This window comes from Chondrus crispus, genomic scaffold (genome assembly GCF_000350225.1).
Source record: "Chondrus crispus Stackhouse genomic scaffold, scaffold_72, whole genome shotgun sequence".
Lineage (NCBI taxonomy): Eukaryota > Rhodophyta > Florideophyceae > Gigartinales > Gigartinaceae > Chondrus > Chondrus crispus.
Window position 1 is genome coordinate 258327 of NW_005178653.1, and position 72089 is coordinate 330415.

Genomic DNA, 72089 nt, shown 5'->3' on the forward strand with positions numbered 1-72089 from the left:
AGGGGTGTCTAGGTAAACCTGGTCCGATGGGTCGTAAATCCAATGCTCGAAGAGCGCCTTGTACACCTTATACCCTTGATAAGGTCTTCGACGGCGACGTCGCAACGTAGCCCGTCGGGAAAGAAGAAAACATAGCAGCGCTACACCGTCGTACTGCCCGATGGCAAAGTACCAACACCGGATCGGTTGCAACCAGATTCCGATGGAACCAACGCTGAGAAAAGCACCACTGGTGCACCAACACAGAAGCCCGATGGCTAATGACGTCACGTTGCGGATCGCAATCCTACAAGGTGGAACCAACTCAAGAGTAAGGGAAATTAGGATAGGGAAGTAAAGGAAAATTGATAAGGAAAAAGGGGACCCCCGAGCGCTGAGGATACCGTAGGCTAGAGTAGAAGGGAATGTCTTGGAAAAGACGGACTTCGACCAAGGCGATATCAAACTCTGGCAACTCGGGTTACCTTTACTGACTCGTGAGTCAGAGGGCTAAGGTATATATCGCCCCGCCGGAGTCACTACAGTAGCTCTCGGCGCTAGATCCTAAATCTAATCTAAAGTTAGATAATTAATTTGTAACTAAATTAAAATAATTAATTAAAATAATAGTGTAAAATGAATCACGCTGAAGTCCCCCAATCCGGACTACAGTACCCCCCTGATTTCCCTTTCCCAGGCCGGGTATTGCAGTACAGCGTACCGTACGCGGACGACCAGGACCGTGGAGGAGCCGCCGGCGGATCAAGAGAACCGATTCTCTCTTTCGATCCTCGCTGGGGCGGCTACCAGCCGGTGGACCTCACCGCGCATCCCGGTCCGGTCAATATCTGAACGCTGCCCGTCATCCTTTTGGGACGTTGGGACCCGCGGCACCCGGGTTCGAGCCCGTCCATACCATAATACAGGAGTTCAGCGATGTCGCGAACTACCGCATGTATCGGTTGAACAATATATTGAAGCTCGTTACCTCGGGTGACGCGGGACGGATCGCGGAGTACGTCCAGCGCTGTCGTGGGATTCGTCCCACGATGCGCAGCTTCGACGGCACTGACGAGATTCAGTTACTACCGTTCCTGAAGGATATACGTATCACCTTCAACGCGCAACACCTAACCGAAGGTGTTGCCGTCCGCGTCTTCGCGCATTTTCTTGAACGCGACGCGGAAAGGTTGTATACGAGTTACACCATGCGCGGACTACGCGCTGGCCAGCTTCACGACGACATAAGCTGGCCCGGTCTCGTTAACCAGTTCATCAAACGCTACCTCACGGACGACGTGTTAGGTGAAGCGTTTAATGCGGTCGCGACTGCGCGGCAGCATCCCCACGAGACGGAGAACGCGTACGCCGATCGATTAGAGTCCGCCGCGTTCCGGGGCACCGCGGTGTTTACCGAACAAGCACTCGCGCATTATTTCGTGCGCGGACTAGCCCCGGCGACCCGAGTCGCCGTGGCTGAGACGGGGCAACGACTGCCCGGATCGTAGAAGACAGACCTCTCAAGTATCCGCCGAATAACGACGACGGAAGGTACTACATTCCGCGCTCGTCGCGGACTGCCCCTGCCGGATCCGAAACCGGCAGGGAGAGCGGGTCGACCATCGAGGTCGAACGCGACAAGTTCACCCGCGACATCCCTCCATATTGGAGGAGATGAGTGGCAGGCCGACCCTGTTCTCATCGCGACAGGCATGGTCCAAGGGGGAGGTCGACCTCCCACGCCGGCGTCAACGCAGTCGACCGGAAGCTTCGCCACCGCGTTCGCGCATACTCCGCGCCTGCCAAGTGGTACGGACCACAAAGTGCAGAGCTGGACATTTCGCGTCAAAGACGGGATCGCATATCGGCATGCGTCCCAAAGTTAACCGAAGAGGAGACGCGTCACGCGGCATCTTTCGCATCCACAGACGGTAGCGCGTACGTCTGTTGGCTATGCCGTACGTACGGACATGCCATGTATGCGTGTCCATTCCTGTTGCCCGAGCAACGGATGTTCACCGCGTACAGGAATTACAAGTACCAGATGGAGACGCGTTCTGGGATGCGCAACCTCCTCCAGCAATCGGTTCGCAAGGACCGATTTCCGCGTCAAGGGTACCCGAGTCGAGCGGGTGCGGGCGCCCGCTTCGCCCCCCGCAGTGGCGGGTACCGTCGTAACGAACTCGACCAACGCGGGAGACGCGACTTCCGCCAAGCGGACACGCGATATCCGCGTCAAGACGGAAGGGGAGATCGGGACCGTTCCTGACTCCCTCCGAGGGTACAGCACGCGATAATGTACCTCCAGCACTGGGCCGGGGATGCGCGCGCCCTGCCCAGTGGGGAACGCGAAGGAGAGCCGATCCCCGCGGCCCGCAGATTCTACAACGTCCGAACGTTGTGAATCAAGGCCTCGAAATTTCCGAGTACTTCGAGGAAGTCGCAAGACCGGGATGGACCACGCACGCGAACCCACTCGTCGAGGAACGCGAGGACGCGCCAGCTGTCGGTAACAACGCGATTGGCTGCGATAGCTCCGGTAGCTCGAAAAACGCGTAAAGACGGTTACGTTCGTGCGGTCGCGTGAGCCGTCTTGTCCCGATCCCATCGACTCGTCACCGCGAGCCCGACAAAGGCACGGGGGATATTTACCGATAATATTCCCCACGCCCCACGCGAAGACGCCGAGACTCGCGTGATTCCGGCGCAGTAGATAAGGGACGTCGTGGCTTCCGTATTCCCGACGCCCGAGAAGAAACCGCCCGAGCCCCCCGTGGGCTCTAAGCTGCGGGAGGATCGCAAACCACGCAAGGACGCGACTAGTCGCGCGGACGTCAACGAACAACAGACGTTCCGCGACCAAGGAAGGAGGACGCGTAAACGCGGAAAGAGCCCGCGCCGAAGCCCCAGGCGAAACGACCTCGCTATTTGGACCGCGCCGAAGGTTGTCGACGGCTTCATCTGCTTGATGACGCCGAAGATATGTAATGTCCTCGGCTCGATAGCCACGGAGGACAACGCGTTCAAGCCCCACACTGTCGCCGTTGATACGTGCTCGGGATACAATGTAGTGAGGAAGGCAGACCTTCCTCCCGACTGGACGCGTTATGTAATACGCGACGCGCCTCTGCCACGGCTGGCAGGCGCGAATAGCAACCCGCTCAAGTTTAGCGCAGTTGTCTGGCTGGCCGTCGGGCTCCGGAACACGACGTCCCGGGTTCCGCTCGTCGTCGCGGACCAGCTTGCGGTTCCCGTTGTCCTTGGGACCGCATTCGTTGACGCGCACGTGCGTCGTATCGATGTCGACGGGCAGAAGCTCGACCTCCGTCAAGGTGGCTCCATTGCCATTGTCGACGGGAGGGGGAAGCCGTCTCCCCCGACCAGACGACAAGGCCGTCAGACGAGCCGCGCTGACGTACGCGAAGAAGCCCCGCATGCGATCCGTATTGCCCGCGGGGTTACCATCCTTGCGGTGTCACAAGCTCGCATACGCGTAACGACCGCGGGGAAGGGGCTCGTCTTCTTGGAACCCAAGCCGTCGCTTCAGCACCGCCACGGGGTGAGGTTGACCAACGGCGTGGCCGAGGTCCTACCGCACCGGACCTTCGAGGCCGTCGTCGCGAATTTTTCGCGTCGCACGAGGCGGCTACCAAAGCACACCATCGTTGGCTACGCGAAACGAAACCCCCTCGCGATCCTAAGGCCCGAGCGCCGGGTCGCGGAGGAGATCGCGCACGCGTTGCACCTTACCGACTTGGACGACCAAGTCGGTGAGGTAGGAGCTGGCCAGCCAAGCTCCGCCGAGGAGGTGATCGCAAACGCGGAAGTACGATCAGCGGAATGCCCCCCGCCGATGGAGGGCACTGTACGGGTACCATATAAGGATCCCAAAAATCCCGCAACAGATTGGAAAAAGGGAATGGATTTGTCATACATCACCGATGAAAAGTTACGCAGACAAGTCCTCGACATGCTACGAAAGCACTCGGGCTTGTGGGACGGTACACTCGGAACGATCCGAGCGACGGAACACCGTATCCCCCTCGGGCCAGGCACTAAGCCCATCCGCTCGATGCCCTATCGGAAAGGGCCCGCGATGCGCGAAATGGTCGCGAAAGAGGTCCACAAGATGCTGAATGCGGGAGTCATCGAACCCGCCACCACCGAATGGGCCTCCCCGGTAGTCCTAGTTCCGAAGAAGGACGGAACCCTTCGGTTCTGTGTGGACTACCGTCGCGTGAACGCGAAGACGCTAGCGGATTCGTATCCGCTGCCGCGTATGGACGATTGTATAGATTCGCTTGGCGACGCGGCAGTCTTCACGAAGTTAGACTGCAACTCCGGCTACTGGCAGATATCAGTCACGCCGGAGGATCGCGACAAGATGACGTTCACCACGCACATGGGGACGTTCCGCCATCTATGGATGCTGTTTGGGCTGAAAGGGGCACCGGCCACCTTTCAGGGCGCGCTCGACATCATCCTATGAGGCGTCCGTTGGCATATCTGCCTCGTCTATTTGAATGATTTCATCGTCTTTTTGCGTATGCACGAGGAGCACGCGAAACACCTCGACACTGTCTTGAGCCTGTTGGGGAGCGCCGACATCTCCCCCAAGCTCAAGAAGTGTAGCTTATTTCAGCCCAAGGTCCATTACCTGGGGCACGTTATATCCCCAGGTAAGCTCAGCGTCGCGGAGACCGCGGCCGACACGTTCGGGACGTTCACGTTCCCGTGGACTCTGACGCAGGTGCGCTCATTCCTCGGGACGTGCAACGTCTACCGCCGCTTCGTCAAGGGATTCGTCCGCTGACGGATATGACGCGTAAAGATGCCGACCCCAACTTCGACAATCCCACCGCGTTGCAACTACACGCGTTCGAGGAGCTCAAGTCGCGGATGATCGCCCCACCTATACTCGCGCTTCCGCGGTATGGACGACCGTACATGATAGATACGGACGCGAGCGCGTATCAGCTTGGCTGCACGCTGTTGCAGGAGCACGACGGGTCCAACGACTGGCGCCCCGTCGGCTACTGGTCCTACTCGCTGAACGAAAGCGAGAGGAACTACAGCGCAACTGAACGCGAGTGTTTCGCCTTAGTGTGGGCCGTCCGCACACTACGGCCGTACGTAGAAGGCACCAAGTTCACCGTCCGTACGGATCACGACGCGTTGAGGTGGCTCATGTCCCTCACCGAAAGTTCCGGAAGACTCACGCGTTGGCGTCTACGTCTGGCTGAATACGACTTCACCATTCAGTACCGCCCCGGACGCGTGCATCAGGTTCCGGACGCGTTATCGCGTCTCATCTCGCCGAGGGTCGCCGACGACCCTCGCCCAGTCGTCGAGGTAGATGACGACATTCCCACCTTCGACGCCGGCATTACCATACGCGACGTTTCGGGCGAGCTCGTGGACCACGTCTGCACCGCGAAGTGTGACCACAAGACCGTCCAGGTGCTCGTCACCACGCGGAAGCAAACCGAGACGCAAAGAAGAACCCGTGCTCGAGCACGCGACGAGCCGAGGGGCGACGACGAAATCTCGGCTCTAGAATGACCCACACGCTGTGGGAGGAGATCGAAGAATTTGACGCGACCGATATCGAACGCGTAGAAGCCACCGAAGCCGACGCGTCTGACTCCCCGGTCGCCCCACCGCAGGACGACCTGCCGGCCCCTCTTACGATAGAGGAGATAGCCGAGGAGCAACGCGTTGAAGACTTCTGCCAAACGGTATTGGAAAGACAGTCTGAGTCCCACTGCAAAGGCGCTAAATGCCAGATCAATAATAATCAGTGTTCCAGATAATCAAATTTTGTGAATTGATAAATATGTATAAAACAGCAATGGAACCAGTCACACAAGCCGAAAAAAATTGTAAAAGGTAGTAAATGTACAAACCAAAAGTAGTAGGGTCGATCATGTCTGTTAAAGGTCGTTACGTTGCTGTTATGGACATTACAATATTTTTTAGTAGTATGCTGGACCACTGATGCGGGTCACGTATGGCTCGCGAGCCTGCGCCGCGGCGCACATATCTTAAGCCAACAAAGTGTTACTGCGTGAATTGCAAGGTAGTACAGTATCACGCTCCCACAGTACACATCTGCTAAGATGTCCATTGAGGAAGGAGATTCCTGCGCGGGATACATGCAAACTTCGGTTCTCTGCCCTCTGTATGGCGTCCAGTTAAGCCGTGCCGGGGTAGGTGGCATTTCTACATTTGTTGATGCCTGTTAAGGGGCATGCATAGAGGCGACAACGCCTTGTATCTCCGGTGCAATGACGGGCTCATGATTTAGGATGGAGTTCAGACTGCCGCGCTTAAACGTATTTGGAGGTGTTTCTTCGTTGCGTGCGCGTTTTGGCGAGCCGTTTCGGACAAAATGGTGCTATGGTCTCCTAGATTACGGCAACGCACATCCGGAGAGCCGTAGTCCGGCCACGAGACAGCGACAGGAGCTGCAGTTCATTTTGGGATCACGCACTGATTGTCTGTCGTGCAATGAGTGGTTGGTTCATTCGGGTATCTTATTCCCTCGGACTGGTACCCGTGTACCGGAAAACTTGCAGGGTAGACGGAACGCGTAGCTCTAATTTCTGGGGCGGAAGCCGATTCGATGCTTATCGGAAACCGCTCAATAACCATTCCATGTTGCTAATGAAGGAAATTGCGCTGCTCTTCCCACATTGTCCGGAGGGTTCCAGCTCGATGCTGTCCGAAGAATTACGAGGTGGAGTGCGGGAAGGACACGCTGGAGGTTGCGTCGGACTCGTTTGACACAGCGCGAGGCCGTCGCGTGCTGCCTGGCAATGTTACAATTTTTGGAAACAGCGGCACAACATGCTCCCCAGTGCACTGTATGGCATCCCTAAAAAATTGACATTCACAATGGTTTGGAAACAGCGGCAAAAAATCCTCGTTTCATTCCGTCCAGAATCAAATGGTGTGTGCAATCGTGAGGGGCACGAAAAGGAAGACGAACGCCGCGCGTCCGCGCCCCCGCTGCCGACGGCGAGGGCACGCCGACGAGAAGACAAACGCACGCATGGGCCGGCGGCATACAACGACACCGCTGCCGTCACACTGCTTGCAACCGTTCCCGCAGGACCGCGTTTCCTCCCCCCCTCGCTCCGGATGACAAGGGACGCGAAGAAGGAGACGCGCGTTGCGCGTTCGCGCCCTTGCCACCGAAGGCGAGGGGCTCGCATAAGGAAAGACAGACGCTGCGCGTGCGTGCCCTCGCCTCCGAAGGCGAGGGGCGCACAGAACAGAACGTGCATCCCGCGCGTGCGTGCCCTCGCCCCCGAAGGCGAGGGGCGCAAAGAACAGAACGTGCATCCCGCGCGCCCACGCCCTCGCCTCCGAGGGCGAGGGGAGCGCGAAGTATAAGAGAAACGTCCGCGCCCTCGCCCCGGATGGCGAGGGACGCGAAGGAGGAGACGCATGTTGCGCGTCCGCGCCATTTCCAACGAAGGCGAGGGCCGCGCACGAGGAAACACGGACGCGGCGCGTGCTTGCCCTCGCTACCGAAGGCGGGGGGCGGCCAGAACAAATCGTACGTCAGACATCCGCGCCCTCCCCACCTAAAAGCGAGGGACGCGAGAAGGATAAGGGAAACGTCCACGCCCTCGCCCCGGATGGCTAGGAACGCGAAGAAGGAGACGTGTGTTGCGCGTCCGCGCCCTCGCCACCGAAGGCGAGGGGCGCGCATAAAGAAAGACGGACGCCGCGCTTGCGTGCCCTCGCTCCCAAAAGCGAGGGGCGCACAGAACAGAACGTGCGTCGCGCGCGTCCGTGCCCTCGCCTCCGAAGGCAAGGGACGGGCGAAGGATAAGAGAGACGACCCCGCCAGTCCGCTCCCTGCAGAAGCACACCCCTGCACGGTGATGAAGGGCGTGCGGCGAAGCGCAGTGAAGCTGCGAGGACCTGACGCCCCCACAGCGTGCGATGGCGAGGAGGAAAGGGGCCTGGAAGATCATAATACCGTCCTCCGCCGCCGCGCTACATTCGACAACGCATGCCGTGGCCCCGTGATAAGGATCAAAAGGAAGGATCTCGGGAGGCGGGCTGACCGCCCACGAATAGGCACTGCACGCCGCCTCTCTCGCCACCGCGCAGGAGCAACACAGTCGAGGGCCCGGTTCGTGGGGTAGACGTGTGGGACGGGAGGGACGTGAGCGCAAGGGCGCCGTGGAAAGGGACGCGAACAGAAGTCGTGAAAAGAAAAGACCGGGAAGGCAGGGCGAGCAATACGCTGACGCAAGGGCGATGGGCCGTGAAAGTTGAAGTGCTGCGGAGGGAGCTACAACCGCAGCTCACTGAAAACGGAAAGCAGAAGGCACCGAGCACGGACGGACAGGGGATCACGAGGGCGGTAAGGATGGCTGTCGCTCGGCTGCGAGGAGGTCACGGACAGTTCTACAAAGACCTGTGGACGCGGACGTCCACACTTGAGAGGGGGGCCATGTAGCATATCCCCCTCCCGGAAGTAGATTTAGATTAGATTTGAAAAAGAGTAGAGCCCGAGCTCTACAGTACCTCAGTGCGCGCGCACACGTGTACCCCACGTGTACGGGGGCGCGCACATACACGTGTACGACACGTGTGCTGCCAGCCCGACGGCGAACAGCACTACAGTGCAGGCCGACCTGCACTACTGTAATGTTATGATAGGTGACTCTGTACATTAAATATGAGCGGAACGCCGGCGGTGGAGGACGACAAGTACGGACTTGTCAAGCATCCTCCACCTTGGTCCGCCAGCTTACTTTTAGGTACTTCCGTTAGTTACGTAAGAGTAGCACCGTGTGCGCGTCCTCCCCGATCCCGCTCTACCACCGCTGCCTCGAGCCCGTGCTCGATACCGTGGGTGGGCCGTGCTTCTATCTTCCCGCCGATCCGGGTCTTTCCGAACTGTCAGCACTCACCCCCCTCGTCGTTGGGGGTGATTATACTACACCTTTGTCGTTGAGACGGATGCGTCTTCGGTTTCTGTCGGGGCTGTGTGGGCTCAAAAGAAGAATGACGACGAGATACATCACATCCAGTACACAAGTCGTACTATGAATACATCTGAGCGCAAGTACTCCGCTTGTGAGCGTGAGGCGCATGCGGTCATCTTCGTTTTGAAAAAAGTTCGTGTTTATGTGCTTTCGTCTACACCTTTCAAGTTGGTTACTGATCACCAGGCTCTTAGTTACGCCTTTCGCAAGAAGGACATCCACGGTCGTTTGGCTCGTTGGCTAAACTTCTTAGCCGATTACGACTTCACAGCAGAATATCGTCGGGGATCTGCAAATAGAGCAGCTGAATATCTCTCTCGTATTCAGCCCGAGAACAGAGACGACTCTAGTTGCCTCGAAGAGGGAGATCTTGCCTTGGCCATAACCACCCCATTCTACACTGCAGAAGATCTAGAAGAGTCTTGTCGAGACATCATGTCATATCCGCAAAGCTAAACTCCGGTTAGATTGGATGATCACAGGAAATCTCGCATGAAGACTACTGCGAAGATCTTTCTTGTGTGGGGGTCTAAGCTTTTCCGCCGTACCATTCGTGATCTTCGTGTTGTTGTACCAATCTCCGATCGTGAAAAAGTACTGAATGGTTTCCATGACGACATTGGGCATTGGGACTTGAGGACCACTCGTCAATTTGTCACAGAAAGATACTGGTGGCCAACCGTTTATATGGACGTAAGAGAATACGTAAAGAGTTGTGACGGGTGTCAGAAGGCACGCCCAATTCCCAAGTACAAGACCACGTTGCACCTTCCCATTTCAAGCTTGTTTGATGTTTTATCTATCGAATTTGCCAGCCCCTTCCCTGTCACCTTGTCCGGAAACCGCTTCGTGTTAGTTGCGGTCGAACACCTGACAGGAAGGCCAATTGCGATATCCACCGCTGATAGTACTGCTCAAGTGGTTCTTGACTTCGTCAAGAGAGAAATCATGTACTCATTCGGCCCTCCGCGGACCATTGTCTCTGACAATACAACAAGCTTCACAGCCTCGGCCGTTTCTAGCTTCATGGCTCGGAACGGTATCACGTGGCGCACAGTCCTCGCCTACGCTCCCATGTCTAATAGTAGAGCGGACAGAATGGTTGGAACTCTGAAGGCTGCCGTTCGAAAGACAGTTCTGGAGACCGGAATGGAGTGGGACAAAGCACTCACTCAAGTCCTGTATGGATATCGCGGACGCGCCCTGAGAAATAGCGTGTCGCCTTTCGAATTAATGTATGGGGTCCCACCTCGGATGGACCCCGGCGCCGAGATGGGTGGAAGTGTAGTTGTTACTTCCTCCGACATTCACCGTCGTTTGGAACTTCTAGCTGCGTCTGTTCCGCGAGCAATTCGCTCCGGAACTTCAGCAGAGAAGAGGATCGGGGTTGCATCCTCTCACTTCTTCCAGCAGGGGAAAAGTGCTCGTGGCACGAGGAACCGCTTTCGGGGGCACGAAATGGCCTGCATTCGTCTCAAAGTTTTACGGGCCATGTAGAATCCTAGAAGGGCGCCACCCTCGCTACGTGTTAGAGTCGCGTCATGGCCGAATATCGAGGAAACCTATACATGCTCGCCGACTCGTACCCTATCGTGCAAGGAAACTTGACAACGACACTATGGAGTGAAGATACATTTGTTGTGTGGCAGAATAGTTAATTGCATCATTGCTTAAGGCTACGTAAGGTTTATGTCTCCCTTTTATGCATTTAGAAGGAACAACTCGAATGAAAATCCACTGCATGCATGTGACGAAGAAGAATCTTGTGGTGGCGTACGCGATCTGGGCGTTGTACATCGGGCAGGAGGGGTCCAGAAGACACGGTGCACCTCCTCGGGCGAGGAGAAGAGTAGCATCCCGTCGGAGGCCGAGAACATTCCTTTGGAGAAGCCTGCGTAGAAGGCGACCTGTTATGTTTCTTTTTTTCCAGAACGACGCTCGCGCCGCTGCGGCTGACGAAGAGGATGCGGCAACAGCTGGGCCGGGTGAAGGCAGAGTAATGCCCACTTTGAGTCATGTCTTGCATGCCAAGTGAGACCGTTTGCAGGGGGCAGACTCCGGGATTCAAACTCCACATGAGCACCGCCGCAGAAGCAATCAAATCAAGTATCTGTGGCAAGCAAACGCCGGAATGGGTGTCACGCTGTGAAAAAACTTCGCGCAGTAGTGATGAAAAATGTAGCTAGTACGTGCACTCAAGTCGTGCGAATAATAGATTAATGTTTGAGCAAGATGCTTACAGTGAGGCTCCAAGTACACACGTGGCAACGTGGAGCGATTGGGGGAGTATTGTTGATGGTGACACTAAATGTTGTCGTTTCGGGTTGAAATGCGTCAAGGTGGACGCCCTGCCTGGCTGACCACGGGAGGACCCGAGGATGAGACAGAAGATACCCCTTATCCCTTCCACTGTCGAAAAATGTGGACACATGTGTCCACAAAAATACTTGCAAAAATTAATCAATTTACAGGCCAAACTGGTGTAGTGACCTTTACATGCAAAGATCCGTCCGTAGCGTGCAAACTGTGGCCAAATAAGCTACGAGACTCTCAAAAATGACCTTTTCGCCCCAAAACCCATTTAGAAGCGATAATTGCGGTCGAAGGCGACTACATGCATCTCTATGACGGTCTATTCCTCTCCAATCCCTGACGTTGTAGACGTCCCCAGCGCATACGACGCTAAATCCTCCTCCATATGATACGCTTCGAAGCAATTTATATCCTCAGAGATGCATAAGTATGTGCCATCTGGACAGCCTAAACAATAAATTGCCGTCTTGTTCTCATTACTTGCCCGCCCGCCAGAGCGTAAAAGCTTGTAGGAACAAAGCGTACAAATCTTTCGCTTCCTTCCTGTAGCTACTTTGGGCAAATGTTTCACATTCATTGAAAGCCTTTCGTCGCTCGTTGCTATAATAGAACTGTTTTGTCGACGCCTGTATCGTTGACTGTCGCCATCTTCGTTATTTTCACGCCTCATAGCAGACGCCCCAGGTGTAATTTTTAAACAATTCTTCATTAATCCCCATGCCATTTCCCTTCTAAAACGTTTGTGCGCACCTCGTTCCCCCATTCCCGTGGCTTTGATTGCCTCAAAGCGATAAAAGAATTTGATACAGACGTATCCAACAGCCAGTACAGAATGGGTAGCCATGTATGCACGCCACGCAAATGACAGGCACAATTCGAACGCAACTGATCAACAATATCTACTCCAATAAAATGATTGTAATCGTCAATTATTTTGGAAATGGGAAGCCGTTTTGTTGCCAAAGGACCGCACACCTTTCGTACCTTCTTTGCATTTGTTGCTGTCTCTCGAGGCCTCCGTCTAAGTCTCTCCACTCTGTGCATAGGACCAACTTGATGAATTGTTGATAACATAAGTACAGCTCCATTGCCAATCCAACAAATACAGTTCACATCATTGACAATTTCTGCACCAATCACGTCCCAATCCATTTTAGCGCTCCCAATACCTCTAACTTTTAAAGTAGGTGGGAACCCTGCAGTATTAGACCTTGTAGTCCCAACACATCCAATGCCCTGGTCCCGGAGCATTTTGAATAATGCAACACTAGAAAACAAATTATCCATGTAGACTTCATACATTATCGGATTTTGACCATTACCCCGGGGGGTAAACTTTCCACTAAATGAGCAACCACAGCAGAAGAATGCATTAGATCTCCCAGATATTTTTGCAGGTCCTTCCAATTAAACTTAGTTGAGTGCGGGAAAAAGTCAAACACATAACACCGTTTACATAAAGCCACAAGCTTAAATCCCTGCCCAATGGGCTTGTTTTTAACTCTTACTGTTTCTGAGCAACGACCCGTACACGTCACCATTGTAGCATAAACACCCCAACGGCAGGGGTGTATGCACAGTCCACGTAAGAGACCCTGTAGAACGCGAGAAGAACAGAAAGGACCAGTAAGCAACGCGTGAGGAAGGACACGGGCCGGTAGCGGTGGTAGAGCGGGTCGGGTTGCGAACGCGTTAGTGTACGCGGTAGAGCGGATCGACGCCTCGACGCCCCAGCGCGGCACTGGGTGACGTTCCAGTACCGACGGGCGGAGGAGGATCCTAGCTCACACGCGCACGTACGCGCCCGCTACTCGTGTCCTTCTACTCTAAAACGCGAACGGAGAGAGCGTGCCCGAGTTAGAGTAAGCGTTCCGGGTTAGCCGACGGTGAGGGTCTGGCCAAGCCAATGCTTGCCTTCTCCCCGCCGTCGGTTCCCGTGGTTTAATATACAGTTACGAGTCTATCGCGTCTATCATACAGGGCTACAGTACAGTCCGTACTGCACTGTAGCGCATTACAGTGCTGAGCTACCGTACTCAGCTACTGTAGCGCTGTCAATACACGTGTGCGCGCGCGTGCCGATGATACACGTGTGTGCGGGCGTCCTGACAGTCCTTACAGTACACGTGTGTGCGCGCACGCGATCTAATTCTAATTCTAATTCTGATCCGCGCTTATGCTACAACCATCATCTCGTTAACTGACACCCGACAGTCAGGCGTCCAGACAGCCTTGCAGGTTTTTCGTGCATGGCTGAATAGCGGTTCCACCTTACCAAAGAAGAACGATTTTCCATTATCGCCGTGCGGATCGCAAATTTGTATGTAGCGCTTCAATTCCTGAAACTTGGCCATGGACATTACCTTTGATACTGCATGGACCGGGGTATCTTCGGCCCGGCTCCAGTAGTCTTCGATACAAGCCTATTTGTGGAGGCCCATGTACAACAGTACTCCCAAACCCCCATTTATTTCTATGGTTGCGGCAGGCCACCAAGGCCGCGTGTGCCCCTCCTCATGTCTCTTTATCTCGGAATATTTATTTGTATTCTCGGAGACTATCGTTATTATTTTGTCAGAAAAACCCTCTGAAACACAGAAATTGATGTATGCAAGAACTCACGAGAACGTAAGCGGGCAGTTCCCGTCATTTGGCGTCTTTGCGCCTCAAACGGAAGAGGAAAAACGTAGGGATTACAGTAGGAAAAGGTGGTTGTTTTCTGGATTTTCGGATTGGGACAGGAGGTTCATAGTCTTCAATTTGGGCACTGCCGGTCGCGACTGTGGTATTGTGAAACGATTCACTGTAGACATTGTCATCATGTCGCATGAGCACGGCCAGTGGAATGTCATCCCCCCAATTGAGGGTTGAGGGGCATTGTTGAGGGGGGCTGGAAGGTTGTCCTGACATTTGGTGAAATGGAAAGGAAGGCTTCCGGTTGATATGGGTGAGGTAAGCATCGTAGTGGACCTCCAGAGAACTCGAAAGTGAGCACAACCTCTACAGAACACAAGTTTATCATAATATTTTCACACGTGTCAAGTGGATCATTGAACGCGATGAGCCAATAACTTGGGGCCCGCTCAATTTGATCTGCCCAAACTCATTTTATTGGTCTAAAAGGACACTGTAAACACCTAGACCGAGGTTTGTGGCATATTTGTATCTTGCTTAGAAGTTGGGTTGCATTTGCGTGCTCTTGTGAAAGAAAAAACTGCCAGATGGCGGTGACGTACACATTCCGTTTAATGCACGTAGAGCACTACTAAGGCTTAAAATGTGGGCAGAATTAAATTAGACATCACCTGTCCGAACACAGTGCACATCCTCTCCCAGCGAGTCTACTGATAACGCAATCGTCTGCAATTATCAGCAGAGGATTGCACGTACGAGAGTCAAAGGGGGTCGAGATGGGCAAGAGGAAGTAGTACAAATACCCAGAGGCGCAGGGCAGAATAGCTACCTGCACACGCACAAGTGTAGTGCAATAATGGGCTCTACAAGGGGGTGGAACGAAAGGAAAATATTTGGATATGAAAAGTAGTCCGGGTTGGGGGGCACACGTTTGAATAATTGCACAGTTTCAATTTTTAATTATTTTATTTTATTTAGTTAATTAGTTGGCATTAATTTTGCTGACATTAGATTAGATCTAGGATCTAGCGCCGAGAGCTACTGTAGTGGCTCCGGCGGGGCGATATATACCTTAGCTCTCTGACCACCAAGTCAGTAAAGGTAACCCGAGTTGCCAGAGTTGAATATCGCCTTTGTCGAAGTCCGTCTTTCCCAAGACGCTCCCTTTTACCACAGATTACGTTATCCTTTGCGCTCCGGGGTTCCCTTTCCTTTTCCTTTATTTCACCTATCCTTTTCTATTTCTATCTCTATTTCTATTCCCTTATCTTGTGTTGGTTCCACAGTGCCTGATTGCGATCTGCATTGTGACGACTGGAGTCATCGGGCTCTTGTGTTGGTTCTTTTGTTTGTTGTTGGTGCCATCGGCTTTGGTTGCGACCGGACCGGTGTAGGTGTCTTGGCCATCGGGCGACACGTGGGTGTAGCGCTGCTACTTGTTTACGTCCACCGACGGAGGCTGTTGCGACGACGTCTCCCTCGAAGGTCCTGTTGTGTATACAGGACAGTGTTGGTTCCATCGGATACAGATTGCGACCGTTCCGGTGTCGGTACTTTGCTATCGGGCAGTACGGAGGTGTAGCGCTGCTACGTGTTTGCTAATTCCCGTCGGGCTGCGTTGCGACGTTCCCGTCGAAGACCTTATCAAGGGTATAAGGTGTAACAGGCGCTCCGCGAGCATTGGCTTTACGACCCATCGGGCCCGGCTTCCTAATCACCGCCCCGAACTCGCCGAGCAGCTGCCTGTACAAGACTCTACCACCATTCGTCCCGGGGCGGGCATCTTCCTTTTGCCACCCCCCCTATCAGGGACTTGAGCTACTGTGGGCGGCAAACCCACTTAAAGGGAAAGGGAGAATCGGACACTCCGTAGGGCTGTGCCGTCGGCAACTCTTGTTGGTTGTTGTTTGTTGGTTTTGTTGTCGCTGGACTGTTGGACCCTGGTTCCGGCCTGACAGGCACATTGCACTACAACAAGCACAAGAAGAACCCACAGTAAAAAAGACGCGACCCCTCAACTCGCCCGGTCCTGCCGGTTAACTTTACTGTTTTTTCTCTATTTTGCGACAGTCTAGACCACTAGCATAATTAGTTTCTCAGCAAAAAAACTCAACTCAGCAGGTCAAGATCAACACAAAACTGGAATTTGGTTCTCGAGAGTGGTGTCCTTGCCTCCATTTTGATATTAACCGAACACGTTTTGTCAAAAAAGAGTCAAGCCCATATTCTTCAATAGAAGAAAACTCTCACCGGAAAATACAAGATAAGTTCTTTATTTTCCGCTATCACTAAAATAGAAATACGGTTAACTAACTGCATTCTATTCTAGTGGTACTAAAACCAAGACGCTACAGAAGATTCGGGCAGCCGCACGTCCTCGCCGACGAACCAGAAGACCCAACGACACGCGGCGCACGGCCTCGACCCCGCACGCCTGAGGTAGTCTGGACAAGCGACGAGGAGGACTCCATCTCCGTGTTGGACCTCGTCGAGACCGAAGCGACCCCCGCGGACCTACCCAGGCCGGAGGATAACATGTTTGGAGAAGGTGCAGAAATTTTGACGCGACGTGCAGCAACTGAGGGACACGTGGAAAGCGCCTCGCGTGTTTTTAATAGAATTAAGACACGCACTACAGTGATTAAAGACCCTCTCCCGGTGCTGCCAGAAGGCGTCAACAGAGTTCTACATCGCGTGGCTATAACCCGCGTCGCCAAGAAAAAGGCACCTCCGCGTAGATTTAATTGCACCGTCTGCAACGTCACCCTGATGAGTAGTTTTCAGCTACAGCAGCACAAGGGTGGTAAGCACCACCGTGCGCGCGAAATTCGCCTGGAGAGGGAAACCAACTACTACACCTGCAGCACCTGCGACCGCTCTTTTCCCTCCGATCACGATTTACAGGCGCACACCATCGGCGCGAAACATCGCCATCGGGTCACATTTTTACGGGAGCGCGAATTGACGCACAAATAATGGACTAAAAAATTCGTTTTGGAGATTTTGTGGTGATCAAACAAAATTTTCTCAAATTCTTCCACAAATTCTTCCACACTTTTTAGCCATTTTCAAAATACCAATTTCAATTGTTCGCACACTACATCAATTGTGACCCGACACATATTACAGATTTGGCACTAGCTATACGGCAACGCGAGTGAGATTCTGCTCATGCTGTAATAGTTAGACACCTGTACACGTACTCAACTTGAATAAGTGTGGATCACACACAAAAAAGGTTGAATCTTTTTAAGTATAACGCTCGGGTGGCAGAAACGTTTTCTAAAGCCTAAGTAACTTACTAAAATACTGGTTCGAGACTTCAACTCATCAAACGAAACGCAAAACGTAATTGATGAGGCAGGTATAAAGACCATCACCAAGGACCACAAATCGTATACACCTCCATCTTCAATTCACCATGAAATCATATCAGTTATTACGCTACACATAACTCGCGAAATATCTGATAATAATTTAGACACGGAATTGATAGGAAAATTACGTGAAGACCTCCCTGTTGAAACTCTGTACTCCTTCAAAGTACTGAAGGGCACCACGGTCGTTTTCAGAATCATCCGTGACTTCTTACGGGCAGAAGGTGTACAGTATAACAGACATCCCGCAACTGACTGCATATCATGGGGATTGGTGAAAATGTTATATTCAGACACGGAGGACATTGATTTTGCCTACGAAAGACTTGTTCAGCACAAGAAGAGTAGCCGAGCATGTACGCCTACTAACTAGGAAATTGAACGTCAAGCCGGTCCCACAGTACAAGGTTATACTCCTGGAAGACGTGACTCCGAGGCAAGAGTCGCACACAACATGGCCTTGCGATTCAAGAATCAAGACAAATTCACCGGAAAACTAGGTGAGGACCTCACGGAGCACATCAACAACTACATTGATGCCGCCCAGGACTACAACCTTGACCAAACCAACAAACTTGCTTCCTTCCAAAACATATTCGATGGGGAAGCAAAGAGATTCTATCAAGAGAAAATGAGGGACAGGTGTGGTAATTTTGGTGATGCATGCCAAGTTCTGCAAGGTGAGTACAACAACATCACTAGACAGAACAGAATCAGGAAGTATGTCCAGAGCCTGAGAATTCAATCTTTGATACATTCCAAGAAGCTCAGCACCGCAGAAGCTTTGGAAGAGTTACGTGAGATCATCACATGATTTGCCCCTCAAGGACCACGGACTCACCGTTCCGAAGAAGACAAGGTGGAATACCTCTACAAGGCTGTAGTTGGAGCCCCATGGGCCAAGTCAGCGCTAGCGAACTCTCAGTCCACATCCAATCCTTGGGACTTCCAACAATTGTATACGGCACTAGACGACGCGTGGCTTCAAGACCAGGAAGAACAAGAAGGTAGAAAAAAAGATCTGAGCGTCGGTCCATCTGTTCTACATAAAGAGATGAAATCTACATCCAAGTATACTCCTGATCTCAACCACGAAGGTCAGAAATATTACGGACGACCGAAGAAACTAGGATCACGCTCATCTGCTCCATTTAGACCCCCTCAAGATAGGACGAAAGCCGGTCGAAATGGGTTGGACCGTTACGGCAACCCTAGGCTATGCAACAATTGTCGGGATCCTAATCACTTTATCAGGGACTGCCCCAAACCTCGCAACGTGATACGAAATATCTCATCGCAGGTCAGGAGATATGCGAAGAAAAGCCATCAAATCCTTTTTGAACTCTGTCAACAAGTGGAGGACGCTTTGTTCTCTACATACAAAGAAAACCCTTCTGCTGCCCTTACAGGGGAAAACCTCAAGCAGGGGGACTCCGCCTCATCTGAGGAAGAGACGCATGAACAGGTCGGTGCAGGAGGGCGAACATTCCACGTCACTAGTTCTGAGAATCGGGGAATAGCATCTGTTCTTGATCTGGAGGGTTTTTGAGGAGAGGCAGTCTAATTTATCGTCGTAGTTTGAAATCGAAAGAAAATGACCCTTACTATGAGACTGTCCTCACGAAAAAACGGTCCCGTTACAAAATCTCGCGAAGGTCAAGGATAGCCCATGACATACGAAGAAATCGCCGTGTCAGAAAATTGTCCAAACATCGTAAGACTCACTCCATATTAAACTCCAACCGAGGTAGTTCACACATAAGAAACGACTCCGAGAGCCGAAGACGAAAATGGCAAGGCGCTTGTATTGACACGGGAGCCCAACGTACTGTTATTGGACTTTGTCAGACCAAGGCATATTGCAGATTTGTCCGGTGTAAGTTCAAACCAAAAAGGAACTTCAACCAGTACAGATTCGGAGTTGACGTGCAGAAGTCGATAGGATCCATCTCAATTCGGCTGCCACTTCTCAAAGATGGATTTGTGCCATGGATGTTGACGTTGTAAAAGCAAATGTCCCTTTCCTCTTAGGATTAGATTGGCTCCACAAACTACACTTATACCTGGATACGACAAGAAATGCACTGATCAGCTCCCCCGGAAACGTTTCTATACCAGTCGTCAGGAAGTTTGGACACGTGTACCTGGAATAGAAAGAGATAGACGCAGTACTATTCTCAAGAAGTGAACTGGTCAAGCTTCATAGAGGTTTTCGACATCCAACGCATACGAAACTCCTGAATCTCATCAGAAAAGCTCGACCGCACGAGGCCACGGAAGCCACCACAATAGTCTTGAAAGAGATTTCTAAGTCATGCAATACCTGTCAACGGCTTGGATCACAACCAACAAGATTCAAGACCACGTTACCCACACCACAAGACGTTAAGTTCGGCGAAGAAATATCAATCGATCTGATGTTCATTGAAGGAAAAGCAATACTGCATACTGTCGACACTGCAACTCGTTTCAGTTCGGCCATATTTTTGGACTCTCAGGGTCACAATTACGGACAATCAGTCGACGGAATATGGCTCGCTTTCCTTGAAGTGTGGTTCACTCTCTATACAGGATTCCCTAACCGCATCAGAACTGATGCCGGCTCCGTTTTCACTTCGCCTAGACGGAAAGAAATGGCCGAAAGCGTTGCGATAGAACTTCGAATCTCAGACGTTGAAGCTCACAACTCATTAGGAATTGGAGAAAGACTACATGCACCCCTCCCAAGAATATATCGAAAGATAACATTCGACTTCCCTCAAATTGACCGCAAAATTGCATTGAAACTGTCAATCAAAGCCATGAACGACACCAACGGAGATAACGGACTGGTTCCTTCACTAGTTATACTCAGAATAATACCACGATTCCCTATCATTAGCTCAGGTATACCCGCTCAGAAAGAAAGGATGCTTGCACTTTCAAAGGCTCAAATGGAGATGAATGCCATAGTAGCGGAGAGGCGCATTCTTGCAGCTCTTACCAGAAGCATCCCACCTGCGACTGATTTTGTATTCGAAATAGGTCAATTGACCTATTTCGAATACAAGAACTTCTTAAGAAGTTCTTGTATACCAAGAAAGAAGTAAAGAATGGATTGGACCTGCTACCATCACAGATATAAGGGGCAAAATAATAAATGTCAAGAGCAACGACGGGAAATGGCATAAGACCATGAACACGCAACAAGTTAAGCCTTATGTTCGAGAAAGCTCTCAACCGACAGACATGCTCTCACGGGACGAATTCCTGACCACGATGTTGGAGCCGTTTAAGTCAGTGAACAGACCTAAGCCCTCCATTTTTGATGTGGAACTCACTGAAGTGATCAAACCTGGTGACCCTAGATCAAACGATGAACGATTTAGAGCCGCAAAGAAAAACGAACTGAAAGGTTTGATTGAAAAGGGAACGTGGAAGCTTGTTTGCAAATCAGAAGTGGCTAAAAACGCAAATATTCTCGGTGGTAGATTTGTATTAGCCATAAAGGATGAAGACACTAAAGACGAAGCCTGGAAAGCCCGTTTTGTAGTTAAAGGATACAGGGATAAGCTAAAAACGTCTCCTGTCCACGATATCGCCACACCAAGGCAACATTCCAAATTAATTTTGATCGGATTGGCAGCCATATGTGGATTCCGACTATTCTCAACAGATGTGACTCAAGCATACCCTCAAAGCACAAAAAACTAATGAGAGATGTATACATCAAACCGACTGGAGAATTTGAACTAAACCAGGACAAGCTTCTGAAATTACTAAAACATTTGTACGGGCTTGCCGACAGTGGTGACTACTGGGGCCGTACCATCAGTAATCACATTAAAGAGGACCTGAACATGACAGGAACGACAGGAGATGGAGCATTCTTCTTCAAATCCATTCCAGGAAAGGTTGATGGCATGTGCATAACCTATGTAGATGACGCACTCCAAGCAGGTACTGAAGAATATTCAACCCTGGCACACAAGACAGAAGAAAAGTTCAAGTGTAAAGGGAGAACGCACGACAAATTTAACTTTGTTGGAGTACAGGTCGAGAAAATGGACTCCGAATACAGAATCCATCAGACATCCTACATGCGAAAGGCAGGAAAGCTCCTTAACACAGCCACTTTCAAAGAATATCGGTCACTACGAGCAAAATTGGCTTGGATCACGTACACAAGGCCTGACATAAGTTTTAGCATTGCTCAAGCGGCTCAAGTTACTGAATCACAGTACAGAGCGGATCCGAAAATACAAGTCCGATATATCAATCGAACCATCAGACGACTGAAGAAAGAACCATACTTACCATTAAGGTACCCAAAACTTTGTGGAGAAGAATTACACATAAAGGTCTATTCAGATGCTTCATTTGCCAACAACTCGGACGGTTCATCTCAACCTGGATTCATCATATTTTTATGTGGTAATAGCGATCGATGCCAACCACTCTATTGGTCCTCCCACAAAGCTAAGAGAGTCTCTAGATCAGTCCTTGGCAGCAGAACGATGGCGTTTGCTGATTCTTTTGACATAGCATTCATGATCAGGCATGACATACAGAAAATGACACATAACCGAAATCCTATTACGATGTACACCGATAGTCTATCATTATTTGACGTTATCACAAAAGCATCAACTATCGTGGAAAAGAGACTGATGATATACCTTCAGGTAGTCAAGAAGGCATATCAGCAACATGAAATGGAGCAGATCGGATTCATCCGATCTGAGCACAACCTGGCAGACTGCTTAACCAAGTCGAGTGGCAACGGCTCCCTTATCAAGGCGTTAACACATGCAAAAATCACGCATCCCGTGGATCAATGGATTGACAGAAACTACACTGAGGGTACGTCACGTCATAAGTAGAGGGAATATGATAAAAAAATTGCCAGATGGCGGTGACGTACACATTCCGTATTATGCACGTAGAGCACTACTAAGGCTTAAAATGTGGGCAGAATTAAATTAGACATCACCTGTCCGAACACAGTGCACATCCTCTCCCAGCGAGTCTACTGATAATGCAAATCCTCTGCGATTATCAGCAGAGGATTGCACGTACGAGAGTCAAAGGGGGTCGAGATGGGCAAGAGGAAGTAGTATAAATACCCAGAGGCGCAGGGCAGAATAGCTACCCGCACACGCACAAGCACAAGAAGAACCCACAGTAAAAAAGACGCAACCCCTCAACTCGCCCGGTCCTGCCGGTTAACTTTACTGTTTTTTCTCTATTTCGCGACACCTTGTGGACACTTTTCTCCACGATATAGTGGAAAGGATATGTTGCACCCGCCCGGGTTCGGGTCTGGGGAGGGGGTCGTGTCAGCGAAATATCATACATTTACAGTAGGTACTGTACTGTCCGGGGACTAACCCCGGGACAGTGGACCATTAAGAGTGGACCCAATTGGTCCGTATGGTGACAAGTGCCACACGTGGGAAATCTCCCGCTGAAGGTCGATGTACCTTGACATGTTTTCCCACAAGCATGGGAAAAACATCCTCCACCTCTTCAGGGTCTCCTTTGAGACAGCATGGACGGGCATGTGTGGGCATGTATGGACGTCGGCCTGCACTTGATTGGTCTATATAATACTTTTCTTAACAGTTTGATGGCCCACACAATGTTAAAATATTAGCTTCCATCACTACCAACGTGCCATGCAAAACAAAATCATTGGCTATCGCTACTGGATAAGTGTGAATGAATTCAATCTAGATCCAATTTTGCACATATCGAAATTCAGTTTAATCATTTTATTGATGCTCGCAAATGCCACTATATTTGAAAAACGGCGGGAGACTGGCACTCGAAGGAGATGCAATTCGTATCCCAACAGCACCCACCCAGAACCCAACATGCGGCGGCCTGCCCTACCAACTCCTGGCTCCCTTCGCTTTCCGATCCCCATCACAATGACCACACAAGAGTCCCCCCTCATTCTCCGTCGCAGTCCTCGTTTCCTTAGACCATTTCCCTCGTCTCCGCCATCTCCAAACGCCCGAACTATGCGCGTGCTGCAGTTTACGCACAGATCAGAGCAAGATTCTGCTCCTCGCTCCGCACATAATCCTGTCGATGGCTTCCAAAATAATTCGCCAATGGAGCCATTGGCAGGCGCTCGCGTTCTCTCAGTTGACCAGCGAGCAGCTGGTGAGGTCAGAGCCTCGAAAGCCGATGATAAGTGCGCGGCATTCTCTTTTTTCTCAAGCCTAAATGTCAAGCAACTAAGGGGCATATTTAAGGAATGGAGGTGGAAACAATCAGGTAACAAGGGTACTGTTGCAAGGGAACGGCCGGCAAGAGAAAATGCAAGTTGACAGGCCGACAGCGTGCATTAAGTAATCGATGAATTGTGTGTGAATTGTTGTGTTGTGATTGGAGTTAGTTAACAGGTGTGCATTAGTGCATTTAGCACTATTATATAGGTGGCTGAAGGGGCGTAGGGAGTGTCTATTTAAGGCATGCCAGCTCTGAGGTATCGTAATTTACGAAGCTACCCAATTAGTACTTGCAACTGTGAGAGCTATCAACCAGTAAAGTTTTATCTGTGAAAGCCTGTGAGTGCCTAATTGTGTCCAGTGTGACGCTGTCTCGTCGCATTGTAGACTGTCTGGCCGACAGTTGAGTGTTTACTTCAACAGACACTAACGTGTGAGATCGGCACGTTACATAAAAACGTTTTTACCGTGTGCGACTGTTGTCAGTCGTCGAACGTAAGCAAAGCAAGGTACGAAAGAAGTCTTGATTTCGTAAACTCAAGTACAGTAAGACACAGCAATTGCAATGGTGAGCGGGACGAGGAGCAACCCCGCAAAAGATGATGCAGCAAGTGAAGCTGCCGGTGCCGAAGCACCTGCGATGCCCGTGTAGCATAAACACCCCCAACGGAGAGGGGTGTATGCACAGCTCGACGTAGACCCCGTCCGAACGGGAAGACGGGGGTGAAGCGGGACACCAGCTAACGGCACCGGGCAGCGGGCCCGGGTAGCGTGGTAGAGCGGGAACGGGGAGGACGCCGGTACGCGCGAGCGGTTCGACGCCTCGACGCCCCGGCGCGGTACTGGGTGACGATCCAGTACCGACGGGCGGAGGCGGAGCCGGCTCGTGGGCGTACCGCGCGCGTCCTCAACCCGCGCTCGGTGCCGCTCTAAGGTAGTTAGCGAACGCTACCTTAGAATAAGCGGGAAGTCGGACCTTGACGGTCGGTGGGTGACAAGTCCGTGCTTGTCCTCCTCCACCGCCGCCGGTCCGCTCCATATTTAATGTACATAATAACCTATCATAATAGTACAGTACCGATGTACTGTAGCGACGTACTGTAGCGGTCGGTCGACACTGTAATACTGTCAGCCATCGGGGCTGACAGTACACGTGTGCGTGCGCGCTCTTCGGTCCCGCGTGTACACGTGTACACGTGCGCCCCCCTGTACTCGGGGTTATACGTGGTGGTACTGTAGAGCATCGAGCTCTACAGTAACCGATCCGATTCTGAGTTGATCTAATCTAAAATAAAGCCCCAGGGGGGGGGGTTATACTACACGGCCCCCCCCTTAAGCGGGGACGTCCGCGTCCACGGGTGCTTGTAGAGCGCAAGCTATGTCTGACCGCGTAGCCGACACGGCCCTTCCCGTTCGTGCTGGCGACTTTGTTTTCCGGTCGTCCTTCGTGTCTCGCTCTGCCCTCATTTGCGCGCGTGCCGGGCCCTTCCTTCTCGCTTCGCCCTCTGGCTATCCTCCCTGCCCCTCGCTGCGTCTCGTTCCCCCTCCTCTCGCGTCCTTGCGTGTATCCGCGGATCGATCCGTCATCATCCTTCTGTCCCCTCCGTGGGGACACGTCTTCCCGTTTCCCCCCTTAGACCCGCGACCTTCGTTCGTCCCCTTTTTGAGCTTACCGATTCGTTCTCTCGTCCGCGTGGCTGGTCCCCTTCTTTGGGACCCTGATATGACAGGCCCTCCGCCCGTTCGGGAAGGTCCTGTTCCGGCTTTGTCACTCGCCCGCCGGGGGTCAGAGGCGCCGGCGCTCCCCTCTCCTGCTATTGGCGCCGCTACCCCCGTCGAGCGGGACGGCGCATGCGAGGTTCTTCCGGTGGACTCCGCCCGGCCGGTCTCTCGCGCGTGGCTGCTCGAGCGGCCCTTCCAGAAGTCGCGGGGAGCCCGCGACTCTACAGTATCCGAGGAGTTGGTTGCTCCTTTGTCGGCGGCTCGCTTGCCGGCGATTCCACCGGCTCCGGCGTCCGAGGGCTCGGTGCCCGTTGGTGGCACGCGCGCCGATGAGGCGCTCGAGGTGTGTCAAGGAGGGCGAGCCAGGGAATCGCACGACTGGCTGTACCAGCCGACTGAGGGCTCATACGGGGCCTTCGGCAGCTGCCGGCGCCCCGGGGCGTTACCGACCGCCACTCGACTCGGCACGGCCATGGGGGAGGAGGCAGCCGACGCCTCCACCTGGTGGTTAGGTGTGCCCCTAAAGCGGTCGATTCCGCTACCGCTTGGTCGCTTGACGTACCCGTGGCGCCGTCACGCTCGGTCGGGCGTCACGGTCGGCGAACTCCTGGCGAGGACGTACTTGCGTCCCGATCTACTACGGGTCCGTGCCATCTACGAAAGTGGCTTGACGGAGGGAGCGTCCCTCGCCTTGGGTCGCTTGTTATCGGAGGGGGACGGTGCCCCCTATCAGATTCCGGACGCAGTGCCGGGGGATAGGACGTTCGCCTACAGTGTGGAGGAGGCGGAGTACGTCGACCGGATGTCGACGTACTTGTTCCACCAGGGCACCCGAGGCCCCCGTCGTTTCATCCTCTCGGAGGTGGCAGGGCTGTACGTCAGCCCCCGTCCTCGCGCCTTTTCGAAGGCTCGTGCGGCTCTTCAGAAATCCGCCTGCTCTCTCATGCGTCTCCACCATATCGCCTTGGCGCCGACCGATTGGTCGGCGTACCGCCACACCGAAGAGGAAGACGGACGGGTCTTCCCGTCCGCCGCGTTTTCCCCGGGTCTATCACGAGGCGATTTTCCGGGACTTCCGGCGAGCGTAGGGGAGGCACTCCCCTCGTTGGGGGTGCATCCGTTGCTCCCCTACGCTTTGAAGCACTTCGGCTTCGCGTGTAACGACCCCACGCACCCGGCCTACGGGGACTTGGTCCACAATTTCGAATGCGAATGGGTGTGGTCCCTGTGTAACGCCTTTATGTACGAGGTTGCATTGCACGGGAGGGCCTTCGTGCAGCCCGTCGGCGTACTGTCCTTCCTCGGTCGGGTCTTGCCGCCGTTCCCCGATGGAACATTACACTCCTTGGAGCGCGGCTCTCCGCACATCCCGTGGTCCTATTCCTCGGTCCTCGACTTAACGCACCGCGCCGTTGCGGTGCCCGAACGCAACCGCCGCCCCTGGACGGATTACACGACAGGAACCCGAATCTTCTTCCTTGCGTACGACTCCCGGACCAACTCCTTCGTGGCCCGCCCGAGCGTACCGGCTGCGGGGCGGTCCCGTAGCAAAGGGGGGGTAGGCTCGACGGTGCGGGAGGCGCGACGGAAGAGGTATCGTGACCTCGACGGCGAGCCCCCAGCCATCGCGTTGGCTGGGGCTGACACAGTGAGGCCTCCCCCCGATGTCGGTTACCATACCGGGGCGGGGTCTACGTTACCTCCACTCCCCTCTCTCGGTTCCGTTGGGGGTCCGGGTACCCGACGGACCACCGCGCTCAGTCTTACCCTAGCTCGTGGCGAAGTCACGGCAATCCCCCGGTTGTCCCGCGCCCTGGGGAATTTAGTCGATCGGACCTGGAACGTGGAAGAATTACTTCGGACCCTGACGAATTGGTACCTCGAGCGCAGTAGCGAAGCGCGCCGCCTCGGAGCGGAGCGTCAGGCCTTTTCTGTCGAACGTGACTCCCTCGCGGCCCAGCTCCACCGCGCTCAGGGCGAACTCGAGGCCCTACGCGAGGCCTCTACGCGACGCGCGAGCGATCTCCAGCGCACCATGGCCGAACGCGATCGGTACCGTGGTGAGCGAGATTTTCTCAGAGCCGCTCGTCTCGAACCCGCGGGGTCCGCTTTCGTACCGCGGCAGGGTCTTGGAGACCCTTACGAAGGTCGCCGGTACGGACATTCGGCCATCGACGGACCTGCGACCTCGCCTGATCCATCTCAGGATCGGGTTCCCCACGAGGAGGTAGCGCTTCCACCTCTCCACGAGACGGGGGCGGACGTGCCTTCGCACCCCAGCTAATGTCCTTCGAGGGGGCGTGCTTCTGGTTCGTCGGCCCCCGCGCACGGTACGAACCGTTGAGCGTACAGTGCTACCGACGCTTTAACCTCCCTCGATAGTTCCCTTCTCGTAAAGCCCCTAAGGCACCGTTCCGTTCTGAGGTGCTGTCGTAGACCGGGTGAGAGACGACTTCTGAGGGCCGGTGTGTTGCAAACGAATCCGATCGGAATGCGGCACGGGCGGATCGTTTGCCCGTATCTGCTCCTGGTGTCTCTCCGAGGAGGAGAGGAGCGAGGCGACCTCCCTCAGGCCCTCGTCTGTTGCCGCGTCGGACGGCACGATTCAGAGCCGCGTCTCCTACCGTGCGTGTCGAGATCATGGGAGACGTGCGTACGCCACGCTCCTCTCTACGACGCTCTCCCCCAGGCCGCCCCCATCCGTGGGAGGCGCGGGCAGGAGGGTGTCCCGACAGCATATTGTCCGAGACCCCTTGCCCGAATGCGCATGCGTGTGCGTCATTGTCGTGCCCGCTGGTTGCTCCTTTCTGCCGAGTTGCGTCTCGTCGGCCCCTGCATCGGAGCGTTTATCTCATGGCACTGTGTTTCCGGAGGCACACGCGTCGTAGGCCCCCGCCTGCCTTTTATAGCCCCTTTTCGACGGAGTGGGTCCGAGGCGGGGGCGTCAATTGGCGCCCCCTCGCCATGGGACACCCTCAAACGCGGTATTATCGAAAGCCCCTTGCGTCCCTCCGTGGGCCCGCAAGCATTCCGGGTGTCCGCCGAACGACGAACTTCCCCATCGATGCGCACCGGGGAGAGGAGGACCGGAGTCGGGTTGAGGCAGGGGCCTCGACTGAGATGATGCTCTCGCTCCGGCGGAGTTTGACGAGCTCCCGTTGGTCGGCGCGCTCTTACCGGGGTGAGGGAGCGCACATGAGTGATTTTCCCTGCACCCAATTTAACGAGCTCCCATTGGTCGGCGCCGCCGACTTCCTCCTTTCAGCCTAAGGGGGCTGGTGGGTCGAACCTCCCTGTTCGCTCATCGCCTCCCCTTCCCCGGGGGAGAGGGGGCGATGCGCGCCGGCCCGTGGTGTTGTCTCCCGTCGTGATGAGTCCCGATATATCCTCAAAGTCGGCCCCCTCCGGAGGCGTCTTCTGAGAGGCCGTAGTCAACACCCTTATTCGGAAGGTTTAATCGTTCCGATGCCGTGTACCCTCCGGGCCCAGGGGTCGGATAATCCTGCCCTTCCTGACTTGAGTTCGTCGACGAGCCCAAGTGGTCCACCCCGTAAGTCGTCCTTCGTTCCTTCGTGAGGTCCCGGTACTCCCCTCTCCTTACTCGGAAAAGGAAAAAAGGGGACAGGGGTACGTGTCTGTCCGCGCAACTACAGGTGGGGACGTGTCGAACGGGTCCCCACCATGCGTGTCGTCTCACGGTAGGACACGGGGGGTCCCGCGCATGCGAGCGCCGCCCGCGTCGGTCTGCCCTCTGTGCTCCCCTATCGTCAGGCAAGAACGACCCTGCTCCAACGACACCGGGTCGTTGGGAGCGAGCCTTCCCCTCCACTTGGGGGCGTAGTTCCCTTGACTGGCGTATTGGGGTAGCGGTATTCCCTCGAATCGTCGCCCTCGAGGCCGACTTTGCGACAGACGGGGTTCGTCCCCGACCTCGCTTTCGTCGTCGAGTATTCGACCTCGATCTTGTGAGGGCGACCGGATTTTGTTCCTTACTCACGCGTGATCGTCCGCACGTGGCGGGAGAGGGAAGGGGGGAGGAGTCGATCGAGCGACTTGAGGCACGTCTCCCGCCTCCGGACGGCGTCTTCTTCCGCAATTCTACGTCTCCTTCCGCCCAACGACGGGGGGGGGAAGGTCACGAGGCGTCGTCACGCGCGTCGCGTCGGGACGCCTCGTGTTGCCAAGGACCGGGTGAGCGTCCTAGCCCGCCTTCCTCCGTGCTGCGGCGCTGTGCCTGAGTGCATTCGTCCTCGCGCACGCATTGGTGGCACCAGAACGAAACGTTAGACAGTAGCCGAGAGCGCGGGTGCTAGTATTCCGTGTTGCTGTCGGCACCGAGCGCGGGTGGTTCACAGCATCTTCTAGCGTCCTCGGCGGTGGCGCGCGCTCAACGCCGACGCGTTACGGGCGTACTCTGCCCCGGGAAGGCGTCGGTTCCTGATCGTGTGGCGAAGGGTCCGTAACGGCGGGTCTTGTGGAGTACGCGTTTCCGAGCGCCTTCCGCCTTCGGCAGTGGAGAGTCGGATGGGCGGGGGCTACGTGTGCTCCTCTCCTCACCGACTGTGGCCGGCCAGACCTCCGTTGAGCACGGGGGAGGGACGGCTTGTCGTCCGAGATGTCGGGGTACGCGACCGAAGCGGGCGCACGCAACCACCTCACGCCCGCTTCCCTTCCCGGTCAGGGGGCGGACGTGTGTACCTTCTCGCGGGTCATTGTACCCCCGGGCAGCGCCGTCCGCCTTTTCTTTGCTTATCGTATGGCGTGCAGTATCTGTGCACGCCGCGCACGTGCGGCTGTAATTTTTCTCCCTTACTTTTTTCGTTATTTTCGGGGTATGGTGGCGGCAGCGGTTTGAAGATGACGCAATCAGTGTTGTGGCATGGCGCGGGCCTCTGGCGTCGCTCACGTGTAACGTTCTCCTCCCTTGCAATTTTCCTTATTGCGGGGCCTGTCTCGGCAGCGGGTTTTTGGGGTATATCACTGTTCCCCAGATCGCGTTGCTCGCGCTTGCTCGCTCTTACTTAGCTGCCCTGGCGCGCGTTCACCCGACGCAGCTCCACTCTCCTGCTCATCTGTCGGAGCGTTTTGCGCGTTTTCTCGCGTACTACCCCTATTGATAGGGTCATGACCACGTCGTCCGTCGGGGGATCGGACCCGGATGCGGACTGAGGGCTTGATGTGAGCCCCAACCTTCTCGGTATTCCGAGACACAAGCGACGGGCATTCTGGTCGCTTACTCTGCCCACCGAGGGCTCTCTTGATTTCAGGCAGTTCGTACTGTCTTGTTCTTATGTCTCGCGTCCTTGACGTACGAGAAGTCAAGATGACTTGACTTGAACACGTCCCCGGCTGTGACCCTCCGATAGGGTCCGCCGACTTCCTTCACTTCCCCTTTTAGTCTGTTCGTGCAGGCTGGGGTTAATCCGCGAAGGAGCGGTTGAGGGCCCCCCCCTTAATCGTGAACGTCCGCGTTCACGGTTTGGGTGAGGTCTCTGCCGGTACGTCCCCGGAGGCGTTGGGCGTAACGAGACACCAACTCCTCCGGGACGTGAGTCCGCGCCGTCCAAGTGGGCGCGTCGTAATCCGCCCACTTGATGAGGAACTCCGTAGTTCCGTCTTCCATAACTCGATGTCTCAGTAGCCGTTCGACGGCATACTGCGTTCCCGCGGTGACCTTATCGGCGAGGTCCCGCGGGGTCGTCGTACTTGCTCGTGGCGCGTCTATCGGAGGCGGCGCGTACACGCAGCGGTCGGCGGAGACTCGCTCGGTGACCCCATCACGATCGATCGTGATGGTTCGGCGGTCATTGGCGAGCACGCGGTAGGGTCCGACCGCGGGCGAGGCGAGCTTGTTCGATGTCTTAGCCCCATCGGTGGGGTTGAGATAAACGTATTCTCCGGGACGGAGCCGGGAATTAATACGTCGTATGCGTTTATCGAAGTCGCGCTTGTAGCGAGCCTGCGTGCGACGCAGGCTCCCGTAGGCCTTCTGCATAGTCTAATCCAAGGTCTTGAGGAACTCGGCACGTTGGTTCCCCCTATCGGAGGGGGGCGCGTCGCCGTCCGCCCGTCGGAGAGAAAACTCCGGCGGTGGCCTGCTGAGCACGAGCTCAAACGGCGTGGTGCGTGTGGTGCGATGTACGTGGGAGTTGTACGCATACGTAAGCGGCCCCACGTACACATCCCAGTCGTCCTGGTGTTCACCCACGTAGTTCCTCAGCATCGAGGCGATTGTTCGGTTATATCGCTCGACTTGCCCGTTCGTCTGGGGATGGTACGCGGAAGTGTACAAGTTCGTTACCCCAGAACGCGGCACGTACTGTGGAAGAACTTGGCATTAAACTGAGGGCCGTTGTCCGAAAGCAACGTGCGAGGGACGCCATACTTGAACACCCACGAGTCGCAGAACGCAACTGCGACTGTGTGCGCTGTTATCGTGTGGAGCGCAACGACTTGCGTTAGCTTACTGAAGCGGTCCGTAATCATGAGCAAGAACCGTTTTCCTGTCTTCGTCTTGGGGAGCGGCCCCAAGATGTCGATCGCGAGGCTCTCAAGGGGCCTCGTAGCTGGAAACAATCTCAATCGGTTGAGATGTTTCCTCAGCTTCACCCGGTTCATCGCGCAGGTTCGACACCCTCGCACCGTGGCTGCGACGTCTGCCCCCAGGTGGGGCCAGTAGTACTCGCGTCGAAGTGCGTAGTACATACGGTTCTGGCCCGGGTGCCCCGCGATGGCCGGGTTGTGGCACAGGCGAAGGAGCCTGGCGCGGAGCGTCCGAGGTACCACGACCTGAACGATATCAGGGTCGAAGGGGTGTCTCCGCTTGAGCACCCCTTGGTGGTCCTCGAAGAACGCGGAGTCCCGGGACTCTGACTGTCGTGCCAAAACGGTTTGGCAGAAGTCATCCACGCGTTGCTCCTCGGCTATCTCCTCTATCGTAAGAGGGGCCGGAAGGTCGTCCTGCGGTGGGGCGACCGGGGAGTCGAGCGCGCCAGCCTCGGGGTCTTCGGCGCGCTGGATGTCGGCGGCGTCGAACTCGTCGTTCTCCTCCCAAAACGAATTGGGCCCTTGGAGAGCGGGGGCTTCGTCGTCACCTCGCGGTTCGTCGCGCGTCCGTGCGCGCGACCTTGTTCGGGCTTCGGCTTGATTCCGTGTCGTTACGAAGACATGGACGGCCTGATGATCACAGCTCGCAGTACAAGCGTGGTCCGCGAGCTCGTTCGATACGTCTCGAACTGTCGTGCCCCGTCGAAAGTGGGGATGTCGTCATCCACCTCGACGGTGGAGCGAAGGTCATCGGCGACCTTCGGCGACACGAGTCGTGACAGGGCATCGGGCACCTGATGCACGCGTCCGGGGCGGTACTGAATGGTGAAATCGTATTCAGCCAGACGTAGCCGCCACCGGGTGAGTCTTCCGGAACTCTCGGTGAGGGACATGAGCCATCGGAGGGCGTCATGGTCCGTCCGTACGGTGAACTTCGTGCCTTCTACATACGGCCGTAGTGTGCGGACGACCCACACTACGGCGAAGCACTCGCGTTCGGTAGCGCTGTAGTTGCGCTCACTATCGGACAGTGAGTACGACCAATACCCCACGGGGCGCCAGTCGTTCGGCTCTTCGTGCTCCTGAAGTAAGGTGCAGCCGAGTTGGTAGGCACTCGCGTCAGTGTCTATCATGTACGGACGGCCGTGCCGGGGCAACGCGAGGATCGGCGGAGCGATCATGCACTTCTTAAGGTTCTCGAACGCCTGAAGTTGCAGCTCCGTGGGGTTATAGAAATCGGGATCCGAATCCTTGCGCGTCATGTCGGTCAGAGGACGCGCAATCTTCGCGAACCCCTTAACGAATCGGCGATATACGTTACACGCCCCGAGGAACGAGCGCATTTGCGTCAACGTCCTCGGGAACGTGAACGTCTTGAAAGCGTCGGCCGCCGTATCGGCCACGCTCAACTTGCCTGGGGAGATGACGTGCCCCAGGTAGTGCACCTTCGGTCGGAAGAAGCTGCACTTCTTGAGCTTAAGGGAGATACCGGAACTCCGCAGTAAGCTCAAGACGGTATCGAGATGCCTCGCGTGTTCTCCGTGCGTACGGGAGAACACGATCACGTCGTCGAGATAGACGAGGCATATTTGCCAGCGGACTCCGGAGAGTATTATGTCGAGCGCACGTTGGAAGGTGGCCGGTGCCCCTTTGAGTCCAAACGGCATGCGCAAGTGGCGAAACGTGCCCATGTGCGTCGTAAACGTGGTCTTATCCCGGTCTTCCGGAGCGACCGGGATCTGCCAATAACTGGAATTGCAGTCCAGCGTGGTGAAGACGGCTGCATCCCCTAACGAGTCGATGCAGTCGTCCATCCGTGGCAGCGGATAAGAATCCGCTGCGGTCTTCGCGTTGAGACGCCGGTAGTCCACGCAGAACCGAGGAGAGCCGTCTTTCTTCGGTACGAGCACCACGGGGGACGCCCACTCGGTGCTCGCGGGTTCGATAACCCCTGCGTTCAACATCTTGTTGACCTCCTTAGCGACCATTTCGCGCATGGCCGGGCCCTTCCGATAGGGCATGGAACGAATCGGTTTCGTTCCCGGTTCGAGGGGAATGCGGTGCTCCGTGGCTTGGATCGTTCCAAGCGCACCGCTCCACAGACTCGAGTGCTTACGGAGCATCTCGAGTACGTGGCCACGGAGCTTGTCATCGTCGATGTATGACAGGTCGATCTCTTTTTCCCAATCCGTCGGTGGATTGTCGGGATCCTTCTGCTGGGGGAGTACAGTACCCCTCGCCGTCGGTTGGCATAAAGGTGACCGTTCGACCGGGTCGACCCCCCTGCCCCCGGCGGTGGTCTCATCGTCGGAGTTGGATCGGCCAACTCCTACCCCACCGACTTGATCGGTCAAGTCGGTCAGGTGTAGCGCGTGCGCGATCCCCTCGGCGACCTTACGTTCGGGAGTGAGGATCGCGAGGGGGTTGCGCTTCGCGTATCCCACGACGGTGTGCTTCGGAAGCCTTCTTTCTCGTCGTGAGAAATTCGCGACGATGACGTCGAAGGTCTGATTCGGTAGGACCTCCGCGACGCCATTCGTCAGCCTCACTCCATGTCGGTGTTGGAGTGAGGGCTTGGGTTCCAGGAACACGAGGCCCTTCCCCGCGGTCGTCACACGCACGCGGGCTTGTGACATCGCAGGGATGGTAACCCAGCAGGCGATTCGGATCGCTTGCGGGGCCTCCTCGCGTACGTCTGGCCGACCCGTGTGTCGCCCGTGTCGCCTGGTAGGGGTAGTCGACTCCCCCTTTCCGTCGACGATGGCGACGGGACCGCCTTGGCGTAGCTCCATTCGTTGAGCTTCGATGTCGATACATCGCACGTGCGTATCGATGAAGGCCGTGCCGAGAAGGACCGGCACGGCGAGCTGGTCCGCAACTACGAACGGAATTCGGAACACCGTGTTCCTCAACCGCACCGCCAGGCGAACGACGGCCGAAAGCTTGAGGGGGTTGCTATTTGCGCCTGCCAATCGTGGCAGAGGTGCGTCGTGCACGACGTAACGCGTCCAATCGGGGGGAAGGTCGGCCTTCCTCACCAGATTATACCCCGAGCACGTATCAACGGCGATCGTGCGGGGTTTAAATGCATTTCCCTCTGTGGCTATCGAGCCGAGGACGTTGTATATCTTCGACGTCATAAGGCAAATGACGCCGTCGACAACCTTCGGGGCGACCTTATCGGTGGGGTCGTTCCGCCGGGGCCCTCGATTTCGGTGCTGGCCCCGCTTGCGTTTCCTTCTCCCCCTTCCTTGGGGCGTCCGCGGATCAGTGACGCCCCTCGGATTACTCGAGTCCGTACGACACGGACCTTTCTCCGGCGACCTTGGGCTCGCGGGAGTCAGGAGGTCGACCGAATCTTTTCGGTCGTCGTTGCCCCCGTCGCCATCGTTACGCCTCACCGGGACGTCGGCTGTCCCGGTGTCTTGTTCTCCTAACGTCGGGCCTTCGGAGGCCTCGACGTGCGCTCCCTCCTGTATCGGCATTACAGGAGCTCCCGTGCCCGCCTCCGGAAGCGGGGGATGTATTATCGGACAATACCCCCCGTGTCCTTGGCGAGCACGCCGGGTCGGGTCTAGTTCGTGGGGAAAAGACGGCTCACGCGACCGCGTGTACGTAACCGTCTTTACCTTTTTTTCGAACTACCCGTGCTATCGGAGCTAACCTCCTGGCTATCGACGGCCAGGTCCTCTTCCGGTAGCCGGTCGCGTGGGTCGGGACGATTCCCCCACTGCGGCTCGGCGGCCTTGGCGAAGTACTCCGGTACTTCCGGGCCTTGACCTGCGGCGTCCGGTCGTCGCAGGATATGGGGGACGAAGCGAGTCGGCTCTCCTTCGTGACCCTCCGTGGGTAGAGGGTACGGATCCTCTACCCAGTCTTGCAGGTACATTATCGCATTTTGTACCTGTTGGGGTAACCGAGAACGGTCTCGGTCCCCTCTTTCTCCTTGTCGAGGGTACCTTGTGTCCGCCTGGCGATAGGCGGGTCGATCCCGGCGATCGACTTCGTTACGACGGTACCCGCCTCCACGGGGGGCGAAGCGTGCGCCCCCACCCGTTCGGTTCAGGAAACCTTGACGCGGAGGACGGCCCTCGCCCACCGCTTGCCGGAGGAGATTGCGCGCACCGGGGCGCGTCTCCATCTGGTAGCGGTAGTTCCTGTACGCCGTGAACATTCGTTGTTCCGGCGACAGGAACGGGCACGCGTACATGGCATGCCCGTACGTAGGGCATAGCCAGCACACGTACGCGCTGCCATCCGTTGAGGCGAAGGTCGCTGCGTGCCGCGCCTCCTCATCGGTGAGGAGGGGTACGCGAGGGGCTTCAGCTCCTGCATCTCGACTCGAGATGTCGAGCTCTGCGACCCGGGGATCCGTACCCCTTTCCACTCTTGGAGTGGCCGCGAAGGCGGTCGCGTAACTCGATGTCGTTCCGGTCGACATCGGTGAGGGGGGTCGTGCCCCCACGGGCCCTGCTCCTTGCGTAATGAGGACAGGGTCGGCCTGCCACTCATCCTCCCCGATATGGAGGGTCGAGGCGGGCGAACTTGTCGCGGCGGACTTCGTAGTCCTGCCAGCCCTCCCTGCCGGTTTCGAATCCGGCAGAGGTAAACCGCGCCGAGCGCGGTACGTGGTACCTTCCGCCGTGGCGATACGGCGGATGGTCAGAAGATCGGTCTTCTGACTGCTTGGCAGCCTTTGCACAGTTTCGGATGCTGCGGCACGGGTTGCCGGTGCAAGTCCCCGCACGAAGTAGTGCGCGAGGGACTGTTCGGAGAAGACTGCCGTGCATCGGAACGCGGCAGTCTCGAGTCGGTCAGCAAACGTGCTTTCCGTCTCATGCGATTGCTGTCGCGCCGTAGCGACAGCGTCGTACGCTTCACCTAACACGTCTTCCGTGAGGTAGCGTTTCAAGAATTGATTCACGAGCCCCGGCCAGCTCACGTCGTCGTGGAGCTGGCCGGCGTGGAGGCCACGCATCGTATAACTCGTATACAGGCGCTTTGCGTCGCGCTCGAGGAAGTGCGCGAGGACTCGTACCGCAACACCTTCGGTCAGGTGTTGCGAGTTGAAGGTGATTCGGATATCCTTCAAGAACGGCAGCAGCTGGATCGGGTCGGTACCGTCGAAGCTGCGCATCGTGGGACGGATCCCACGACAACGTTGGACGTACTTCGCGATCCGTCCCGCGTCACCCGAGGTAACGAGCCTCGAGGTGTTATCCAAGCGGTACATACGATAGTCAGCAACGGCGCTGAACTCTTGGATCATCGTATGTACCGGCTCGAGCCCGGGTTCAGCGGGACCCAGCGTGCCGAAGGAGGTAACCGGTAGCGTACGGACGTCTACCGGACCTGGATGCTCGGCGTAACTCGCCGGCGGGTAGCCGGCCCAGCGGGGATCGACGGAGAACATCGGTTCTCCGGGTCCGCGGGCGGCTCCTCCACGGTCCTTTTCGTCCGCGTACGATACGCGGTCCACTTGCCGCCTACTTCCGGCGATAGGCGGCAAGGCTTGGGTCTCAGACGCGAAGTTCGCGTCTATCGGAGGACGGCTTCCTTCTGCAGTCCGACTGGTAGCTGCACCAGTCGGACGCCAACCCTCGGGATCGGCGGCGCTCGGAGGTACGGTACCACCGGGCCCTCTCGAGGGGGCTCCGGGTAGCCTTTCGGCCATGGTACGTTCCATGTCACGAGCACGCCGACGAGTGGCGTCGAGCTCAGCGGAGAGGTGCGCGAACGCACCCAATTGCTCTGCGGACGGAGAGGTTCGGTCCTCGGGTCGTCTCACCGAGGTCGGCCTCTCAGAACGACCTTGCCCGGACGGTCCGGGCGAGGCGAAACGGGAGTCTTCGACGAGCACGATCCGCGAGTGTAACTCGTCGATCAGTGCTCGGAGATTCTCTAAGGACTGCGTCACTCTATCGAACCTCCCTTCACGCAGGGAGCGGAGTTCGGCCATACATCGAGTGTATACATGGTCCGATACATCGATCCGAAGGGAAGTACGGACTTCCTCGATGTATTCGGCTATGCGTTCGAACATCGCCGCCGCTCTTTCCTCGGAGGAACCAAGCGACGGTTCGCGGTCACGAGGACCTGCGTCGCCGTCGCCGGACGGGGCGGATGGGGACTGCACAGCGGCCGGACTCAGATCCGCCGCTTCGGAGCGGATCGAGGGCTCAAACTCTTGGCTCATCTCGACGCGATCGGTTCGCGGAGGGAAGCGGAAGTCTTCTCGGAGATCGGACTCCAGGGTCTTCTAGGTCGGGAGACCACTGTAGCATAAACACCCCCAACGGAGAGGGGGTGTATGCACAGCTCGACGTAGACCCCGTCCGAACGGGAAGACGGGGGTGAAGCGGGACACCAGCTAACGGCACCGGGCAGCGGGCCCGGGTAGCGTGGTAGAGCGGGAACGCAGAGGACGCCGGTACGCGCGGGCGGTTCGACGCCTCGACGCCCCGGCGCGGTACTGGGTAACGATCCAGTACCGACGGGCGGAGGCGGAGCCGACTCGTGGGCGTACCGCGCGCGTCCTCAACTCGCGCTCGGTGCCGCTCTAAGGTAGTTAGCGAGCGCTACCTTAGAATAAGCGGGAAGTCGGACCTTGACGGTCGGTGGGTGACAAGTCCGTCCTTGTCCCCCTCCACCGCCGCTGTTCCGCTCCATATTTAATGTACATAATAACCTATCATAATAGTACAGTACCGATGTACTGTAGCGACGTACTGTAGCGGTCGGTCGACACTGTAATACTGTCAGCCATCGGGGCTGACAGTACACGTGTGCGTGCGCGCTCTTCGGTCCCGCGTGTACACGTGTACACGTGCGCCCCCTGTACTCGGGGTTACACGTGGTGGTACTGTAGAGCATCGAGCTCTACAGTAACCGATCCGATTCTGAGTTGATCTAATCTAAAATAAAGCCCCAGGGGGGGGGGTTATACTACACGTTTTAGAGAGGTGCCACCCCTCCTGCTACGTTTCGAGGGTGCTGTACCGGTACGTTTTGGAGGGGTGCTGCACAGGTACGTTTTCGACGTGTGCTGTACAGGTACGTTTCGAGTGATGCTGTCCGGGTACGTTTTCGAGAGGTGTTGCACAAGTACGTTTTCGAGGGGTGCTGTACCGGTACGTTTTCGGGGGGTGCTGCACAGGTACACGATTTCGAGGGGTGCTGTACAGGTACGTTTTAGAGAGGTGCCCCCCCTCCCACTACGTTTCGAGGGGTGCTGCACCGGTACGTTTTCGAGGGGTGCTGTACCGGTACATTTTCGGGGGGTGCTGCACAGGTACACGATTTCGAGGGGTGCTGTACAGGACCGTTTTCGAGAGGTGCTGCACAGGTACGTTTTTGGAGGGGTGCTGTGCCGGTACGTTTTTGAGGGGTGCTGTACAGGTACGCTTCCGAGAGGCGCTGTACCGGTACGTTTTCGAGGGGTGCCGCACAGGTCGGTTTTCGAGGATGCTGCCCAGGTATGTTCTCGAGACGTACCGTACGGGTACGTTTTCATGGGTGCTCTACTGGTAGAAGTGAAATTTGGGAGGAGATAGTTGTCTGATGGAACGGTAGGATTTTGCGTACATGATTGATGGGATGATTTTCTTTCGTTATTTGCTTGCAGAGCAGAGATTGGTTCAAAATCTCATCACATAAGATAACGGTGATATCATGGGGATATTGCTCGCGCGACTATGCCTTTGGGCGAGTGTGGCAGGGTGTCAAGAACGATTGCATTTCATACTTCGTAAATGGGATGCGAGAGGATCTATAGGATTTACAAAATGATAAGCCGTAGAGCCGGGAATTGAAAGACCCTATGTAGTTTGTGCAAGTATAAACGGAAAGGTTACAGTAAATTATGTAGCGATCATGACCTGGTGGTTACTGCACTACAGAACATTGCTTTGCAAGGCCCATGAAAGAGAGAGCGAGATTGCTGTAGTGTAATCACCCCCAACGACGAGGGGGGTGAGTACTGACAGTTCGGAAAGACCCCGATCGGCGGGAAGATAGAACCACGGCCCACCCACGGTACCGAGCACGGGCTCGAGGTAGCGGTGGTAGAGCGGGATCGGGGAGGACGCGCGCACGCGCGAGCGGTTCTACGCCTCGACGCCCCGGAGCGGTACTGGGTGACGATTCAGTACCGACGGGCGGAGGCGGAGCCCGCTCGTGGGCGTGCTGCGCGCGTCCTCAACCCGCGCGCGGTGCTACTACTAGGTAAAACGGACGGAAGTACCTCAAAGTAAGCGGGCGGACCAAGGTGGAGGATCCTTGACAAGTCCGTGCTTGTCGTCCTCCACCGCCGGCGGTCCGCTCATATTTAATGTACATTGTAGTCTATCATAACTCTACAGTAGTGCCGGTCTACCGACACTGTAACGCTGTCAGCCGGCGGGGCTGACAGTCCACCTGTAGTACGCGTCCCGTACACGTGGATGACACGTGTGTGCGCGCATGGCTGTAAGGCTCGTTGCCTTACTGTCCTTGATCCAATCCTAATCTAATTTCCGTTTGGGGTTATACCACAATTGCAATCGGGATGTTTGTGTTTTCGAAGGATGCCGATTCCAAAGAGGCTTCATGGAAGATGTCGCTACACTCTTGATCATATGCTGTTGACGAGATCCTTGGCCAAATGGAGCTGAAACGGCGAAGCAAGGGGGCTTCGAAGAGGTTTTCGGCGATTGCGCGACGGTTGGATCGGATGTGCCACAATGTCCAAGACAAAGATCTAAGCAGCGCAAGATGGCATGACCCGTACGAGCCGAACAAAGGGTGCAGTTTTTGTTCGTCGTATGAATGCATTTCGCACTTGAAGCATAAGCGGCTGATTTTGTTTCGAAGCTTGCATGCGCCAACAACATGATCAGGGGAGAGGCATCGGTAGCATGCTTTTCTTATGAACTTACACGTGCTTTGGTCGTGGTCTGTATATGTCCTGGAAGAGGCCTGGCACGTCAAGCACTGTTTGGTTCCCAAGTCGATCAGGTGACGAATCAAGTTCAACGTTTCGTCGGTGTCAATTGTGTGATCGAGTTGAAAGGGCAATGAGGTGGGTGGCGGTAGTTTGGAAGATGGTATGGTAGGAGTTGGTGAATGGCGCGTAACAAGAGGCTTGCGTGCTTGTGCTTGAGGATGTTGACGAGATGAAGACTTGAAAAGCTTGAGACCGCTGCTGGTTGAAGGGGTTGGTGCGGAGGCCGATCCCTTGAGCGGTAGAAGTGCTCTAAGTATATTACGTCATGAAAGTGTGCCCTGCAGAAGCGTTCTTGGCCGTCAGAATAACAGAACGGTTCTGACACAAAACGCTTCTGCAAGTACCAAATTCGATGTATGTGCGAAAACAGAACCGCCAGTGGAACATGCCCCCCATGGCCCCGCCACGCTCGATTTCTCGTTTCCAAATATTCCCGTCTGCAGAACCGCTTTTCGCACATTATCACGGCGACCCCCCCATGCGCCCTCTCTGACGCACCCATCCACTCCCCGCACATACAACAAATTTACAATAATGACAAAATTATTTTTTGATTTTTTGGCACCCCCCAACGCAGGCGCACGAGCAATATTTTTAATTTCAATTTTCTAATCCTTCTGTTCAACTGACCAACCCTTCTGTTCCAACCCGCTATACGCTTCTGTTTTCACACCTTTTCATTACTACGTACTTACCCATGCGCCCTCATTCAATAGTGCATCCCCTTCCCTTTTGCACGCCATTTCATCAGTCAAATACTACCATCAAACTAATACCGCCGCAGTTGCCCCAATACACCTCATTTTAAAATATGCCTCCCTCGAAAACCCATTCTGCAGAGCACCCCTCAATACACAACCGCACGGCACGATTTCCCTTCTGTCTGGCAACATTCCTCGAAAAACCGTTCTGCAGGTCACCATTTCCCTCCTGTCTGGCAAAATTCTTCGAAAAACCGTTCTGCAGGTCACCATTTCCCTCCTGTCCGGCAAAAGTTCTCTAAAGCCCGTTTTGCAGGGCACCCCCTATGACTAGTACTTCCGTCAGTTCCGGGATTCCAGTACGTTTTGGGCATGTGTCAGTGCAGGTACGTAATGACAAAATACGGTTGGTACTGGCTGCATTGAACGAATATGCGTTTTTGGTACTGACTACGGAGCATGCCCCAAAACGTATCGGAATGGCCGGTTTTATCCCCTCGCAATTTCCGGTTGAACGATACGGTTTGGGCCGATTTACACGGCGGCACCCCTATACGCACTGGATTTGCGACATTGCTGTGGGCAATTTCTCACCAAAATTTTGCCGACGGCAGAGCGCAGCCAATAATTTGTCAGTGCGCAAAATTTAATTTCTGCCATGTCCCACTAGAGGCGCATGAGCAGTATTTTCAACTTCAATTTTATTACGTACTTGTAACGGAGCATGTGCAATACGTCAGAGGCCTCATACGTATGGGAATCGCTGGTGTACATACTACATCCAAGTTTAAAGCAAGCAAATGAATACGGCGTACATGATCGTGGGACATCTGCGCTCTAGCTATTTTTAGGCCTAGGGTGAATATGACACGAAAACCGACTGCCAACCAATTTCCGGGGAGGTGTTTTAGACCCATGCCGGGACGTTTGCGAGGGTGCTGTACCGGTACGTTTTGGAGGGGTGCTGCACAGGTACGTTTTCGACGTGTGCTGTACAGGTACGTTTCGAGTGATGCTGTCCGGGTACGTTTTCGAGAGGTGTTGCACAAGTACGTTTTCGAGGGGTGCTGTACCGGTACGTTTTCGGGGGGTGCTGCACAGGTACACGATTTCGAGGGGTGCTGTACAGGTACGTTTTAGAGAGGTGCCCCCCCTCCCACTACGTTTCGAGGGGTGCTGCACCGGTACGTTTTCGAGGGGTGCTGTACCGGTACATTTTCGGGGGGTGCTGCACAGGTACACGATTTCGAGGGGTGCTGTACAGGACCGTTTTCGAGAGGTGCTGCACAGGTACGTTTTTGGAGGGGTGCTGTGCCGGTACGTTTTTGAGGGGTGCTGTACAGGTACGCTTCCGAGAGGCGCTGTACCGGTACGTTTTCGAGGGGTGCCGCACAGGTCGGTTTTCGAGGATGCTGCCCAGGTATGTTCTCGAGACGTACCGTACGGGTACGTTTTCATGGGTGCTCTACTGGTAGAAGTGAAATTTGGGAGGAGATAGTTGTCTGATGGAACGGTAGGATTTTGCGTACATGATTGATGGGATGATTTTCTTTCGTTATTTGCTTGCAGAGCAGAGATTGGTTCAAAATCTCATCACATAAGATAACGGTGATATCATGGGGATATTGCTCGCGCGACTATGCCTTTGGGCGAGTGTGGCAGGGTGTCAAGAACGATTGCATTTCATACTTCGTAAATGGGATGCGAGAGGATCTATAGGATTTACAAAATGATAAGCCGTAGAGCCGGGAATTGAAAGACCCTATGTAGTTTGTGCAAGTATAAACGGAAAGGTTACAGTAAATTATGTAGCGATCATGACCTGGTGGTTACTGCACTACAGAACATTGCTTTGCAAGGCCCATGAAAGAGAGAGCGAGATTGCTGTAGTGTAATCACCCCCAGCGACGAGGGGGGTGAGTACTGACAGTTCGGAAAGACCCCGATCGGCGGGAAGATAGAACCACGGCCCACCCACGGTACCGAGCACGGGCTCGAGGTAGCGGTGGTAGAGCGGGATCGGGGAGGACGCGCGCACGCGCGAGCGGTTCTACGCCTCGACGCCCCGGAGCGGTACTGGGTGACGATTCAGTACCGACGGGCGGAGGCGGAGCCCGCTCGTGGGCGTGCTGCGCGCGTCCTCAACCCGCGCGCGGTGCTACTACTAGGTAAAACGGACGGAAGTACCTCAAAGTAAGCGGGCGGACCAAGGTGGAGGATCCTTGACAAGTCCGTGCTTGTCGTCCTCCACCGCCGGCGGTCCGCTCATATTTAATGTACATTGTAGTCTATCATAACTCTACAGTAGTGCCGGTCTACCGACACTGTAACGCTGTCAGCCGGCGGGGCTGACAGTCCACCTGTAGTACGCGTCCCGTACACGTGGATGACACGTGTGTACGCGCATGGCTGTAAGGCTCGTTGCCTTACTGTCCTTGATCCAATCCTAATCTAATTTCCGTTTGGGGTTATACCACAATTGCAATCGGGATGTTTGTGTTTTCGAACGATGCCGATTCCAAAGAGGCTTCATGGAAGATGTCGCTACACTCTTGATCATATGCTGTTGACGAGAGCCTTGGCCAAATGGAGCTGAAACGGCGAAGCAAGGGGGCTTTGAAGAGGTTTTCGGCGATTGCGCGACGGTTGGATCGGATGTGCCACAATGTCCAAGACAAAGATCTAAGCAGCGCAAGATGGCATGACCCGTACGAGCCGAACAAAGGGTGCAGTTTTTGTTCGTCGTATGAATGCATTTCGCACTTGAAGCATAAGCGGCTGATTTTGTTTCGAAGCTTGCATGCGCCAACAACATGATCAGGGGAGAGGCATCGGTAGCATGCTTTTCTTATGAACTTACACGTGCTTTGGTCGTGGTCTGTATATGTCCTGGAAGAGGCCTGGCACGTCAAGCACTGTTTGGTTCCCAAGTCGATCAGGTGACGAATCAAGTTCAACGTTTCGTCGGTGTCAATTGTGTGATCGAGTTGAAAGGGCAATGAGGTGGGTGGCGGTAGTTTGGAAGATGGTATGGTAGGAGTTGGTGAATGGCGCGTAACAAGAGGCTTGCGTGCTTGTGCTTAAGGATGTTGACGAGATGAAGACTTGAAAAGCTTGAGACCGCTGCTGGTTGAAGGGGTTGGTGCGGAGGCCGATCCCTTGAGCGGTAGAAGTGCTCTAAGTATATTACGTCATGAAAGTGTGCCCTGCAGAAGCGTTCTTGACCGTCAGAATAACAGAACGGTTCTGACACAAAACGCTTCTGCAAGTACCAAATTCGATGTATGTGCGAAAACAGAACCGCCAGTGGAACATGCCCCCCATGGCCCCGCCACGCTCGATTTCTCGTTTCCAAATATTCCCGTCCGCAGAACCGTTTTTCGCACATTATCACCTCGACCCCCCCATGCGCCCTCTCTGACGCACCCATCCACTCCCCGCACATACAACCAATTCACAATAATGACAAACTTATTTTTTGATTTTTTGGCACCCCCCAACGCAGGCGCACGAGCAATATTTTTAATTTCAATTTTCTAATCCTTCTGTTCAACTGACCAACCCTTCTGTTCCAACCCGCTATACGCTTCTGTTTTCACACCTTTTCATTACTACGTACTTACCCATGCGCCCTCATTCAATAGGGCATCCCCTTCCCTTTTGCACGCCATTTCATCAGTCAAATACTACCATCAAACTAATACCGCCGCAGTTGCCCCAATACACCTCATTTTAAAATATGCCTCCCTCGAAAACCCATTCTGCAGAGCACCCCTCAATACACAACCGCACGGCACGATTTCCCTTCTGTCTGGCAACATTCCTCGAAAAACCGTTCTGCAGGTCACCATTTCCCTCCTGTCTGGCAAAATTCTTCGAAAAACCGTTCTGCAGGTCACCATTTCCCTCCTGTCCGGCAAAAGTTCTCTAAAGCCCGTTTTGCAGGGCACCCCCTATGACTAGTACTTCCGTCAGTTCCGGGATTCCAGTACGTTTTGGGCATGTGTCAGTGCAGGTACGTAATGACAAAATACGGTTGGTACTGGCTGCATTGAACGAATATGCGTTTTTGGTACTGACTACGGAGCATGCCCCAAAACGTATCGGAATGGCCGGTTTTATCCCCTCGCAATTTCCGGTTGAACGATACGGTTTGGGCCGATTTACACGGCGGCACCCCTATACGCACTGGATTTGCGACATTGCTGTGGGCAATTTCTCACCAAAATTTTGCCGACGGCAGAGCGCAGCCAATAATTTGTCAGTGCGCAAAATTTAATTTCTGCCATGTCCCATTAGAGGCGCATGAGCAGTATTTTCAACTTCAATTTTATTACGTACTTGTAACGGAGCATGTGCAATACGTCAGAGGCCTCATACGTATGGGAATCGCTGGTGTACATACTACATCCAAGTTTAAAGCAAGCAAATGAATACGGCGTACATGATCGTGGGACATCTGCGCTCTAGCTATTTTTAGGCCTAGGGTGAATATGACACGAAAACCGACTGCCAACCAATTTCCGGGGAGCTGTTTCAGACCCATGCCGGGACGTTTTCGAGGGTGCTGTACCGGTACGTTTTGGAGGGGTGCTGCACAGGTACGTTTTCGACGTGTGCTGAACAGGTACGTTTCGAGTGATGCTGTCCGGGTACGTTTTCGAGAGGTGCTGCACAAGTACGTTTTCGAGGGGTGCTGTACCGGTACGTTTTCGGGGGGTGCTGCACAGGTACACGATTTCGAGGGGTGCTGTACAGGTACGTTTTCGAGAGGTGCTGCACAGGTACGTTTTCGAGGGGTGCCGCACAGGTCCGTGTTCGAAGATGCTGCACGGCGTTTTCGAGAGGTGCTGCACAGGTACATTTTCCAGGGGTGCTGTGTCGGTACGTTTTCGAGGTGTACTGTACAGGTACGTTTTAGAGAGGTGCCCCCCTCCCGCTACGTTTTCGAGGGGTGCTGCACCGGTACGTTTTAGAGAGGTGCCCCCCTCCCGCTACGTTTTCAAGGGGTGCTGCATCGGTACGTTTTCGAGGGGTGCTGTACCGGTACGTTTTCGAGAGGTGCTGCACAGGTACGTTTTTGGAGGTGGGCTGTGCCGGTACGTTTTTGAGGGGTGCTGTACAGGTACGCTTTCGAGAGGCGCTGTACCGGTACGTTTTCGAGGGGTGCCGCACAGGTCGGTTTTCGAGGATGCTGCACAGGTATGTTCTCGAGGCGTACCGTACGGGTACGTTTTCATGGGTGCTCTACTGGTAGAAGTGAAACGTGGGAGGAGATAGTTGTCTGATGGAACGGTAGGATTTAGCGTACATGATTGATGGGATGATTTTCTTTCGTTATTTGCTTGCAGAGCAGAGATTGGTTCAAAATCTCATCACATAAGATAACGGTGATATCATGGGGATATTGCTCGCGCGACTATGCCTTTGGGCGAGTGTCGCAGGGTGTCAAGAACGATTGCATTTCATACTTCGTAAATGGGATGCGAGAGGATCTATAGGATTTACAAAATGATAAGCCGTAGAGCCGGGAATTGAAAGACCCTATGTAGTTTGTGCAAGTATAAACGGAAAGGTTACAGTAAATTATGTAGCGATCATGACCTGGTGGTTACTGCACTACAGAACATTGCTTTGCAAGGCCCATGAAAGAGAGAGCGAGATTGCTGTAGTGTAATCACCCCCAACGACGAGGGGGGTGAGTACTGACAGTTCGGAAAGACCCCGATCGGCGGGAAGATAGAACCACGGCCCACCCACGGTACCGAGCACGGGCTCGAGGTAGCGGTGGTAGAGCGGGATCGGGGAGGACGCGCGCACGCGCGAGCGGTTCTACGCCTCGACGCCCTGGAGCGGTACTGGGTGACGATTCAGTACCGACGGGCGGAGGCGGAGCCCGCTCGTGGGCGTGCTGCGCGCGTCCTCAACCCGCGCGCGGTGCTACTACTAGGTAAAACGGACGGAAGTACCTCAAAGTAAGCGGGCGGACCAAGGTGGAGGATCCTTGACAAGTCGGTGCTTGTCGTCCTCCACCGCCGGCGGTCCGCTCATATTTAATGTACATTGTAGTCTATCATAACTCTACAGTAGTGCCGGTCTACCGACACTGTAACGCTGTCAGCCGGCGGGGCTGACAGTCCACCTGTAGTACGCGTCCCGTACACGTGGATGACACGTGTGTACGCGCATGGCTGTAAGGCTCGTTGCCTTACTGTCCTTGATCCAATCCTAATCTAATTTCCGTTTGGGGTTATACCACAATTGCAATCGGGATGTTTGTGTTTTCGAAGGATGCCGATTCCAAAGAGGCTTCATGGAAGATGTCGCTACACTCTTGATCATATGCTGTTGACGAGATCCTTGGCCAAATGGAGCTGAAACGGCGAAGCAAGGGGGCTTCGAAGAGGTTTTCGGCGATTGCGCGACGGTTGGATCGGATGTGCCACAATGTCCAAGACAAAGATCTAAGCAGCGCAAGATCGCATGACCCGTACGAGCCGAACAAAGGGTGCAGTTTTTGTTCGTCGTATGAATGCATTTCGCACTTGAAGCATAAGCGGCTGATTTTGTTTCGAAGCTTGCATGCGCCAACAACATGATCAGGGGAGAGGCATCGGTAGCATGCTTTTCTTATGAACTTACACGTGCTTTGGTCGTGGTCTGTATATGTCCTGGAAGAGGCCTGGCACGTCAAGCACTGTTTGGTTCCCAAGTCGATCAGGTGACGAATCAAGTTCAACGTTTCGTCGGTGTCAATTGTGTGATCGAGTTGAAAGGGCAATGAGGTGGGTGGCGGTAGTTTGGAAGATGGTATGGTAGGAGTTGGTGAATGGCGCGTAACAAGAGGCTTGCGTGCTTGTGCTTGAGGATGTTGACGAGATGAAGACTTGAAAAGCTTGAGACCGCTGCTGGTTGAAGGGGTTGGTGCGGAGGCCGATCCCTTGAGCGGTAGAAGTGCTCTAAGTATATTACGTCATGAAAGTGTGCCCTGCAGAAGCGTTCTTGGCCGTCAGAATAACAGAACGGTTCTGACACAAAACGCTTCTGCAAGTACCAAATTCGATGTATGTGCGAAAACAGAACCGCCAGTGGAACATGCCCCCCATGGCCCCGCCACGCTCGATTTCTCGTTTCCAAATATTCCCGTCTGCAGAACCGTTTTTCGCACATTATCACGTCGACCCCCCCATGCGCCCTCTCTGACGCACCCATCCACTCCCCGCACATACAACCAATTCACAATAATGACAAACTTATTTTTTGATTTTTTGGCACCCCCCAACGCAGGCGCACGAGCAATATTTTTAATTTCAATTTTCTAATCCTTCTGTTCAACTGACCAACCCTTCTGTTCCAACCCGCTATACGCTTCTGTTTTCACACCTTTTCATTACTACGTACTTACCCATGCGCCCTCATTCAATAGGGCATCCCCTTCCCTTTTGCACGCCATTTCATCAGTCAAATACTACCATCAAACTAATACCGCCGCAGTTGCCCCAATACACCTCATTTTAAAATATGCCTCCCTCGAAAACCCATTCTGCAGAGCACCCCTCAATACACAACCGCACGGCACGATTTCCCTTCTGTCTGGCAAAATTCCTCGAAAAACCGTTCTGCAGGTCACGATTTCCCTCCTGTCTGCCGAAATTCTTCGAAAAACCGTTTTGCAGGTCACGATTTCCCTCCTGTCCGGCAAAAATTCTCTAAAGCCCGTTTTGCAGGGCACCCCCTATGACTAGTACTTCCGACAGTTCCGGGATTCCAGTACGTTTTGGGCATGTGTCAGTGCAGGTACGTAATGACAAAATACGGTTGGTACTGGCTGCATTGAACGAATATGCGTTTTTGGTACTGACTACGGAGCATGCCCCAAAACGTATCGGAATGGCCGGTTTTATCCCCTCGCAATTTCCGGTTGAACGATACGGTTTGGGCCGATTTACACGGCGGCACCCCTATACGCGCTGGATTTGCGACACTGCTGTGGGCAATTTCTCACCAAAATTTTGCCGACGGCAGAGCGCAGCCAATAATTTGTCAGTGCGCAAAATTTAATTTCTGCCGTGTCCCATTAGAGGCGCATGAGCAGTATTTTCAACTTCAATTTTATTACGTACTTGTAACGGAGCATGTGCAATACGTCAGAGGCCTCATACGTATGGGAATCGCTGGTGTACATACTACATCCAAGTTTAAAGCAAGCAAATGAATACGGCGTACATGATCGTGGGACATCTGCGCTCTAGCTATTTTTAGGCCTAGGGTGAATATGACACGAAAACCGACTGCCAACCAATTTCCGGGGAGCTGTTTCAGACCCATGCCGGGACGTTTTCGAGGGTGCTGTACCGGTACGTTTTGGAGGGGTGCTGCACAGGTACGTTTTCGACGTGTGCTGAACAGGTACGTTTCGAGTGATGCTGTCCGGGTACGTTTTCGAGAGGTGCTGCACAAGTACGTTTTCGAGGGGTGCTGTACCGGTACGTTTTCGGGGGGTGCTGCACAGGTACACGATTTCGAGGGGTGCTGTACAGGTACGTTTTCGAGAGGTGCTGCACAGGTACGTTTTCGAGGGGTGCCGCACAGGTCCGTGTTCGAAGATGCTGCACGGCGTTTTCGAGAGGTGCTGCACAGGTACATTTTCCAGGGGTGCTGTGTCGGTACGTTTTCGAGGTGTACTGTACAGGTACGTTTTAGAGAGGTGCCCCCCTCCCGCTACGTTTTCGAGGGGTGCTGCACCGGTACGTTTTAGAGAGGTGCCCCCCTCCCGCTACGTTTTCAAGGGGTGCTGCACCGGTACGTTTTCGAGGGGTGCTGTACCGGTACGTTTTCGAGAGGTGCTGCACAGGTACGTTTTTGGAGGTGGGCTGTGCCGGTACGTTTTTGAGGGGTGCTGTACAGGTACGCTTTCGAGAGGCGCTGTACCGGTACGTTTTCGAGGGGTGCCGCACAGGTCGGTTTTCGAGGATGCTGCACAGGTATGTTCTCGAGGCGTACCGTACGGGTACGTTTTCATGGGTGCTGTACTGGTAGAAGTGAAACGTGGGAGGAGATAGTTGTCTGATGGAACGGTAGGATTTTGCGTACATGATTGATGGGATGATTTTCTTTCGTTATTTGCTTGCAGAGCAGAGATTGGTTCAAAATCTCATCACATAAGATAACGGTGATATCATGGGGATATTGCTCGCGCGACTATGCCTTTGGGCGAGTGTCGCAGGGTGTCAAGAACGATTGCATTTCATACTTCGTAAATGGGATGCGAGAGGATCTATAGGATTTACAAAATGATAAGCCGTAGAGCCGGGAATTGAAAGACCCTATGTAGTTTGTGCAAGTATAAACGGAAAGGTTACAGTAAATTATGTAGCGATCATGACCTGGTGGTTACTGCACTACAGAACATTGCTTTGCAAGGCCCATGAAAGAGAGAGCGAGATTGCTGTAGTGTAATCACCCCCAACGACGAGGGGGGTGAGTACTGACAGTTCGGAAAGACCCCGATCGGCGGGAAGATAGAACCACGGCCCACCCACGGTACCGAGCACGGGCTCGAGGTAGCGGTGGTAGAGCGGGATCGGGGAGGACGCGCGCACGCGCGAGCGGTTCTACGCCTCGACGCCCCGGAGCGGTACTGGGTGACGATTCAGTACCGACGGGCGGAGGCGGAGCCCGCTCGTGGGCGTGCTGCGCGCGTCCTCAACCCGCGCGCGGTGCTACTACTAGGTAAAACGGACGGAAGTACCTCAAAGTAAGCGGGCGGACCAAGGTGGAGGATCCTTGACAAGTCGGTGCTTGTCGTCCTCCACCGCCGGCGGTCCGCTCATATTTAATGTACATTGTAGTCTATCATAACTCTACAGTAGTGCCGGTCTACCGACACTGTAACGCTGTCAGCCGGCGGGGCTGACAGTCCACCTGTAGTACGCGTCCCGTACACGTGGATGACACGTGTGTACGCGCATGGCTGTAAGGCTCGTTGCCTTACTGTCCTTGATCCAATCCTAATCTAATTTCCGTTTGGGGTTATACCACAATTGCAATCGGGATGTTTGTGTTTTCGAACGATGCCGATTCCAAAGAGGCTTCATGGAAGATGTCGCTACACTCTTGATCATATGCTGTTGACGAGAGCCTTGGCCAAATGGAGCTGAAACGGCGAAGCAAGGGGGCTTTGAAGAGGTTTTCGGCGATTGCGCGACGGTTGGATCGGATGTGCCACAATGTCCAAGACAAAGATCTAAGCAGCGCAAGATCGCATGACCCGTACGAGCCGAACAAAGGGTGCAGTTTTTGTTCGTCGTATGAATGCATTTCGCACTTGAAGCATAAGCGGCTGATTTTGTTTCGAAGCTTGCATGCGCCAACAACATGATCAGGGGAGAGGCATCGGTAGCATGCTTTTCTTATGAACTTACACGTGCTTTGGTCGTGGTCTGTATATGTCCTGGAAGAGGCCTGGCACGTCAAGCACTGTTTGGTTCCCAAGTCGATCAGGTGACGAATCAAGTTCAACGTTTCGTCGGTGTCAATTGTGTGATCGAGTTGAAAGGGCAATGAGGTGGGTGGCGGTAGTTTGGAAGATGGTATGGTAGGAGTTGGTGAATGGCGCGTAACAAGAGGCTTGCGTGCTTGTGCTTGAGGATGTTGACGAGATGAAGACTTGAAAAGCTTGAGACCGCTGCTGGTTGAAGGGGTTGGTGCGGAGGCCGATCCCTTGAGCGGTAGAAGTGCTCTAAGTATATTACGTCATGAAAGTGTGCCCTGCAGAAGCGTTCTTGACCGTCAGAATAACAGAACGGTTCTGACACAAAACGCTTCTGCAAGTACCAAATTCGATGTATGTGCGAAAACAGAACCGCCAGTGGAACATGCCCCCCATGGCCCCGCCACGCTCGATTTCTCGTTTCCAAATATTCCCGTCCGCAGAACCGTTTTTCGCACATTATCACCTCGACCCCCCCATGCGCCCTCTCTGACGCACCCATCCACTCCCCACACATACAACCAATTCACAATAATGACAAACTTATTTTTTGATTTTTTGGCACCCCCCAACGCAGGCGCACGAGCAATATTTTTAATTTCAATTTTCTAATCCTTCTGTTCAACTGACCAACCCTTCTGTTCCAACCCGCTATACGCTTCTGTTTTCACACCTTTTCATTACTACGTACTTACCCATGCGCCCTCATTCAATAGGGCATCCCCTTCCCTTTTGCACGCCATTTCATCAGTCAAATACTACCATCAAACTAATACCGCCGCAGTTGCCCCAATACACCTCATTTTAAAATATGCCTCCCTCGAAAACCCATTCTGCAGAGCACCCCTCAATACACAACCGCACGGCACGATTTCCCTTCTGTCTGGCAAAATTCCTCGAAAACCCGTTCTGCAGGTCACGATTTCCCTCCTGTCTGCCGAAATTCTTCGAAAAACCGTTTTGCAGGTCACGATTTCCCTCCTGTCCGGCAAAAATTCTCTAAAGCCCGTTTTGCAGGGCACCCCCTATGACTAGTACTTCCGACAGTTCCGGGATTCCAGTACGTTTTGGGCATGTGTCAGTGCAGGTACGTAATGACAAAATACGGTTGGTACTGGCTGCATTGAACGAATATGCGTTTTTGGTACTGACTACGGAGCATGCCCCAAAACGTATCGGAATGGCCGGTTTTATCCCCTCGCAATTTCCGGTTGAACGATACGGTTTGGGCCGATTTACACGGCGGCACCCCTATACGCGCTGGATTTGGGACATTGCTGTGGGCAATTTCTCACCAAAATTTTGCCGACGGCAGAGCGCAGCCAATAATTTGTCAGTGCGCAAAATTTAATTTCTGCCATGTCCCATTAGAGGCGCATGAGCAGTATTTTCAACTTCAATTTTATTACGTACTTGTAACGGAGCATGTGCAATACGTCAGAGGCCTCATACGTATGGGAATCGCTGGTGTACATACTACATCCAAGTTTAAAGCAAGCAAATGAATACGGCGTACATGATCGTGGGACATCTGCGCTCTAGCTATTTTTAGGCCTAGGGTGAATATGACACGAAAACCGACTGCCAACCAATTTCCGGGGAGCTGTTTCAGACCCATGCCGGGACGTTTTCGAGGGTGCTGTACCGGTACGTTTTGGAGGGGTGCTGCACAGGTACGTTTTCGACGTGTGCTGAACAGGTACGTTTCGAGTGATGCTGTCAGGGTACGTTTTCGAGAGGTGCTGCACAAGTACGTTTTCGAGGGGTGCTGTACCGGTACGTTTTCGGGGGGTGCTGCACAGGTACACGATTTCGAGGGGTGCTGTACAGGTACGTTTTCGAGAGGTGCTGCACAGGTACGTTTTCGAGGGGTGCCGCACAGGTCCGTTTTCGAAGATGCTGCACGGCGTTTTCGAGAGGTGCTGCACAGGTACATTTTCCAGGGGTGCTGTGTCGGTACGTTTTCGAGGTGTACTGTACAGGTACGTTTTAGAGAGGTGCCCCCCTCCCGCTACGTTTTCGAGGGGTGCTGCACCGGTACGTTTTAGAGGGGTGCTGCACCGGTACGTTTTCGAGGGGTGCTGTACCGGTACGTTTTCGAGAGGTGCTGCACAGGTACGTTTTTGGAGGTGGGCTGTGCCAGTACGTTTTTGAGGGGTGCTGTACAGGTACGCTTTCGAGAGGCGCTGTACCGGTACGTTTTCGAGGGGTGCCGCACAGGTACGTTTTCGAAAGGTGCTGCACAGGTACGTTTTCGAGGGGTGCTGCACAGGTCCGTTTTCGAAGATGCTGCACGGCGTTTTCGAGAGGTGCTGCACAGGTACATTTTCCAGGGGTGCTGTGTCGGTACGTTTTAGAGAGGTGCCCCCCTCCCGCTACGTTTTCGAGGGGTGCTGCACCGGTACGTTTTAGAGAGGTGCCCCCCTCCCGCTACGTTTTCAAGGGGTACTGCACCGGTACGTTTTCGAGGGGTGCTGTACCGGTACGTTTTCGAGAGGTGCTGCACAGGTACGTTTTTGGAGGTGGGCTGTGCCGGTACGTTTTTGAGGGGTGCTGTACAGGTACGCTTTCGAGAGGCGCTGTACCGGTACGTTTTCGAGGGGTGCCGCACAGGTCGGTTTTCGAGGATGCTGCACAGGTATGTTCTCGAGGCATACCGTACGGGTACGTTTTCATGGGTGCTGTACTGGTAGAAGTGAAACGTGGGAGGAGATAGTTGTCTGATGGAACGGTAGGATTTTGCGTACATGATTGATGGGATGATTTTCTTTCGTTATTTGCTTGCAGAGCAGAGATTGGTTCAAAATCTCATCACATAAGATAACGGTGATATCATGGGGATATTGCTCGCGCGACTATGCCTTTGGGCGAGTGTCGCAGGGTGTCAAGAACGATTGCATTTCATACTTCGTAAATGGGATGCGAGAGGATCTATAGGATTTACAAAATGATAAGCCGTAGAGCCGGGAATTGAAAGACCCTATGTAGTTTGTGCAAGTATAAACGGAAAGGTTACAGTAAATTATGTAGCGATCATGACGTGGTGGTTACTGCACTACAGAACATTGCTTTGCAAGGCCCATGAAAGAGAGAGCGAGATTGCTGTAGTGTAATCACCCCCAACGACGAGGGCGGTGAGTACTGACAGTTCGGAAAGACCCCGATCGGCGGGAAGATAGAACCACGGCCCACCCACGGTACCGAGCACGGGCTCGAGGTAGCGGTGGTAGAGCGGGATCGGGGAGGACGCGCGCACGCGCGAGCGGTTCTACGCCTCGACGCCCTGGAGCGGTACTGGGTGACGATTCAGTACCGACGGGCGGAGGCGGAGCCCGCTCGTGGGCGTGCTGCGCGCGTCCTCAACCCGCGCGCGGTGCTACTCCTAGGTAAAACGGACGGAAGTACCTCAAAGTAAGCGGGCGGACCAAGGTGGAGGATCCTTGACAAGTCCGTGCTTGTCGTCCTCCACCGCCGGCGGTCCGCTCATATTTAATGTACATTGTAGTCTATCATAACTCTACAGTAGTGCCGGTCTACCGACACTGTAACGCTGTCAGCCGGCGGGGCTGACAGTCCACCTGTAGTACGCGTCCCGTACACGTGGATGACACGTGTGTACGCGCATGGCTGTAAGGCTCGTTGCCTTACTGTCCTTGATCCAATCCTAATCTAATTTCCGTTTGGGGTTATACCACAATTGCAATCGGGATGTTTGTGTTTTCGAACGATGCCGATTCCAAAGAGGCTTCATGGAAGATGTCGCTACACTCTTGATCATATGCTGTTGACGAGAGCCTTGGCCAAATGGAGCTGAAACGGCGAAGCAAGGGGGCTTCGAAGAGGTTTTCGGCGATTGCGCGACGGTTGGATCGGATGTGCCACAATGTCCAAGACAAAGATCTAAGCAGCGCAAGATCGCATGACCCGTACGAGCCGAACAAAGGGTGCAGTTTTTGTTCGTCGTATGAATGCATTTCGCACTTGAAGCATAAGCGGCTGATTTTGTTTCGAAGCTTGCATGCGCCAACAACATGATCAGGGGAGAGGCATCGGTAGCATGCTTTTCTTATGAACTTACACGTGCTTTGGTCGTGGTCTGTATATGTCCTGGAAGAGGCCTGGCACGTCAAGCACTGTTTGGTTCCCAAGTCGATCAGGTGACGAATCAAGTTCAACGTTTCGTCGGTGTCAATTGTGTGATCGAGTTGAAAGGGCAATGAGGTGGGTGGCGGTAGTTTGGAAGATGGTATGGTAGGAGTTGGTGAATGGCGCGTAACAAGAGGCTTGCGTGCTTGTGCTTGAGGATGTTGACGAGATGAAGACTTGAAAAGCTTGAGACCGCTGCTGGTTGAAGGGGTTGGTGCGGAGGCCGATCCCTTGAGCGGTAGAAGTGCTCTAAGTATATTACGTCATGAAAGTGTGCCCTGCAGAAGCGTTCTTGACCGTCAGAATAACAGAACGGTTCTGACACAAAACGCTTCTGCAAGTACCAAATTCGATGTATGTGCGAAAACAGAACCGCCAGTGGAACATGCCCCCCATGGCCCCGCCACGCTCGATTTCTCGTTTCCAAATATTCCCGTCCGCAGAACCGTTTTTCGCACATTATCACCTCGACCCCCCCATGCGCCCTCTCTGACGCACCCATCCACTCCCCACACATACAACCAATTCACAATAATGACAAACTTATTTTTTGATTTTTTGGCACCCCCCAACGCAGGCGCACGAGCAATATTTTTAATTTCAATTTTCTAATCCTTCTGTTCAATTGACCAACCCTTCTGTTCCAACCCGCTATACGCTTCTGTTTTCACACCTTTTCATTACTACGTACTTACCCATGCGCCCTCATTCAATAGGGCATCCCCTTCCCTTTTGCACGCCATTTCATCAGTCAAATACTACCATCAAACTAATACCGCCGCAGTTGCCCCAATACACCTCATTTTAAAATATGCCTCCCTCGAAAACCCATTCTGCAGAGCACCCCTCAATACACAACCGCACGGCACGATTTCCCTTCTGTCTGGCAAAATTCCTCGAAAACCCGTTCTGCAGGTCACGATTTCCCTCCTGTCTGGCAAAATTCTTCGAAAAACCGTTTTGCAGGTCACGATTTCCCTCCTGTCCGGCAAAAATTCTCTAAAGCCCGTTTTGCAGGGCACCCCCTATGACTAGTACTTCCGACAGTTCCGGGATTCCAGTACGTTTTGGGCATGTGTCAGTGCAGGTACGTAATGACAAAATACGGTTGGTACTGGCTGCATTGAACGAATATGCGTTTTTGGTACTGACTACGGAGCATGCCCCAAAACGTATCGGAATGGCCGGTTTTATCCCCTCGCAATTTCCGGTTGAACGATACGGTTTGGGCCGATTTACACGGCGGCACCCCTATACGCGCTGGATTTGCGACATTGCTGTGGGCAATTTCTCACCAAAATTTTGCCGACGGCAGAGCGCAGCCAATAATTTGTCAGTGCGCAAAATTTAATTTCTGCCATGTCCCATTAGAGGCGCATGAGCAGTATTTTCAACTTCAATTTTATTACGTACTTGTAACGGAGCATGTGCAATACGTCAGAGGCCTCATACGTATGGGAATCGCTGGTGTACATACTACATCCAAGTTTAAAGTAAGCAAATGAATACGGCGTACATGATCGTGGGACATTTGCGCTTTAGCTATTTTTAGGCCTAGGGTGAATATGACACGAAAACCGACTGCCCACCAATTTCCGGGCTCGACCGGGAATTCTGAACTTGCCCCTCTCAGCAAGAGCTCCATTAAACACCCTCAGGCTGCGCGTCGCCTTCAAACTCATTTCTAGGTCTGCGAAAGGAATTCACTTTGCTCTCAGGCAAAAATGAAAGCTCGTATCCACCTGCTGCTTGTCATTGTGTTGCAGATCACATGTGCATATTCCACAAGTCCTCCGCCGACTATTTCAGGAGGCCTACCATGGAAGAAAATTCGAGCTTCAGCTGAAGGAAGAAGAAGGTCGTCTCTGTCGATCGTCTCGTCACGTCGCAAAAAGGAATCACAAGCGATGAGGCAAGAGCTCGAGTCAGACGTTTCATCTGCATCCCCTGATATATCCCCCTCTTCAGCGCCAATTCCTACACCATCTCCAGTACCCACTGCCTGTAGACGCAAAAGTGCGTACGTACCCACTGACGGTGGACACTTTATGGGGTACGTAGGCTCGGAAGGGAAGTTTTTCAAGAAGAAGTGCTTGTCTTGTTGTCATCAGCACTCTTCTCATAGTGGGCCGAAACGATGTCGTTCGTGCTGGTTGAGTACGGCATCGCTAAGCCGGCCCATCCCGCCAAAGTCGCGGTGTCAGTTGGGAGATTCTCTTGGATCTACCACCTCTCCCACGCGATGCTTCTTCAGTAGATGCCGAAAGGCGTTGCGACTTCGTCCATGGCGATCACATTGCAACTGCAAACGGTGGGGTAGTATTTGGAAATAGGAACGGCTGGGCAAAGCAAAAGTGTAGACACTTGCAGTAAATTACTCTCTCAGCAATTGGCCCATAAATGTACCGCGATTTCGGGTTGTTTTTTCATTTTTGCTTTTTGCTTGTTTATTCATGCAGAAACTGAGAAACTTCATGATTCTTCATGAAGAAACGACTTCAGACAATGGTAGCCACGACTTACACGTTACATCGCCATGATGGAAATGGGCTACAGGGACCCTAGGAAGGCATGGGGGATCTCGATTTCGATGGTTGATCGCGATTATCGGTGGGTCGCCTGAAGAAGGCCGAAGTTCTGATTTTTTCATTTTGCAGCATTATCTGGCAGTTTTTGCGCGCAATTCCGCGCAAAAACATGATTTAATGAAATCGCGGGTGTCGTTAGGTATCATTATGCAACTGTGCATTCTCTCTCAGAGAGTGCGGCGCTACAGTAAGCACAAGTGCGCCAGAGTGAATCAATGTTATTTTCTGGATGCACCCATTGGGTGCATCCAGAAAATAACACTGTATCACTCGACTACTTTTTTGACCAATCAGCGACCGATAAAGTGGTCGCCGGCTGACTACTTTTGACCATCTGATCAAGCCCTCTCGACCCCTCTCCACTCCACCACTCCCGCACCACTTCCCATTTCATCCTTGCGCACTGGAGTTCCACATTCCAAGACCCCTCTCTCGAGCTGTCGGTGATGCCCGCTTCGCCAATGCCCTTTCAGAACAGCCGCAAGCACACTCTAGCAGCTCTAGCAGTATCGCTAGCAGCTCTGACGACATGTCTTGTCGCCCGGAGGAGGACAACAATGCGCCGCAAGCGCCGTCATCGCAACAAGAACCCAAAGTACCTCCGCCCAGCCATTATTCGCCCTCGCACACAGCGGTCCACTCCTTGGCGCGTGCTTCTCTCGTTCGGGAAAGACTCCGACTTCCTTGTATCCGTAAATATCACGAAGGTGTAACACTGTGGTGTTCCGCCACGAAAGCATTAGTCAGATGTCATACAGCATGATTTCGTATGCATCTCTCTCCGTCATTTTTAGTCAAACTCTCCTACAGAGTTCTCCTTCACTCTACAGTACTTAGTCCTCACGACGACTCCGAGAGAAGGGAGAGGAAGGGGAGACACGACGAGTAAACGACTCGTGCAACGAGGATTTTTACGCTCAACACTTTTCCTCGTCACATTTGGTAGCATCTAAGAGTACGGCTCACGACTGACGCCAAAAGTACGACGCTACTGCGTGCGAGCCAACAAGAGCAGCTTCACAATGCCGCTCACGAGAACTGGGAACAATTCTTCCCGGGCCCCTGCAGCGTCACCTGCAGAACGCACACCTCCGCCGCTAGTCGAACCGGCATTGAATCCAGTTGCGGCAACGCCGCAACAGACTACGGACACGGCACATACTATTGCCGCCTTGCAGCACGAGCTCGCGCAAGTGCGCACTCTATACAGTGAGCAGCAAGCGCAAATTCAGAGCCTTCGAAGCAGCCCTGCACCCTCTCCCGCACCATCTACGTTTGGTCGCAGCATGAAGTCCCCGCCTATTCCTCCGTTTGCTGGAAAGCGCACCGAACAGACTTCTGTCAAAATCAAAGGCTTCATCTACAACATTCGTGCCGTAGGCCGTTACAACAATATGTCTGAAACACAAATGGTGCAGCTGGGAGAGTGTTACCTACAGGACCGTGCGGCCACCTGGATAATGCGGCTGGAGTCTGAAGGTAATAAACCTATGACTCTCTCTGAACTTCAGGACGCGATGATCACGGAGTTCGTTCCTCTGGACGAGAAAGCACGCTCCAAGACTACACTAATGACACTGAAGATGAAGACCACAGTGGCTGACTTTGTTTCTACGTTTAAGGAACTTACTGAGATATGTGATACCCCACGTTCAGAAGCCTACCTCTTCTTCTTCAATGCCCTAACGGACAACTACAAACAGGAGTTTACTAAACTCTATCCGACGGGCGAACCTTCCTCCATGCAGGATGTCTACGGTCACGCCCGCACGTTCGAAATGGCTCTCCAATGGACACATAAAAAAGGTGATTCCACTCGCAGTGTGTCTACTGCCACAAAGTCCTTCCCAGGCAAGAAAGAGAAACTCCCGCCCAAGAAACACAAGGACGACAGTGCACTTTCATGGGGTCCTGCACTATCGGGTGAGCAGAACATGTATCGTCGCAGCAAGCGTTGCTTCGGATGCGGGGAGAAAAATTGGGAGCCCGGGCATTCGTGCGAGGGAAAGGCCAATAAGCCTACACGCCAGAATTCCCCAAACGCATAATGCCACACGAGAGTGTGGCGAATTCCAGCGGTACCATAGACAATGGACCGCTACGACTGTCTTCCTTGGAGACAGGATATGAGAGTGAGGAACCTTCCTACGATGCCACTCTCAATGGGAACGCAGTGACAGCGTTCATCGACTCTGGAGCTTCCCATATATTTGTATCACCAGCTTTAGCGGACCAGTGCGGTCTCAAGATACATCGAAACCCAGAAGATGTTGAGTTGGGAAATGGAACACATGTGCGCACGTTGGGAACTGCAAACGGAATTCTTGCGCTTAATAGCTTTATTGCGAACGAGGAGCTCTACGTTTTACCTTTAGCCAACGAAACCCAAGTTATTTGCGGACGTAACTGGCTACGGAAACACAATCCGGACATTGATTGGAACACTTTGGCAGTTTCTATCACGCGAGCGGATGGTACGTCTCATACTATCAAGCCGCGCTCCGCTACGCGCCAATCTTCTGTCACTATCAAACATATCTCTATCAAGCGAATGCGGACAATAGTTCGGAAAAGGCAAGCGGAACTTTTTGCAGTTAGAGTCACAGGCAAAGCTCATGCAAACATGCAAGTGTCTACCCCTTTCGAGGACCTAGTTGCAGAATTCGACGATGTCTTCAGAGACGAACTCCCTAATGAGTTACCTCCCAACCGACATGTGCAGTTTCAGATTAACCTGAAGCACGACGAGCCACCGCCTGTACGACCTGTCATACGCCTCTCCACTGCAGAGCTTGCCGAATTGAAGCGCCAGCTTCAACGACTACTGAAAAAAGGTTTGATCAGGCCATCCTGTTCGCCTTATGGGGCTCCCGTCTTCTTTGTTAAAAAGAAGGAGGGCGACTTGAGGTTGGTATGTGACTACAGGGCACTAAATAAGATTACGATACCGGACGCAAATCCCTTGCCTCTCATCAACGAAGCCCTTGACCAGGTCAGTGGCGCTACATTCTACTCTAAAGTAGATTTGCTGGGGGCTTATAACCAGATGCGAATACGGGAAGAAGATATTCCTAAGACTGCTATAAGAACACGATTTGGATCATTCGAATGGCGAGTTCTATGCTTCGGCTTAACGAACGCCCCTGCCAGCTTCACAAGATTGCTGTCGTCTTTACTGCGCGACCTAAACGGTGAGTGTCTTGTACTCTTCCTCGATGACATTTTAGTGTACAGTCGTACAGTAGATGAGCATAAGGTTCATCTTCGACAACTTTTTGAAATCCTCCGCGACGATCAGCTTTACGCCAAACGTTCTAAGTGCTTTATTGGCTCCTCCGAGGTGGAGTTTCTCGGCCATACAGTGTCTAAGGATGGAATAAGCATGCAAACTCGATTGAAGGATGCTATGTTGGAATGGCCCGCACCACGTTCAGTCAACGAAGTACAGCAGTTCCTGGGTTTGACCAACTATTACCGGAAGTTCATCAAGGGATACGCTAGAATCATTCAGCCAGTGTCTGATTTAGTGCGAGGCCAACGTTTCACTTGGGAAGAGCCACAACAAAATACCTTCGACTCTCTGAAGAAAGCGCTCACGACGGCCCCCGTTCTGGCACATCCCTCTTCACAGAAGGACTTTGTTGTGACTACGGACGCATCTAAGTTTGCGGTTGGTGCATGTTTATAACAAGATGATCGGCCTGTGGGTTATCTCTCGCACCGGTCTCTCGGACAGCGAAACTAACTGGGACACAGGTGATCAGGAGTTGTTAGCCTTTATGGTGGCCCTACGCGAATGGGACGTATATCTCCGCGGTCGCAAGTTTGTCTTTAAGACGGATCACGAGCCGATAAGGTATCTACAGTCTAAGGCTCGCCTTTCTGGTCGTCAAGCCAGGTGGTTGGACGAGCTCCAGTCATACATGTACGAAGTTCAACATGTTCCGGGACCCAAGAACGTCGTCGCTGACGCTCTAAGCCGTCGTCCGGATCATTTGATATACCTCAAATCCATACAGCTACCCGGACCTAACTTCTTGCAACGAATCAGGGATGCGTACACTCAAGAAGAATTTGCTACGGCACTCATCAAGAGACTGAGCGATAAGGACTCAACTGACCCTCCTGATGATACGTGCTCTCGATACATCCGCAACTTTGACTTCAACGGTTCCCACCTCCTTTGGAAGGGCACAAACGACGCTCGTCTCTACATACCGCACGTTGCTAATTTAAGAACGGACATGATACGAAGCTTTCATTATCCTTCCCACTTCGCCACAGAAAAGACACATGCGTCTTTAGCTCGGCACGTTTACTGGAGGGGGATGTACGAGGACGTCAAAGCTTACTGTGCTAGCTGCCACGATTTCCAACTCAACAAGGTACCGAACAAACTACCTTCGGGTAAGTTACAGCCCCATGACGTCCCCACGACATGCTGGGACGTGGTTACCACGGATTTTCTCACAGAATTGCCGAATAGTTCGGCAGGGTACGATAGCATCCTGGTCATTGTGGATAAGTTTTCCAAACGGGGCATCTTTATTCCCACTACAAAGACCATCACCGCCCCCAATGCTGCGCAACTTTTCCAAGATTACTTGTTTTCCAGGTTTGGTGTCCCAATCTGGATAATATCTGACCGCGATCCCAAGTTCAAATCAAGATTCTGGAAGTCGCTGGCGGAGATACTCAACGTACATCTCAACATGTCAACAGCCGATCATCCCGAGACTGATGGCCAATCGGAAATATTGATTCGGACAATCGCCAACATGTTACGAGCCGCCATTCAAAAAGATAAAACTCAGTGGCACACCCAGTTGTCCGTGCTGGAGTACGAGTACAATGCGTCAAGAAACTCGAGCACAGGCCTGTCGCCATTCGAAATTGATATTGGCCGGATCCCTCCCAACCCGCTCATAAGACTCCTATCTGAATGCAAGATACAGTCTCAACATGCAGAGGACTTCGCGTCTAAAAGAGAATCATTCCGATTGGTCGCTCGTGACAATCTGGCTTTCGCACGTGCACGTCAAAAGCACTATGCGGACAAGAAGAGGCTCGATGTGCAATTCAAGGTCGGCGATTTGGTTCTTTTACGCTCCGACAAGCTCGACACCTTCACTCGTTCTGATTTACCCGCTAAATGGCGCCCTAAGTACCTCGGCCCATTACGGATACGCGACGTTCTCGGTCCGGTGACCTACCGTATTGAACTGCCACCCTCTATGGCACGAGCACACGACGTCTTCCACGTCTCGAAATTGAAGAAATACATACGGCCACCTGGAAGTAGTGGCCTGCTTCCTGTGGTAATTGATGCAGATGGTACAGTGGAGGAAGAAGTTGAAGCTATCCTGGGAAAGAAACGTCAGAACCGTAGACTTTTCTATTTGGTACAGTTCGTTGGTGATGCAGCTTCCGAAGCAGTTTGGATACACAAGTCGGAGTTAACGCATTGTAAGGATAAGATTTCGCACTACGAACAATCGACGCGGACGTCGATTTCAGAAGGAAGGTAAGTGTAACACTGTGGTGTTCCGCCACGAAAGCATTAGTCAGATGTCATACAGCATGATTTCGTATGCATCTCTCTCCGTCATTTTTAGTCAAACTCTCCTACAGAGTTCTCCTTCACTCTACAGTACTTAGTCCTCACGACGACTCCGAGAGAAGGGAGAGGAAGGGGAGACACGACGAGTAAACGACTCGTGCAACGAGGATTTTTACGCTCAACACTTTTCCTCGTCACAGAAGGCCTTACTGCTAAACAGTATACTTCCATTTTTTATACAGGAACAATTGAAATATAACTTCGGTAGCCCTTATCGAAGGGGACCGAAAACAAGAGGACGCAGTACGCAACTGGAAAGTATTGATTTGTTCGGGTTGGCTTGAGAGGGAGGATCGGATCCGTCCAAAAGGGATGCCATGTTGAGATGACAGTGTCAGAATGCGGGCGCCAGGTTTGAGGAGGAAGGTGTGGCTCGCTTTGGGAATAGGGGATGGGGAGGTTGTCGGCGAATGGGGGTGCGAGTGGGTGTACAGTTCGCAACATGTTCCAACTGGGGTGGAACCGCCACGGAAGGGCAGTGATGGAGTGCAAGAGTGGTGGGGACAATCAATTTTTGAAACTATCATACAATGGTAAAGTGTTAGAGTGCTATTTTCTGGATGCACCCAATGTCTGGCGCAAAGATATCTTGGCCCCACGTTAATGAAGGCGGCAATCGAAAAATCACTAGTGACAACTGCATGAGTTATCTTCTAGGTGGAAGACTTGTTTTCAATGCATAGCGTCTCGGCAGGTGACCATTCGGAAGAAAACGAAACAAGCAGTGCGTCAAGGGTGAGGTTGCTATGTTGATCAGCAAGTTGTTTTGAGGTTCTCGCGAGGGACGTGTTGACGGAAAGTTCGTCTCATCAGAGCGCATTCCCTTTCCATCGCCATATTGCTAACACAGTTCCATTCGGATTTACCACGGCTCGCTTCACACATAGTCATCATGCGCTCCACGTATAGCTTCCAGTTGTCGGCCTTGTCGTATCTCACCTTTGTTATTTTCATATCCCAAAATGCGAATTCCTTGTGGAGAGCCAGTCCACTGCACCATCGGTTCGATACCTACTGCATCCGTTACATCATGCCTTGCCCGATTAGCCCAGTGCATTGGATCACTCAGATCGAAGAAGATGGATCTCCTAAACAGAATGGAAACACCAAGAAACAGCAGTGACGCTAACCACACAGCCGCAGTTATTGCGATCACAACTAGCGAAACCCGTGTACCTTGGGGACCATTTACTGAAAAAGGGCATTCGTCGCGTATAGACCCTAGTAGAAGGTTGCGGCGCACCTCCGCCTCGTCATATATTGGTATCTGATAGAGGTCATTCAGCTTTTTGCTGAGTCTTGGCAGATCTTTCTTCGTAATGTTTAGACCGGTTACGTTAGTTGGAAGCACCTTTATTTTCTCACCAGGCTTTCTGCGCCCCCTGAGTTGTCCCGTGAAGTAAAACATATTACCTCTTAGAAAAACCTTTGAACAGCTTAGAAAGACACAGTTTTGTACACCATCCTTCCAGTCTATCTCGCGTAGACTTGCGAGCCTGAAGGAGTAGGCCATCTTGTCTGAACACTGAATTTGAGTATTCTGTAAACTGTAGTTTCCAAAGTGATGAGTGATATCGACCCCATTGACGTTTGTACATCGAAAAAGTATGGCTTCGGCTTCATTTCCGTTTGCATATGTGACGTTTCGCTTTGCGATCGTGCGCACACAGTCCTGAATGGAAGAGTCGGTTTGCAGTACGGCGTCGCTGAAAACAGAAAACAGAGTCTCCAGGGCCACAAACATTAACATGGCAAGTAAAGTAACGAAAGTGACACTGCGCTTGTGCATACGAAGCCTAAGTTTCTGGTTCTTCAATAGGCGACGGCAATTAACATACTTGAGTAAGATGAGTGCGGCGGTGAGGAAGGCCAGCTCACATGCGGCAGTTGTGATGGTGACGAGAAGGCCAACGACTAGCGCTGGAAGAGGGATGAGGACCATCGCGATACCAGGAGCTACCTTGCAACGGTGTGAATCGATGCAAAACGGAAGAGATGGTTCTAAGCATTCTTTTGCACAGTGCTCTTCAAGAGAGGTTTGTTGTGACCCAGCGTTTTATGAACGAAGCAGTGAATTGAGTAGGGACCTTTACATGATTGAAGAGCTAGCTATGGGTGGATTTTATAAAACAGTGGAAACTACAAAAACACTCTTGCAGCACCTGTACCGGTTATCAAGTTGTCGTTGGGGGAGCCCCTATGATAGGTTGCATTAAATGCCAGACCATTGGAGGGGTTGCAAGAACAATGATAATACGCAGCAAATGCATTCTCTGAGCTCCCATTATCGGAGCGGAATAGGCGCGACAGCGACTTCATGAGCAAAAAAAATCATATGCATCCGGGAAGGAGGTGGTACGGTGTTCAAAGTGATCACAGGGAAGCGCAAGAGGCTCTCCTTCCATTGGAGGCCCTTTTCTTGCGGCCAAACGAGCTGTGTTTGTTGCTCGATTGGGCACAGGTTTTGCATGCATGATGCTCTCTGGTTGAGAGCCCCTCCAAAGAAGAATGGGATGCTCGCTGCTATGCCTCTGGTGTTTTCCTCGTCATCGCAATGACGGAAGTGCGGGAGGAGGAGTCCGGATGCGAAGACGGTTGCAATTCTGCAATTCACCGAACAAAAGCAGTGATTCGATTACTGCTTCTGCTACTGTAGGTATCCACGTAGCCGAGTACTGTACCTGTACAGGAAGAATAACTCGGAAACTGGTGATCTTGAGATCACGAAGGAGGGACGGAATGTACTGTACGAGGGTGAATGCAGATTTCCGTGGTAATCTTACAGTCGTGTCGTGTCATCCGGACGCTTTCTTTTTCCGGATGTTCGAGCGACACATCGCCGACGACGAGTAGCCAGGTTCTAACGTAAAGTACGTCGCTATTTGGTTCGACGCTGTTATTCCAGTTGCTCGACTGTACTGTTGTCGATACCAGGTACTGTACAAAGGTGCACCGCATGTCAGTTAATGTTAACAGGCGGCGTTAAATTTGAAATCTTACGGAACAGAAAACTTCACGTGAAAGATACCTTCCCGGAAAGGTCATACTCCCGAAAATTGAGCGGCCGTGTCGACACGGAACAGTCGATGTGACTTGCGACTTGCCAATCTCCTCTCATTCGTAAGGAGGCTTCGCTCTCCGTGTCTTGCTATGTTCGGTGTAAACAACATTAAACCTGAGCCTCCTGTACGATATTGGTTTCCTCTTGCGACACATTTGCATCTTGGCATACCCTCGTAACTCCCACCGCTCTGCAACGCAGCACGACAGATGTAGAACTAGTCATGTCGAAGCACTTCGAAGGGGATGATCTTGAGATTATATCATCAAGAGCAAGATAAGATAACAATACCAATCAACATGTGCCCCTTGCTCATGCTGAAAATGATTGCGAGGATGGAAAGCGGAGGAGGCGCATACTGTATTCTTCTAATCCCAACCTTCTTAGTGTTATGCCCTAAGGGTAATGTTAGGCTTGTTACCTCCATAGGCCCCCAATTTGGTCCCCTTTTCAGGAAAATGACTGTAAATGCATCAAAATAGCTTCCAAAACTCTGCAAATATGTCTCATGATAGACCTGAATGAGAGCTTTCAAACAAGCCTACATTGGCCATGGTTGGAGACCTTTTGCGACGTACCATCGGGCTGTTCGAGCCTGTTTGGCCCAGAGGCCGGTTCGGGATAACTCCCCAATTTGGTCCCGCGATTTTATGCAAATTTTTTAGCTATTAAAAAGGGCCGCAAGTGTGTTCGCTGCGTTGTGTGCTGCCGCAGCTTCAACGCCTGTGGGCGCAGACAGAAAGCCAACAGACGCTGTTCGTCCGGCCGCTTTCGCTGACTGAATGCGCGCGCCCTTCGACGCCGATAACTAGTCCCAGTAGACCGCGACACACCGGTTCTCGATAGGGAAAAAGCTTTCGTAGCCCCACTGGCAACGAGCTGGACAAATTCCTCTCGAGCCGCCTTTATGCCTTCATCGCGAACATCTCTCTCTTTCGATGCCCTGGTCTCCGCCCTCATCGATCCGCGCATTTCTCTAAAGCGACTGTGAGGAGCTCTAAGGCCTTGGAGCTCTCCAAGGCCTTAGAGCTCATCATAGTCCCTCAAAGAAAATTTTGTTACGCTGAGTTGGGGTCTTCTCCGAAAACGCGCCCTTTTCCGGTGCTCAAAATGCATGTTTCCGCGGGAGAAGCCGGCATTGGCTCAATGCGTTGGAAAGCTCTAGTCCTTACCTTTAATATAGTGTGGTTTGCGTCACCTGTAGAAGGCGCACACGCGACATAAAAGCCTTTGAAGGAATATGGGACCAAATTGGGGGGGGGGGCCCAAATTGGGGGGCTATGGAGGTAACAAGCCTAAAACTACTCAGCGAGCAAACATTCAAAACCGTCATGTCATTTTCATTGTCATTTGTTTCGAAAGAGTGAGTGGGTGCTTCGTTGCATCCACGTCGTGAAATGAATGCAATCCTCTCTGTCATGTGGTGAAGTCGAGGTTAGGTTTTAGCAGTTTCGAGTCTTTTCCTATCTTCTTCTTGATCTCGACACATTCCACAATGATAATGTCCATATAAATTGTACATTTGCTTTATGCAAAAACACAGTGTTACCACAAAGATGCCGCTTTCGCATATGTGACGATCTTCTGCGCAACGTCTGAGTCGATTGGTATGCTACCCTATTGTTGTACCAATCGACGTGTCCTCTAATATACAGAGCGATAACTGCACTAAAGGTCTACTGCATACCAGAGCTGCACGACGGCCGTGAGGTTCATTGCATACCATGTGGTATAAGAAGTAACATAAATACAACGAGCTGCGTTATCGTCACTCCAATAACTTTGGTATGCCTGGCAGTTGCACAGCCTGAGACCGGGAATTCTGAACTTGCCCCTCTCAGCAAGAGCTCCATTAAACACCCTCAGGCTGCGCGTCGCCTTCAAACTCATTTCCAGGTCTGCGAAAGGAATTCACCTTGCTCTCAGGCAAAAATGAAAGCTCGTATCCACCTGCTGCTTGTCATTGTGTTGCAGATCACATGTGCATATTCCACAAGTCCTCCGCCGACTATTTCAGGAGGCCTACCATGGAAGAAAATTCGAGCTTCAGCTGAAGGAACAAGAAGGTCGTCTCTGTCGATCGTCTCGTCACGTCGCAAAAAGGAATCACAAGCGATGAGGCAAGAGCTCGAGTCAGACGTTTCATCTGCATCCCCTGATATATCCCCCTCTTCAGCGCCAATTCCTACACCATCTCCAGTACCCACTGACGGTGGAACCGCTATGTTGCACGTACCCACTGACGGTGGACACTTTATGGGGTACGTAGGCTCGGAAGGGAAGTTTTTCAAGAAGAAGTGCTTGTCTTGTTGTCATCAGCACTCTTCTCATAGTGGGCCGAAACGATGTCGTTCGTGCTGGTTGAGTACGGCGTCGCTAAGCCGGCCCATCCCGCCAAAGTCGCGGTGTCAGTTGGGAGATTCTCTTGGATCTACCACCTCTCCCACGCGATGCTTCTTCAGTAGATGCCGAAAGGCGTTGCGACTTCGTCCATGGCGATCACATTGCAACTGCAAACGGTGGGGTAGTATTTGGAAATAGGAACGGCTGGGCAAAGCAAAAGTGTAGACACTTGTAGTAAATTACTCTCTCAGCAATTGGCCCATAAATGTTCTGTAAAGCATTTGCAAACTTTCACCCCTATCCTGCACAGTCCGCCAACTTTGAAGCAAGGTTGCCAAGCAAAAGGCCTACGAAACAAGCGCCACGAGACCAAGAGGCGTCGTCGTCGCGTCGGCAAAACCTACCAGGCCCGTCCGCGTCTCGTTACACAGCATCAGCGTGAGTGCAACCCTCTCTCTCCCCGCTACAGGATTGTCGTCCACTTCACTAATAAAGCGTATCGCCAACTCTCACGCGAACCGCTCGCGGTTACCCCACATGTCACAACCGATCACACGATGCGTCGCTGGTGCCCAGCTGTCGGCAGGCGGTGCCAGCGTCTTCCATACACCCTCAGTACTGATCGGAAACGGCCGAGTGGCGCCGATTCATGGTTACCTTCCTTGTCCACCCTGACAAAAAGAACAGTAGGTGAAAATTGTGTACGGTTTGGCTGTTTGGAGAAGTTGTGCAAGCTCGGACGAAGAAGATCCGCGGGAGGTTGTGGTGCGTTCGCCACGCTTGCGGCAGCATCTCGTTTCGAGCTTCAAAGTTTTATTCAACTGAACAGCGATGGTGCCAACCCCTGCTGCTGCTGCTGCTGCTGACACCAGCACCTGAGGACCGGGAGCTGAGGCTGAAGGGATGGCGTGATTTCATCGTACTCGATCAGTATTTATGCGGCCTTTATCCAGTATGCCTCTGGGACGCCGTTTTCCCAAATCAACACTGCCTACATTGTACACCATGATGGTCAGCTGACTTCAACAGAGGCGCGCGTAATCCCAAGGCCTTCGCCTCCTGCTGCTCCAGGAAGTCGTACACGGTTGGCCCCATAGAAAGTGGAATGGGCACCGCAATAGCCGTCGCGGCACGTTTCGTGGTCTGCTGCAATCCCTCCCGCCGAGACGGCGCGAAAAGGGACATCCCTGTACAGGAATCACATTAGGCGTGGTACATCCTGGCAACGAGACCACCCCAACGACCGCGTAAGAGTATCGCATAGCTGTTCCATGGAATGTCGGAGATACATACTTATCCGGGAGCTGTTTTCGCTCGCAGACAACGAGGGCTTGCGAACGATTAACAATTATCTTGTGACCCGGACGACCGCCACCGCCGCCACTGTACGCGTCTGCCAGAGCCGCTGACCACGGCAAAGACTCTTCAGATAGTAGAGTGCGTGCATGGGCGTGCTCAGCGATGGGTTCATTGCAATGTTTTCAAGCCTGTCGCGACACGGAGCGTCACATGCGTTAGGCTTTACCCATGGGATGTCAGACCTCCAACGATACGACACGTCAAACGACAAATTTAGCTCGAGCAGAGGCATCTTTGTCTTTGCAAACCCAGCAGTGAAGTGGACGAGGCTGGGCTGTTTGGTGGAAATTGTGTTAGACGTGAATGATACGGCGGGTCTTGTTTTGTGCTCGGTTTTGCCGGCAAGTAGCGATAGTGACGATTGAGAACGATCTGCCCGTGATGAAGTCGTTGTTGACAAAAAGAGGTTCTGGTGAAAGGCAAGATGCACCCGCTTCCACTAGCGCTGATATGGACAGCTCCAGAATGGTCTGGAGGTTTCACTGGCGTCAGTGCTCAAGAGAGGCCGCTCCAAATGCATGAATGTGTCACCGCAGAATTTCTTCCACTACGAAGGGTAGTGGTGCTGTAACTGCTTGTCGTCCCGCTCCTCGATGGGGGGTTTATCGGCAAACGGCGGCAATGTTGGCGAAACCGAGTGGTTTTCCAGTTGCTGTTCTACGAGCAAAGAACGCCGTGGTGATGACGTGCAAGTTTCCCAGATAGCCGAGGACGGAAGACACAACAATGCGTGGACCCCACATAGCATTTCAGTCGTCGTCGTCGTCGGCATTCGGGACGGCAGGCTGTTCGTCGGGTGGCACGGGGTCTTCGGCCCGGTCAACGTCTTTAGGTGGCGAACATGGGAAGGCCGCCTTTTCTGAGAGCAGGAGCAGGAGGACTGGAATGGTCAGAGGTGACATCTCGACACGAGATGCAGAACGACGCAATCTAGCATGAGGGAGTGTTGCAGAGGGTTCGAAGCTCGTTGTTGTTGTTCAGGGGACGAGCGGTATG